General features: G+C 38.2%; 2 protein-coding genes across 2 annotated transcripts; both read right to left on the bottom strand.

Moving 5' to 3' along the window:
• Positions 1-12,016: 12,016 nt before the first annotated feature.
• On the bottom strand, positions 12,017-56,972 carry LOC148195234 (uncharacterized). Its single transcript, XM_088095131.1, has 9 exons — positions 55,118-56,972; positions 54,908-54,992; positions 50,704-50,772; positions 40,555-40,653; positions 40,263-40,412; positions 13,337-13,410; positions 12,988-13,106; positions 12,297-12,351; positions 12,017-12,199 (listed from the first exon to the last, which is right to left on the bottom strand). The coding sequence occupies exons 4-9, from the start codon at positions 40,559-40,561 to the stop codon at positions 12,017-12,019; spliced, it is 588 nt and encodes a 195-aa protein (XP_087951257.1). The 5' UTR covers positions 40,562-40,653; positions 50,704-50,772; positions 54,908-54,992; positions 55,118-56,972.
• On the bottom strand, positions 40,898-66,317 carry LOC148195233 (proteinaceous RNase P 2-like). Its single transcript, XM_088093767.1, has 6 exons — positions 65,304-66,317; positions 62,175-62,276; positions 60,546-60,721; positions 59,943-60,063; positions 50,704-50,772; positions 40,898-41,291 (listed from the first exon to the last, which is right to left on the bottom strand). The coding sequence occupies exons 1-6, from the start codon at positions 66,207-66,209 to the stop codon at positions 41,088-41,090; spliced, it is 1,578 nt and encodes a 525-aa protein (XP_087949893.1). The 5' UTR covers positions 66,210-66,317; the 3' UTR covers positions 40,898-41,087.
• Between the last annotated feature and the right edge of the window lie 5,772 nt (positions 66,318-72,089).

Below are 72,089 nucleotides of genomic sequence, written 5' to 3'. Positions count from 1 at the left end.
GCTAATCTAACTAAACTAACATTATAACCGAACGCGCTACTGTTCGGCCTTCACTTCAACCTCCACCAAATTCTCTTCAACAAGAATTCCTTCTTCAAGCGTTTCTTCCAGAGACGCATTGATAACAGTTGAAAAACTGTTATTTTCATGATTAAAATTGACACTAAAAGCAACCTTTACACTTAGAAACTAGGTTGAAATCATGCTTTTCTTTATATTTTTGGAAATAAGAGAGCTGGACAGGTTTATGCTTGATTTCAGTGTTTTTGTGCAGGTTTTAACGTGAATTTGATGAAAGAAGTGAAGAAGGAGAGAGATGAAATCAGAAAAGACAACAAAAAGTGCAAAAAGGAGAAGCCGAAGTCACCGCTCAGCGGCAGTTTACCGCTGAGCGGCACTCAGGAGCTTGCGGGAGGTCCGTTGAGGGGCAAAATGGCCGCTGAGGGGAGAAAACAAGTCACGCACTCACCGCTGAGCAATATTTTACCGTTGAGCGGCATTTTAATGGGCTTGGATTTGACTTTTTGTAATTTACGAATGATATATAAGCTTTAGGGTTTCCTAGGGTTAGGCATCTCTGGCTGGAACGAAGCAAACACTCTCTCTTCCACCCCTTTGAAGGAGGATCTTGGATGCTGAGGCTTCCTCTTCACCTTTTTAGGGTTTATTCTTTCATTCTTTCATTGTAATTCATCTAGGTTCACCATGAATATGGTGAACTAAACTTTGTATGTTTGTTGGGGAATCAATGTAGTCTTGTGAAACTCTCATATATGGAATCTGTTTTTACATCTTTTAATTAAGACTTATGCTTTCTTTCATCATTAGTTAGGGTTTTTCCTCTTTGGTTAATGCTTGCATTGTTTAACTCATTCGATGCATGATTATTGGTTTTGTCGATACGGGAACGTACGGGGAAGTCTAGATCCGGGGAATTTCTCCCAATTTTATATTGGTTGTCGTTAAGCTCCTGTACTTATGAACTGATCATTAGGAATGCTAGGAATTGTATGAACTCGTGATTAGGGACAAGCCTTCTGGAAAGGTACATTAGAGAGTGGCATTAACAATGATGATTTGACTGTCGAATTCCTTAAAATATATGAGAGTGGATAAGATGAAATTGACCCCCAACAAACATATTCATATCTATAATTCATTGAAAGTGTTTAGCTTTTGATTTTTGCCATTGATCAATATTCATGCATACATGTTTATTTTCTGTCTTGCATTCTAAACCACAAATATTTCGTTTGTAAGTCTGAGTTAATTAAGAAACCACATAACTAAACTAGGCCATGAGTCCTTTGGGAAGAACGATACTTGGTCTTACCAAGTTTTATTACTTGAACGATTCGGTCATACTTGCCAATTGAAAACAAGTTTGTGACATCATAATTTGGTGTTCATAAATTTGTCCATCAAGTTTTTGGCGCCGTTGCCGGGGACTCGTGGTTTAACTGGTTAATTTGTGTGATTATTAATTATCTTTGACTTATTTTTTTTTTATTTTATTTTTAAATTTCAAATTTTTATTTTATTTTTCTGTTGTTAATTTTTTTTTTATTATTTTCTGAATATTATATCTTCTTTTATATCTTTTTGTGCTAACCAAATTTTTTTTCTAGGGTTTTGTGTTCTTGTGTATGCAGGAGGCAATTCGAACTAGGAGCAACAAAACAACAGAACCTCTACTTGAAGGATTAGAAGACAGTAGACGGAGGAGAAGAATCAGAACATCTAGAGAACTTTTCCCTCCTCCGGAAACTCTATTGCAACCATCACCACAAGGTTCTGACAATAGCACAGAAAATATGGAGAATAATCATATCAGAAGAACTCTTGCTGATTACACTAATGTAGCTGGACCTCAACATTTCAACAGCATAGCTAGACCTAGAGTCAATGCAGCCAATATGGAGGTCAAACCAGCACTGATCCAACTGGTGAAGAGTAATCAATTTAATGGGTTATCTCATGAAAGCCCATATGAGCACCTTACTACATTTAATGAAATTTGCAACACAGTGAAAATCAATGGGGTGCCAGACGAAGCAATCAAACTTAGTTTGTTTCCTTTCTCATTGGGAGGCAATGCTAAGCTTTGGTTGAACTCTTTTCCAGAAGGAAGTTTCACAGAGTGGGAAGCAGTGGTAACAAAGTTTTACAACAAGTACTTTCCACAATCAAAGGTGACAAAAGGCAAGCAAGAGATATCTTCATTTAAGCAGGGCATGGAAGAATCACTGGGTCATGCATGGGATAGATACAAAAGTCTGCTAAGAAAAACACCCACGCATGGCTTCAAAGAAGAAGAAGTAGTCCTAACTTTCCTTGGAGGTCTTGGTTCACAAGCTAAGATGATGCTTCATGCCTCAGCAGGAGGAAACATTAAATGGAAAACTCCAGAGGAAGCAACTGAAATTATTGAAAATATGGCTACTAATGACAATGAACTCAACATTGAAAAAGGAGATTTTAGTCAGAAGGAGTTGTTATAATTAAATGAGGCTTTGCTTATTCAAAATAGAATTATCTCTCAACAGCTTGAAGAATTAACTATGAAACTTTCTCAAATACCACAGGAAATACAACAGGTCTCAATGGTTCAAGTGCAGCAACCAAAATGGCAGATGCAATTTACTCCAGTTGAGAAAACAACAAAGCTTGAAGAGACTTTCCAAAGATTCTTGAAGACGAATGCGTCTTATTGTCATAATGTGGATGTTGCATTTAAAAAAATGGAGGTTTATGTTGAGAGAATAGTTGACGAGATGAAACATGATAATCTTGGAAAGGAGTGTAAAACTGTTGTGACTAGAAGTGGTAGAGTGTTAGAGGAGAGACAAAAAGAAAGAGAAGAGAAAGAAAATGAGAGTGAGAGTGAAAAAGAAACATGTGAGTGGAAAGAAAGAGTTGAGAGAGAGAAAAAGGAAAAAGAAGAAGAGGAGAGGAGAGAAAAAAAAGAGAGAGAAGAGAGAGAGGAGAGACAGAAAGAAAAAGAGTATGAAAAGCCACTTCCTTATCCAAAGAGTTATTCGAGGAAGGAGAAAGAAAAGCAGTTGGAAAGATTCATGGAATTGTTTAAAAAGTTGGAGATTACTATACCATTCTCTGAAGCATTGCAACAGATGCCAGCATATGCGAAATTTTTGAAGGAACTCCTCACAAAGAAACACAAGTACATTGAGAAGGAAACTATCAATATACAAGGCAACTGCAGTGCAATCATACAGAAACTACCTCCTAAACTTAAAGATCCAGGAAGCTTCACTATTCCATGCACCATAGGAGATGTGAAAGTTGGAAGAGCATTGATTGATTTGGGAGCTAGCATTAATCTAATGCCGCTATCCATGTGCAGAACAATTCAGGGGCTGGAAATTAAACAAACCAGAATGGCTCTTCAATTGGCAGACAGGTCTCTTAAGTATCCATATGGAGTTGTTGAAGATGTTCTAGTGAAGGTTGACAAATTTGTATTCCCAGTGGATTTTATTGTGATGGAGATGGAAGGAACTAGTGATGTTCCTCTTATTCTTGGGAGACCTTTTATGAAGACTGCTAGAGTTTTGATTGATGTAGAGAATGGTAAGCTTAAATTGAGAGTTGACGATGAAGAAGTCACTTTTGACGTATCCAAGGCCATGACATATCCAAATGATGACAAAGCATGTTTTCAATTTGATGAACTTGACGAAGTTTGTATGGTGCAAGAAAGGATGGTGCGAAATATTTCTCCATTGGAAAAAACTCTCATTGATGCATGTGAAGATTTAGATGAAGAAGAAGAGAAATTGATTGATGAATGTCTGATGGACTTGGAAACATTGAAAAAGAGTCCAGAGGAAGATCCAAGATTTGAAATAATTGATAAGGAAGAAACAGTCAAAACACAGACACCAGAATTAAAAAGATTGCCATCACATCTGAAATATGTGTTTCTAGAAGAAGATGGAACAAAGCCAGTCATCATCAATAATTCTTTATCTCTACAAGAAGAAGAGCAATTGATAGAAATTCTGAAAGCCAACAAAGAAGCAATTGGGTGGTCAATATCAGATCTCAAAGGTATTAGTCCAACTTATTGCATGCACAAAATTTTTATGGAAGAAGATTATAAACCAAGTGCTCAACCACAGAGAAGGTTAAATCCTGTTATGAAGGAGGTTGTCAGGAAAGAAGTGTTGAAACTGTTAGAAGCTGGTATCATCTACCCAATCTCTGACAGTGAATGGGTGAGTCCAGTACAGGTGGTTCCAAAGAAAGGTGGGATGACAGTAATTTATAATGATAAGAATGAACTTATTCCTACTCGGACAGTTACTGGTTGGCGTATGTGCATTGATTACAGGAAGCTGAATAAAGCTACTAGGAAAGATCATTTTCCTCTTCCTTTCATGGATCAGATGCTAGAAAGGTTATCAGGGCAGGCTTTCTATTGTTTTCTAGATGGATATTCTGGATATAATCAAATTGTGGTGGATCCAAAAGACCAGGAGAAGACGGCTTTTACTTGTCCTTTTGGTATCTTTGCGTATAGAAAGATGCCTTTTGGATTATGTAATGCTCCAGCTACGTTTCAGAGGTGTATGCAGGCAATTTTTGCGGATCTTTTAGAAAAATGCATTGAAGTATTCATGGATGATTTCTCAGTTTTTGGAAATTCTTTCCAAAGATGTTTGGCTAATTTGAACACTGTCCTCAAAAGATGTGTTCAGACAAATCTTGTTTTGAATTGGGAAAAATGTCATTTCATGGTAACTGAAGGAATTGTATTGGGGCAAAAAATCTCTGCTAAAGGAATTGAGGTAGACAAAGCTAAAGTAGAAGTTATTGAGAAACTACCTCCACCAACAAATGTAAAGGGGATTAGAAGTTTTCTTGGTCATGCTGGGTTTTATAGAAGATTCATCAAGGATTTCTCAAAAATTGCTAAACCATTGAGTAATCTTTTGATGAAGGATGCACCTTTTGTGATGAATGAAGATTGTTTGAAAGCTTTTGACACATTGAAGAAGAAGTTAGTTTCAGCTCCAGTAATTGTAGCACCAGATTGGAATCAAAACTTTGAATTAATGTGTGATGCAAGTGATTATGCAATAGGAGTTGTCCTTGGCCAGCGAAAAGAACAAAAGTTTCATCCAATTTATTATGCGAGCAAGGTTCTGAACGATGCTCAATTGAATTATGCTACAACCGAGAAAGAATTTCTTGCTATTGTGTATGCTCTAGAGAAATTTAGACCTTATCTTATTGGGTCCAAGGTAACTGTCTATACAGATCATGCAGCTATCAAATATTTGTTGACAAAACCAGATTCTAAGCCACGTCTGATTAGATGGGTTTTACTATTGCAAGAATTTGATGTAGACATCCGTGATAAGAAAGGAAGTGAAAACTTAATTCCTGATCATTTGTCACGGTTAGTCAATAATGAAGTCACTAGCAAGGAGTCTGAAATCTGGGAATCTTTTTCAGATGAATCACTCATGTATATTCAGCAGAGACCCTGGTTTGCTGATATGGCTAATTTCAAAGCTGCAAGGGTCATGCCGGAAGACTTAACTTGGCAACAAAGAAAGAAATTTTTGCATGATGCCAAGCAGTTTGTTTGGGATGATCCTTATTTGTTCAAAATTGGAGCAGATAATCTTCTGAGGAGATGTGTTACAAATGAAGAAGCAGAAGGAATTCTCTGGCATTGTCATGATTCACCTTATGGAGGACATTTTAATGGAGAAAGAACAGCAGCAAAAGTCCTTCAATCAGGATTTTATTGGCCAACTTTGTTTAAAGATGCTCATAATCATGCTAAAAACTGTGACAAATGTCAAAGAGCAGGGACAATCACTAAACGTCATGAGATGCCTTTACAAGGTATTTTAGAGGTTGAGGTTTTTGATTGTTGGGGCATTGACTTTGTTGGACCTTTCCCTCCATCTTTCAACAATGAATATATTCTGGTAGCAGTGGATTATGTGAGTAAATGGGTGGAAGCATTAGCTTGTCCTAAAAATGATGCTAGTACGGTAATTAAATTCCTGAAGAGGCAGATATTCTCGCGTTTTGGCACTCCAAGAGTGTTGATCAGTGATGGAGGATCTCATTTTTGCAATTATCAGCTAGAGAAAGTACTCAAACACTATGGAGTAAAACATAAGGTAGCTGCACCTTATCATCCACAAACCAATGGACAAGCTGAGGTATCTAACAGGGAGATAAAACGGATCCTGGAAAAAACAGTGACTTCATCAAGAAAGGATTGGTCTCTCAAATTGGATGATGCTCTTTGGGCTTATAGGACAGCAATGAAGACGTCTATGGGATTATCACCATTCCAATTAGTTTATTGGAAAGCATGCCATTTACTTGTAGAATTGGAGCATAAAGCATTATGGGCTTTGAAATTTTTGAATTTCGATCCTTATGAAACTAAATGCACACGCAGACGGCAGATTTTGGAGCTTGAAGAAATGCGATTACATGCATATGATTCATCCAAGGCTTACAAAGACAAAATTAAATTTTATCATGACAGAAAGTTGGTGAATAGAGTTTTTAATCCAGGACAACAGGTATTATTGTTCAATTCAAGATTGAAGATATTTCCTGGGAAGCTGAAGTCAAAATGGTCAGGACCATATGTGATAAAAGAAGTACATCCGCATGGAGCAATTGAAATATTTAATCCAGACGCTGCTGATCCACAAAAGAGTTGGGTGGTGAATGGTCAACGTCTCAAACCTTATCTAGGGGGAGAGGTGCAACAATTTTCCACAATGATGTTGTTAGTTGATCCTTGAAAGTTTGGGTCAGGCTCGTGACGTTAAACAAGCGCTCATTGGGAGGCAACCCAATGTTTTGTAAGTATTTTCTATTTTTAGATTAGGGTTTGATGTACTTTATTTGAAACCTGGTTTGTTATGATGGTTTGCTATTAACTGTGATTTTGTGATAAGTAATTATGAATGATGCTTATGATTGATTGATGTTGAGATGATGTGCACATTAAAATGCTTATACAGGTGATTCACAAGCTTTGTGAACAAATGCATGATATCATGATTGTGATTGTGAAATTAAGCAGGATGTGTATGTCAAATGTGAATGAGCTTATATGTGAGATTTTGAGCTCCAGAGTTGTTATTGTTGAATGCTATTACTTTGAAAGCATGAATGGTTTTGCCCAGGTTTTCTATGATTGAATCAATTACTTGTTTTGCATCATGTGATCAAGGCCATTTGTTGAAAACCTTTTTATTGGCCAAATTCATAAAATTAGCCCACTAAAAGAGAACACTGCGTGTTCTATCCTTTGAACCCTTAGCCTTGAATATACACTGAAAACCCTTAGTTGAAAATCTTTACCTTGAGTTAAGTAGAAGATCTTGTGTGGTATTGTTAAATGTTCAAGTTTGGGGTTGTTGGGAAAATATGAAAAGCATTGAGCTAAAAAGTAAGAATATGCAAAAAGAAAAGAAAAGAAAAAGAAGTAAAGCTCAATGCAAAGGCAAAAAGAGAGTTGGGTATGAATAAGATGATTGTGTTGTTATGATTCTCTTAACTCAAGGGTTTTGTGATCTAGAAAAACCAATTTTCTTGTTAGCCCAGCCACATTATAAGCCATAGAAAAGTCCTTGTGATGATGAATGCTTGTGAATGTTTTTGATTGTGGTAAAATGAAAGGCAAAGTTAATTCATGTAACATTGTGATAGTAGAGTGAATGAGTGATCATCTCTTATACACTTGAGTGTGAGTGAAACACTTGACTTAGTGAGGAAATATCACATGAACACATGAACATCCATGCTTAATTGAGTGATCATTCATGAAAATAGCATTTGTTGGAATTTAAATGACTTTGTGAACACTAAAGCATGTGCACATCTTGATTGAACTCTTGGTCATAAGTTTGAGTGAAGTTTTTGCTTATCTTGAAAAGAAGATTTTTGAATGAAGTGAACCATCATATGAATTGGTTTAAAGATAGAGTTACATATTATTTGCTTGAGGACAAGCAAAGTTTTAAGTTTGGGGTTGTGATAACAGTTGAAAAACTGTTATTTTCATGATTAAAATTGACACTAAAAGCAACCTTTACACTTAGAAACTAGCTTGAAATCATGCTTTTCTTTATATTTTTGGAAATAAGAGAGTTGGACAGGTTTATGCTTGATTTCAGTGTTTTTGTGCAGGTTTTAAGGTGAATTTGATGAAAGAAGTGAAGAAGGAGAGAGATGAAATCAGAAAAGACAACAAAAAGTGCAAAAAGGAGAAGCCGAAGTCACCGCTCAGCGGCAGTTTACCGCTGAGCGGCACTCAGGAGCTTGCGGGAGGTCCGCTGAGGGGCAAAATGGCCGCTGAGGGGAGAAAACAAGTCACGCACTCACCGCTGAGCGGTATTTTACCGCTGAGCGGTACTGTGGAAGTCACGTAAGGTCCGCTGAGGGGCAAAATGGCCGCTGAGGGGAGAAAACAAGTCACGCACTCACCGCTGAGCGGTATTTTACCGTTGAGCGGCATTTTAATGGGCTTGGATTTGACTTTTTGTAATTTACGAATGATATATAAGCTTTAGGGTTTCCTAGGGTTAGGCATCTCGGGCTGGAACGAAGCAAACACTCTCTCTTCCACCCCTTTGAAGGAGGATCTTGGATGCTAAGGCTTCCTCTTCACCTTTTTAGGGTTTATTCTTTCATTCTTTCATTGTAATTCATCTAGGTTCACCATGAATATGGTGAACTAAACTCTGTATGTTTGTTGGGGAATCAATGTAGTCTTGTGAAACTCTCATATATGGAATCTGTTTTTACATCTTTTAATTAAGACTTATGCTTTCTTTCATCATTAGTTAGGGTTTTTCCTCTTTGCTTAATGCTTGCATTGTTTAACTCATTCGATGCATGATTATTGGTTTTGTCGATACGGGAACGTACGGGGAAGTCTAGATCCGGGGAATTTCTCCCAATTTTATATTGGTTGTCGTTAAGCTCCTGTACTTATGAACTGATCATTAGGAATGCTAGGAATTGTATGAACTCGTGATTAGGGAGAAGCCTTCTGGAAAGGTACATTAGAGAGTGGCATTAACAATGATGATTTGACTGTCGAATTCCTTAAAATATATGAGAGTGGATAAGATGAAATTGACCCCCAACAAACATATTCATATCTATAATTCATTGAAAGTGTTTAGCTTTTGATTTTTGCCATTGATCAATATTCATGCATACATGTTTATTTTCTGTCTTGCATTCTAAACCACAAATATTTCGTTTGTAAGTCTGAGTTAATTAAGAAACCACATAACTAAACTAGGCCGTGAGTCCTTTGGGAAGAACGATACTTGGTCTTACCAAGTTTTATTACTTGAACGATTCGGTCATACTTGCCGATTGAAAACAAGTTTGTGACATCATAATTTGGTGTTGATAAATTTGTCCATCACGCAACTCCCTCTGCTCACATGCACACGGATGATCATTGCAAGGACAAGATGGACGTACAGATACAGACAACACAATGGAAAACGCAAGGGTAAGCTTATTGAATTTAATTCAAGTAAATCAAACATTTCATACATATCAAGCACATCAAATAACTTACAACACATATTTCAATTCATTCATTAATTCAACCAACTTCCTGGTACTAGACAGACTGTCCGGACTGTATGAATCCTGTGTAGCTAAGGCGTTCGTGCACACAGGTGGAATAACTGGAATGCTCATCAGTCGCCACCTGAGGTTAGTCCGTTCTGTCCAAGTTACAGTTATGGACTAGGACCTCCTGCCATTCCCACACATGAAGTACTCCTCTCTACTTGAGAACGAGCACTCACGGAATATCAGGATGAACCACCATCTAAGCTTACCACGTTCATACTTTACCATTTCAATTCCATTCGAGAGTCGTTCCCCCCTGGAACGCTCGTTCAAAGTCCACAATCATATTTTCAGTTCTTATACTATTCGCACATCATAATACTTCCTCTTAATAACATTTTCATTATTTGTTCCACTTTCATAAAAAGACGAGCGTTCAATCCTCTTCATAACAAGGACGAACGTTAGAAGCGAGACCGAAAGACCTTCTTTTCCGAAAGGATAAGGCTAACACATTTTTCATGACGAACGTTATTACAATTTGAATCAGTTAAATGAACTGACTCTAGAACGATTCAAATTATACTTAGAATAATTCAAGGACCAAGATTCAGAGTCAATCCAACTGAATGAAGATACCAAAGACGAGTACTAAATGTACGAAGTACAATTTAGGTAGAATAAATCGACTGCCAGTAAATGACCGAACGCGGTACGTGAATTTACTGAAATTTAGGACGAACGCTAATTAAGTTTTAGGACGAACGCTATTTCGACTCGTTGGAAATTACGGGAAGAACGAACGTTCGGTATAGGACCGAGCGTTCCTTTATAACATACGCATTGGGACGAGCGTTCGGTATAAGACCGAGCACCACTTATAACGTACGCTTTGGGTCGAGACCCATCGCTGATTCAAAATCATAGAAAATGGAATTTATATAAGATGAGATGTTTACAGTCATGATTTTAACAAAATGGATAAGTGTCCGAATGTATAATTTCAAGCTTCTCAAATTCTCACACAACACTCAGGATATCTACGTTTGGCCGAACGCTCAAATGTAAGACTAATATAAGAGGGCGTTCGTCCTCAAATAGAATCCTTTCCAAATGAAAGGGTTCAGCTATTTCAAAGAAGTTACTGATAATACCGAACGGTCAAAGACCGTTTCGATAACGAACGTTCATTATCATAGAATTTCATATTCCAATTCAACTTACAGTAAGCACATTTTTTCAGTATAAACTTTCATACATTAAATTACTCATATCATAGTACAATCCATACTTTTCATGCATCATCTCATCATCAAAATCATATAGTAAAATCTCATACCCTAAATCATACTCAATAAAATTCACAGAACATGCATCCAATACAATATAACTCACAGAACAGTCATGCAACACAGTATAACTTAAGAATTAAATTTAATAAGCTTCCCTTACCTGGATCAGTAGTGATCGTTCTAAAAGTGAGTGGTCTTGACTCGTCCCAAGGTGGCTTTCTATTCTCAACGTTTCTCTTAAACTCTTAGACTAAAATTAACCAAAAGAAAACGAAAGAACTTAGTTTACACCCTTGCATGCAGTTGAATCTGGGTTTTGCAGGAAATCTAGAAACGAGCGTCTAGGTTGGGGAACTTACCGGTTACAGAATCAGAAGTTGTTTGGTTTAAAATGAAGCTCACGGTGCAGGGGACGTTCCTACGGTGCTGAAACGTGAACGGAGAAAAGGGTGGTGAATTACAGTAGAGAGAAGGTGAAATGGTTTTAGAGAGAAGGAGGAGAAATGAAAGTTTGATTTCGGAGGAAGAAGATGGTGCAATGCAGAGAGAGTGGGAAGAGGTGTTTCAGAAAAATCAATTCCTTTCCCAAGTCAAACGGACGCTCTCTCGCACGCTGACACCTGGCTTCCACTATCAAATTCAGAACATTCTAACTGGACATCTGGCAGACGTGCGTCAGAGGAGGTGAGTGCATATTAATGGCACTGCACGTGTGACGTGGGTGCATTAATGGAAGCAAGGAGGTGACTCAGCACAGTAATAAATGAGACGTGACAACATCCTTCAACGGATGTCAACATCCTTCAACGGATGTAAACATCCTTCAACGGATGTCAACATCCTTTTAAGGAAAAAACGGATGTCAACATCCGTTTAAGGAAAAAACGGATGTCAACATTTCCAGAAAACCCAGAAACCCCATTTTTCATCCCCTTCTACCCAGATTTGCATCAAAGACAGTAAAATTCAACAAACAAACGAAAGATCTAACTCCCCTTACCTCTTGAAGACTTCCTTGAATCTTGAAATGCAGTGTGTGGATCTCCTTCCAAACCCACGAGCTCTCCACTTCTCCTCTCCCAGATCTGCAGCAAGCCTTTCACTCCTCCAGAAATTCAGAACTCAGCACCCCTTGAATCCATGGCTTTTACCTTTAAGAAGGAAGAAAATGGTGCTCCCCACACCCACTCCTCAGTGCTATGCCTACCAACGAAGGAGATGATTGGAGGTTCCTGATGATGGCTGGAGCACTTCCAAATGGGGAGACCCACCACCATCTGCTGTTGCCCACTTCTTTGCTGGACGTGGAGCCCCTCTCCCACCATTACACGAACGTGCAGCCGCCCCCTCCATCTCCTTCTTATTTTAAAAGGACGCACGGTCCTTACAATAAACCTTACTTGGAATCAGTAAGGCGACCATGTAGGCTCCACTAGCAAGAATTAGGCGCCTATACATATGAAACCAAGGTACATAAGATGTCCACAGATTGAAAATTCTAAACATCACATTCACACACCCAAATGTCACACGATATCCAATACACAAATATTGTCAAAAGTTTTGGGTGCTAAAGTGAGGAAATAAGGTCAATCAATAGAAGTATATAAGGCAATCCAAGAGCTCTTATGAATTTAGTTTATAGTTTTTAGTGCCTAAAGAGAATTTATTTTATACAAATTCACTACCAACTTCAATAAAATAAACTATGTGCTTTAGATATTGGAGATCAGTTTGAAAAAACAAAATAAAACTTAGTCCTAGGTTTTGATTTATTTTTTAAATAGATATTAGAAGTCCAAATAAGAACAAATATTCTTCTCTAGCATCATAAATTTTAGGATAAGTACAGTAATATCTTTAGAAGAGTAAGATAGAGCACCACCTTCCTTAAAATAAAAGCAATGAAATGTTTAGTCATAAAAGATAATCATGTCTAAAGAAGCTGAAGTTTCTATAGTTTAAAATCTTAGGAAAAATCATTCTCCAAGGATTTATTAAAAGCTTGCTTTATGCTCCATTAGGATATGTAAAGAAAAGAAACATTCTAGACAATGGACCACATTACAGGACTACTTGAACATACCTCTCCAATGATGTAACTTCTGCCTCAAGCTGAGAGGCCCTCCCCTTGGCTTCATCTAGAGGCATTGATAAACCCAACTTCAATTCACTATCTTTAAGTCGCTTCCGTATCTCCTTATCCTGGAGTTTATTTATTTTTATTCCAAAAAAAAGTAAAGGTGATGATAATCTAACAAACTTAATTGTCCTAAATCTTTATCTCCAACAATAACAATTAGCAAATACTACACATATTAAAGATCATTCAAAGAAGATTACATATGATTTAGTGGTAAAATGGAAGAGATGGAGTAAGGAGGAAGAAAAATAAATGAATATTCATAAATGATATCTGATAACAATGTTCTCACCCTTTGTTCAGCATATTTCTTATATAAAGCAATTTCATCTTGACAAAATGGTTCAATGTCATTGATTTGCAGGCCTGCAATATATAATAAAGCTCATAAAACGTTCAGATAAAAAAGGCTGCAATAGACAAACATCTAATATTAAAAACAATTATCTCGTTAACATATTGCACTGTTACTGAACCTTGTTGAAGTTTTAGTCCTTTAACTTCTCCAATCTGGGCATACCAAAAAAGTGTACCCACTTTTTTTACAAGGTCAGAAAAAAATCAAGTGACTCACGTTCCTACATAACCCTAATCCTAATTACAAAACAACGAAGCAAAATAACTGTAAGACCTGTGTAAAATAAAAATATATTTTTATTTTACTATATTTTGTGTTACTAAATAATTAATTATGATATGTATTTGGGTAATGAAAATATTAAGAAAGTGAATAAAATAAATTAATTAGAACTAATTTTATCTTAATTTTCGAAAATTGTTTGAAAGAATAGTTAAGTAATGTTTCCTAGTTGTTTTATTTTCATTGGTGGGGAGGTGTGGGTCTTATAGTGATAAAAATAAAATAGAGGTGAGAAGGCTTTGTTGGGTAGAGCACGTGAAAGTGTAAGAGGCTTGAAGGGACTTTTCTAAAGGTTTTATGCTTTTGGCTTTTCATGTTTATGGCTTTTCATGTTTATGATAGGAGAGAGAACATAGATTTATACTTGTGCTTCCTCTTTTTGCATGATTTGAGTTTCTGAAGGTGACATTGTCGGCAGTAGGTGTTGAAATATTTTTCCATAGCTTGACTTCTTTTGTTTTGTAGGGTTTTGGATAGATTATAGAGTTAAGTAAAAGAAACATATAGTTAAGTTGCATGGTGCGTACAAAACATGAGCAGGACTTAATTATATAAACCATATTATGTGTGAGAGAGTGGGAAAAATCTACTAAATAGTAGGCTTGGAGGATAGTTTTGGACGAGTGGAGAACATTGTTACTACGCAAGGGAAGGAAGGCATCTTGTTGGTCTTTGCTTTGAAACTCAAAGGATTTTGGAAACTCACTGGATCTAGAGGTAAGGGGAGAAACTAGGATTTATATAACTGTATGCATGTTGGGGTAGTTAAAAACTAGACTACATATGTATGTTTGATGGTGCATGTATATTGTATGATGGGTAGAAGGTAAGGGGAGTTCAATTTATTTCATTAATTGTTGAAATAATCTGTATTTGATGCAAACCTGGGAAGAAGAGGATGAAAATGGGGGGTTTCTGGGTTTTCACTGGAATCTGGTGCGATTCTGCAGAACGCACGTACGTCCAATTTTGGTGAGTCAAATTGGACGTTCGTCCAATTGGTGCTCGACCAAATAGTGGTCGGCCAAATTATAGTGTAGAACGAGCATTCGCTTAACTAGTGCCCAACCTAGTGGTCGGACAAATTAACCGTTCGGTCTTGCCTCCTCCAGTAACGAGCGTTACGTTCGTTCTGGGCTTGTTCAGTGAGCGTTCGGCGTTCGGATGGTCAAATTTATGAACACCAAATTATGATGTCACAAACTTGTTTAACAATCGGCAAGTATGACCGAATTGTTTCAAGTAATAAACTCGGTAAGACCAAGTATCGTTCTCCCAAAGGACTCACGGCCTAGTTTAGTTGTGTAGTTTGTTGATTAGCTAAGACTTAAGAACAAAATAAGTGGAGTTTAATATGCAAAAGATGAAAATTAAATATGTATGCATGAAGTTTTTGATCAATGGCAAGAGCAAAAGATAAACACTTTCAAGGAGATATATGTATGAATATGTTGTTGGGGGTCAATTTCATCTTATCCACTCTCATATATTTTAGGAATTCAACATTCAAATCATCATTGTTAATGCCACTCTCTAATGTACCTTTCAAGAAGGTTTCTCCCTAATCACAAGTTCATACAATTCCTAGCATTCCTAATGATCAGTTCATAAGTGCAGGAGCTTAACGACAACCAATATAAAATGGGGAGAAATTCCCCGGATCTAGACTTCCCCGTACGCGCCCGTATCGACAAAACCAATAATCATGCATCGAATGAGTTAAACAATGCAAGCATTAAGCAAAGAGGAAAAACCCTAACTAATGATGAAAGAAAGCATAAGTCTTAATTAAAAGATGTAAAAACATATTCCATATATGAGAGCTTCAAAAGATTACATTGATTCCCCAACAAACATACAAGGTTTAGTTCACCATATTCATGGTGAACCTAGATGAATTACAATGAAAGAATGAAAGATAAAACCCTAAAAAGGTGAAGAGGAAGCCTCAGCATCCAAGATCCTCCTTCAAAGGGGTGGAAGAGAGAGTGTTTGCTTCGTTTCTGCCAAAGATACCTAACCCTAGGAAACCCTAAAGCTTAAATATCATTCGTAAATTACAAAAAATTAGGTCCAAGCCCATTAAAGTGCCGCTCAGCGGTAAAATACCGCTCAGCGGTAAGTGCGTGTCTTGTTTTCTCCCCTCAGCGGCCATTTTGCCCCTCAGCGGTCCTCCCGTGAGCTCCTGAGTGCGGCTCAGCGGTAAACTGCCGCTGAGCGGTGACTTCGGCTTCTCCTTTTGCACTTTTTTATGCCTTTTCTGATTTCATCTCTCTCCTTCTTCACTTCTTTCACCAAATTCACCTTAAAACTTGCACAAAACACTGAAATCAAGCATAAACCTGTCCAGCTCTCTTATTTATGAAAATATTAATAAAAGCATGATTTCAAGCTAGTTTCTGAGTATAAAGGTTGCTTTTAGTATCAATTTTAAGCATGAAAATAACAGTTTTTCAACTGTTATCACAACCCCAAACTTAGAACTTTGCTTGTCCTCAAGCAAACAAGATGTAACTCAATCTTCAACCAATTCTTATGATGGTTCACTTCGTTCAAAAATCTTCTTTTCAAGATAAGTAAAACATCAATCAAACTTATGACCAATAATTTAATCAAGATGTGCACATGCTTTAGTGTTCACAAAGTCATTTAAATTCCAACAAATGCTATTTTCATGAATGATCAATCAATTAAGCATGGATGTTCATATGTTCATGGAATATTTCCTCACTAGGTAAAGTGTTTCACTCACACACAAGTGTATAAGAGGTAATCACTCATTCACTCTACTATCACAATGTCACATGAATCAACTTTGCCTTTCATTTTACCACAATCAAAAATATTCACAAGCATGCATTATCACAAGGACTTTTCAATGGCTTATAATGTGGCTGGGCTAACAAGAAAATTGGTTTTTCTGCATCACAAAATCCTTGAGTTAATAGAATCATAACAACACAATCATCTTATTCATTCCCAACTTTCTTTTTGCCTTTGCATTGAGCTTTGCTTTTTTTTCTTTTCTTTTCTTTTTCTTTGCATATTCTTACTTTTTAGCTCTTAGCTCAATGCTTTTCATGTTTTCCCAACAACCCCAAACTTGAATATTTAACAATACCACACAAAATCTTCTACTTAACTCAAGGTAAAGATTTTCAATCAAGGGTTTTCAGTGTATATTCAAAGCTAAGGGTTCAAAGGGTAGAACACAAAGTGTTCCCTTTTAGTGGGCTACTTTTACGAATTTGGCCAATAAAAAGGTTTCCAACAAATGGCCTTGATCATATGATACAAAACAAGCAATTGATTCAATCATAGAAAACCTGGGCAAAATCATTCATGCTTTCAAAGTAATAGCATTTAACAATAACAACTCTGGAGCTCAAAACCTCACATATAAGCTCATTCACATTTGACATACACATCCTGCTTAACCTCACAATCACAATCATGATATCCTGCATTTGTTCACAAAGCTTGTTAATCACCTGTATAAGCATTTTAATGTGCACATCATTTCAACATCAATCAATCATAAGCATCATTCAACATTACTTATCATACAATCACAGTTAATAGCAAACCATCATAACAAACCAGGTGTTCAATAGAGTACATCAAACCCTAATCTAAAAACAAATAATGCTTACAGAATACTGGGTTGCCTCCCAATAAGCGCTTGTTTAACGTCACGAGCCTGACCCAAACTTTCAAGGATCAACCAACAACATCATTGTGGAAAATTGTTGCACCTCTCCCCCTAAATAGGGTTTGAGACGTTGACCATTCACCACCCAACTTCTCTGTGGATCATCAGCAGCTGGATTAAATATTTCAATTGCTCCATGCGGATGCACTTCTTTTATCACATATGGTCCTGACCATTTTGATTTTAGCTTCCCAGGAAATATCTTCAATCTTGAATTGAACAATAATACCTGTTGTCCTGGATTGAAAACTCTATTCACCAACTTCCTGTCATGATAAAATTTAATTTTGTCTTTGTAAGCCTTGGATGAATCATATGCATGTAATCGCATTTCTTCAAGCTCTAAAATCTGCCGTTTGCGTGTGCATTGAGTTTCATAAGGATCAAAATTCAAGAATTTCAAAGCCCATAATGCTCTATGCTCCAATTCTACTGGCAAATGGCATGCTTTCCCATAGACTAATTGAAATGGTGATAATCCCATAGACGTCTTCATTGCTGTCCTATAAGCCCAAAGAGCATCATCCAATTTGAGAGACCAATCCTTTCTTGATGAAGTCACTGTTTTTTCCAGGATTCTTTTTATCTCCCTGTTAGACACCTCAGCTTGTCCATTGGTTTGTGGATGATAAGGTGCAGCTACCTTATGTTTAACTCCATAGTGTTTGAGTACTTTCTCTAGCTGATAATTGCAAAAATGAGATCCCCCATCACTGATCAACACTCTTGGAGTGCCAAAGCGTGAGAATATCTGCCTCTTCAGGAATTTAATTACCGTGCTAGCATCATTTTTAGGACAAGCTAATGCTTCCACCCATTTACTCACATAATCCACTGCTACCAGAATATATTCATTGTTGAAAGATGGAGGGAAAGGTCCAACAAAATCAATACCCCAACAATAAAAAACCTCAACCTCTAAAATACCTTGTAAAGGCATCTCATGACGTTTAGTGATTGTCCCTACTCTTTGACATTTATCACAATTTATAGCATGATTATGGGCATCTTTAAATAAAGTTGGCCAATAAAACCCTGATTGAAGGACTTTTGCTACTGTTCTTTCTCCATTAAAATGTCCTCCATAAGGTGAATCATGACAATGCCAGAGAATTCCTTCTGCTTCTTCATTTGTAACACATCTTCTTAGAAGATTATCTGCTCCAATTTTGAACAAATAAGGATCATCCCAAACAAACTGCTTGGCATCATGCAGAAATTTCTTTCTTTGTTGCCAAGTTAAGTCTTCCGGCATGACTCTTGCAGCTTTGAAATTTGCCATATCAGCAAACCAGGGCCTCTGCTGAATATACATGAGTGATTAATCTGAAAAAGATTCCCCGATTTCAGACTCCTTGCTAGTGACCTCATTGTTGACTAACCGTGACAAATGATCAGCAATTAAGTTCTCACTTCCTTTCTTATCACGGATTTCTACATCAAATTCTTGCAATAGTAGTACCTGTCAATACCGAATTTCGTCCGGATTGATTTTTGGCTTTACTTTAATCTGTCTCCTATGTTTTATTATTTATTTATTTTTATTTTTATTTTTAGTTTTTTTTTATTTTTTTTTTATTTTTTTATTTTTTTTTATTTTTTTTTATCAATTTTATTTTTATTTTTATTTTCGTTTTTATCCATTTTTATTATTTATTTATTTTATTGTTATCTATTATTTTTTTGTTTTTATTTTATCTTTATTTATATAAGTTATCTTATTCTATTTTATTCTCCCCTTCATTTATTATTTCTTTTCATTTTTTGTTTTTTATTTTGTTTTACCTCTTTATACTTTATTTTATTTTAATATAATTAATATAACTAAAAAAAAAGAAGAAAAAGATGTGTGCGTGTGTTGGAGCGAGAGGGGACAGAAATCGTTTATGCAGAGAGCCAAGGTGTGGCAGAAACGTTTTGGGAGGAGAGCAGAGTGACAGATGCGATTCGGGTGCGTACGAAATCAGTGCAATACCATTTGGCACAGAGAATTGCAGAAAAAAAAAAACAAGCACAGAGAGAGCAGGGAAAAGGGGACTATTATTCTGGTTTTGGAGAGAGAGGAGAGGAGAGGAGGATTGGACACTGCTTCTTCGGACCTTCATCTTCGATCATCATCCAGAGCATCCAGCATTTTTTTTCACACGCAAAGAAAGAAAGAGGTCGGCTAGGAAGAAGGGGAGAGATCACCGGAGACGAAGCTGACAAAGGCAAGCAGAGCTCCAAGAGGTAAGTACACCTTGCTCACTCGTGTAAACATAGTCATGTAAGCTTGTTTGCTGCATTATTTCATTTTATGCTTGAGGTCGCTTTGTTTGGGTATGTATTGTGGTAGGAGTCTTTCCCTTTCTCCGTTCTACATTCTTACCGAAAACCTTCATCACCTTTTCCTAAGCACCCCTGCACATTGGAGCTCTGAAAAATCCCTTTGGTGTCAATCCGTTTCGTAACCACCGAGCATCACGAGCTCTCCCATTTTCCATAGCCTTCAGCGCCTCTGTTCACTCCAATCGACAATAAAATTGAATCATTAAGTGAGAAACTCACAGAGAACACCGCAAAATGAAACCAACAGGTGCCCGTGCTCTATTCAACCTTCACTTGCTTCAAATGAAACTAACAGCCAAACCAGATATTGGGACTAAGCCATCAAGCCTTCTCTCATCTCTAATCACCACCGAGGGAGTTGAATCTTTGAACGGGAAACACACGCACACAACAGAAACCATAAAGCACATTACAACAGCAGATCAAAACTTCTAAAATCCCAAACATTTTTCGGCATAACCTCCGGTAGTGGTAGGTCCGACCGTGGTGGCGGTGGCTCTGTCAAGGGCAGCGACGGCATGGCACAGGGACGCTAGAGTCCCTCCGGCGTGCGCGACGAGGAGAAGAGAGGGAGAGAGACCGGAAGCAACTCGCGGCGGCCGATTTTGGCTGGAGGCAGTCACGGTGGCCAGTTCAGAGTGTAGTGGCGGCGGACCTTCGGGGGGAAAAGAGACCTTGAGTCTCTGGAGGAGCTGAGTATGAGTGAATGAGAATGGGAAGGCAGAACCCCTAGGGGATTCTAGGTCAGAAACCACCCAGATGGGCCAAGCCCAAAAATAACGCGCGACCGAGAACCTTGAGCCTTTTTCGAACGTTCGCCCAACGAACGCTCGTTCTTTCTCATCATTCTCAACGAACGTTCGTTAATCCACCCAACGAACGCTCGTTCTTTCTCCCCACTTTCAACGAGCATCCGTTAATTCCCCCAACGCTCGTTCCTCCTCATTCTCAACGAACGTTCGTTAATCCACCAAACGAACGCTCGATCTTTCTCCTCATTCTCAACGAGCGTCCGTTAATCCCGCCAACGCTCGTTCGTCCTCCTCATTCTCAACGAACGTTCGTTAATCCACCCAACGAACGCTCGTTCTTTCTCCCCACTTTCAACGAGCGTCCGTTAATTTCCCCCTACGCTCGTTCCTCCTCATTCTCAACGAACGTTCGTTAATCCACCAAACGAACGCTCGTTATTCCTCCTCATTTTCAACGAACGTTCGTTAATCCCCGCAACGAACGCTCGTTATTTCTCCTCATTGTCAACGTCCGTTTATGATCCCCCCAACGCTCGTTATTTTTATTTGTTTGTTTTTCTTATTTTATTTTATTCTATTTCATTTATTTTGTCTATCTTATTTCATTTCTTTTATTTTTATGTTTATTTTTATTTATTATTTTATTTTGTTCTATCTACTTATTCTAGATATTTACTTATCCTAAAATATATATTTAATAATGCAATATTTACAATTTAAATAAAGGAATTTATGAAAATACGTTTTAAAAGGTTTAGGCACATGTGTGATCGCACGCATCATCCTTGTGCTGAAAATCTTTTCTCTTTCTTAATTAAAATTACAAAAAATACGTTTTAAAGGTTTAGGCACATGTGTGATCGCACGCATCGTCCTTGTGCTAAAAACCTTTTCCCTTTCTTAATTAAAATTACAAAAAATATGTTTTAAAGGTTTTGGCACATGTGTGATTGCACGCATCGTCCTTGTGCTAAAACCTTTTTTCTTAATTAAAATTACAAAAAATATTTTTTAAAGGTTTTGGTACATGTGTGATCGCACGCATTGTCCTTGTGCTGAAAACCTTTTCCCTTTCTTAATTAAAATTACAAAAAATATGTTTTAAAGGTTTTGGCACATGTGTGATCGCACGCATCGTCCTTGTGCTAAAACCTTTTCCCTTTCTTAATTAAAATTACAAAAAATATTTTTTAAAGGTTTTGGTACATGTGTGATCGCACGCATCGTCCTTGTGTTGAAAACCTTTTCCCTTTCTTAATTAAAATTACAAAAATATGTTTTAAAGGTTTAGGCACATGTGTGATCGGGCGCATCGTCCTTGTGCTAAAAACCTTTTCTTTTCCTTAAGTAAAATACAATAAAAAAAGTATGAAATCTTCAAAAAAACCAAAAACATCAGCAATTTTAAACAACAAACAATCCTCTTAGCCAGAACTACGTGATCCTTGATTCTCCATCGAAAGTGGAGATACGTAGGAGCAAGGTCAATCCTTGTCAGGCTCAAAAAAAACTAAAAAAATATGTTTTGTTTATTTTAGAATTTTATTTTAGGGGATAGTTAAACATTTTGAAAATCACATCATATTCGTGCATTTAGTTAAAGGTACTGCCTTAGGGCAGGCGTTGTGGGGTGCTAACACCTTCCCCACGCGTAACCGACTCCCGAACCCAGAATCTGGTTTTCGCGGACTGTGCTTTATCGTTTTATGGTTTTCCCGTAGTTTCCCATAATAAACTATGGTGGCGACTCCAAAATCTCTTTCCAAAAACCGTTTCTTTTTTTGGATTGTCGTCCCGTCGCGATTCCGGTTGCGACAGTACCCATCTAATCAAACGTGGCTTAGAATCTGGTTTTGTCAACAAATATTTGATAGCTGCATGATCTGTATAGACAATCACCTTAGACCCAATAAGATAAGGTCTAAATTTCTCTAGAGCATACACAATGGCAAGAAATTCTTTCTCTGTGGTAGCATAATTCAATTGAGCATCATTCAGCACCTTGCTAGCATAATAAATTGGATGAAACTTTTGTTCTTTCCTCTGGCCAAGGACAACTCCTATTGCATAATCACTTGCATCACACATTAATTCAAAATTTTGATTCCAATCTGGCGCTACAATTACTGGAGCTGACACTAACTTCTTCTTCAATATGTCAAAAGCTTTCAGACAGTCTTCATTCATCACAAAAGGAGCATCCTTCATCAAAAGATTACTCAATGGTTTAGCAATTTTTGAGAAATCTTTAATAAATCTTCTATAAAACCCAGCATGACCAAGGAAACTTCTAATCCCCTTTACATTTGTTGGTGGAGGTAGTTTCTCAATGACTTCTACTTTAGCTTTGTCTACCTCAATTCCTTTAGCAGAGATTTTATGCCCCAATACAATTCCTTCAGTTACCATGAAATGACATTTCTCCCAATTCAAAACAAGATTTGTCTGAACACATCTTTTGAGGACAGTGTTCAAATTAGCCAAACATCTTGGAAAGAATTTCCAAAAACTGAGAAATCATCCATGAATACTTCAATGCATTTTTCTAAGAGATCCGCAAAAATTGCCTGCATACACCTCTGAAACGTAGCTGGAGCATTACATAATCCAAAAGGCATCTTTCTATACGCAAAGATACCAAAAGGACAAGTAAAAGCCGTCTTCTCCTGGTCTTTTGGATCTACCACAATTTGATTATATCCAGAATATCCATCTAGAAAACAATAGAAAGCCTGCCCTGATAACCTTTCTAGCATCTGATCCATGAAAGGAAGAGGAAAATGATCTTTCCTAGTAGCTTTATTCAGCTTCCTGTAATCAATGCACATACGCCAACCAGTGACTGTCCGAGTAGGAATAAGTTCATTCTTATCATTATAAATTACTGTCATCCCACCTTTCTTTGGAACCACCTGTACTGGACTCACCCATTCACTGTCAGAGATTGGATAGATGATACCAGCTTCTAGCAGTTTCAACACTTCTTTTCTGACCACCTCCTTCATAACAGGATTTAACCTTCTCTGTGGTTGAGCACTTGGTTTATAATCTTCTTCCATAAAAATTTTGTGCATGCAGTAAGTTGGGCTAATACCTTTAAGATCTGATATTGACCACCCAATTGCTTCTTTGTTGGCTTTCAGAATTTCTATCAATTGCTCTTCTTCTTGTAGAGATAAAGAGTTATTGATGATGACTGGCTTTGTTCCATCTTCTTCTAGAAAAACGTATTTCAGATGTGATGGCAATCTTTTTAATTCTGGTGTCTATGCTTTGACTGTTTCTTCCTTATCAATTATTTCGAATATTGGATCTTCCTCTGGACTCTTTTTCAATGTTTCCAAGTCCATCAGACATTCATCAATCAATTTCTCTTCTTCTTCATCTAAATCTTCACATGCATCAATGAGAGTTTTTTCCAATGGAGAAATATTTCGCACCATCCTCTCTTGCACCATACAAACTTCATCAAGTTCATCAAATTGAAAACATGCTTTGTCATCATTTGGATATGTCATGGCCTTGGATACGTCAAAAGTGACTTCTTCATCATCAACTCTCAATTTAAGCTTACCATTCTCTACATCAATCAAAACTCTAGCAGTCTTCATAAAAGGTCTCCCAAGAATAAGAGGAACATCACTAGTTCCTTCCATCTCCATCACAATAAAATCCACTGGGAATACAAATTTGTCAACCTTCACTAGAACATCTTCAACCACTCCATATGGATATTTAAGTTGATGGACAAATTTATGAACACCAAATTATGATGTCACAAACTTGTTTTTCAATCGGCAAGTATGACCGAATCGTTCAAGTAATAAAACTTGGTAAGACCAAGTATCGTTCTTCCCAAAAGACTCACGACCTAGTTTAGTTGTGTGGTTTCTTGATTAGCTAAGACTTAAAGAAGAAATATTTGGAGTTTTATATGCAAAAGACGAAAATTAAATATGTATGCATGAAGTTTTTGATCAATGGCAAGAAAACAAAAGATAAACACTTTCAATGAATTATATGTATGAATATGTTGTTGGGGGTCAATTTCATCTTATCCACTCTCATATATTTTAGGAATTCAACATTCAAATCATCATTGTTAATGCCACTCTCTAATGTACCTTTCAAGAAGGCTTCTCCCTAATCACGAGTTCATACAATTCCTAGCATTCCTAACGATCAGTTCATAAGTGCAGGAGCTTAACGACAACCAATATAAAATTAGGAGAAATTCCCCGGATCTAGACTTCCCCGTACGCGCCCGTATCGACAAAACCAATAATCATGCATCGAATGAGTTAAACAATGCAAGCATTAAGCAAAGAGGAAAAACCCTAACTAATGATGAAAGAAAGCATAAGTCTTAATTAAAAGATGTAAAAACAGATTCCATATATGAGAGCTTCAAAAGATTACATTGATTCCCCAACAAACATACAAGGTTTAGTTCACCATATTCATTGTGAACCTAGATGAATTACAATGAAAGAATGAAAGATAAAACCCTAAAAAGGTGAAGAGGAAGCCTCAGCATCCAAGATCCTCCTTCAAAGGGGTGGAAGAGAGAGTGTTTGCTTCGTTTCTGCCAAAGATACCTAACCCTAGGAAACCCTAAAGCTTAAATATCATTTGTAAATTACAAAAAATTAGGTCCAAGCCCATTAAAGTGCCGCTCAGCGGTAAGTGCGTATCTTGTTTTCTCCCCTCAGCGGCCATTTTGCCCCTCAGCGGTCCTCCCGTGAGCTCCTGAGTGCCGCTCAGCGGTAAACTGCTGCTGAGCGGTGACTTCGGCTTCTCCTTTTGCACTTTTTGATGTCTTTTCTGATTTCATCTCTCTCCTTCTTCACTTCTTTCACCAAATTCACCTTAAAACCTGCACAAAAACACTGAAATCAAGCATAAACCTGTCCAGCTCTCTTATTTCTAAAAATATGAAGAAAAACATGATTTCAAGCTAGTTTCTAAGTGTAAAGGTTTTAATTTGGTAGTCTCAGCTGGTGATCCTTAGCGTTCGGTCTTGATTATGCATTGGTAATAGTAAGCGTTCGGTTTTGATGAGGTATTCTTAGGTTTGAATCTTGAACGTTCGGTTTTAGGGTATCAGTGAGCGTTCGTTTTTAAGTTACTTATTCTTAAGTTTTGAATCTTGAACGATCGGCCTTGGAGTATTAGTGACTAATGAGCGTTCAGTCGTTAGTTTCTGCTGATCTGTTAAGTTTTGATTTTAGCACCGTTCGGTTAGCTGTTGATTTATGTTGTTCGGTCAGGCTTCTTTTTAATGTCGTTCGGCAAAGTGAACTAGGGGTTCGATCAAGAATCAAAACGTTCGTCCAATTTGCTTGACCAATTAGTGGTCGGCCAAACTAATATGAGCGTTCGGTTTTGTATTTTCATGGAACGAGCGTTAGCGTTCGTCTTTGAGTCAGTTAAATATTAGACGTTCGTACTTAGTTTAGTACTCGCATTGTACAGATTGTGAGCGTTCGTTATCAATTGGTATTCTAGGTTTCAACTTGAGCGTTCGTCCCTAAATTGGCATCCACAAGAAGTAATCTTGGGCATTCGGTATTGAGTATTAGTGATTGCAGCCGTTCGTCCTTAATATGGATTCTTAGGTTTGAATCTTGAACGTTCGGTTTTGTTGTATTAGAGATTGGGACGTGCAGTCTTAATTGGATATTACTAAGTTTAAGTCTTGAACGTTTCTGATGTATTAGAAATTGTAGCGTTCGAATAATAGTAGTACCCAGGATTTGATTTAATACCGCATGGTCAGAAGAGGCTTAATACCGTTCGTCAGGTTTTGATATCATACTGTTCGGTTAAGTTGTAATCATTCGGCCAATACTTCAAACGTTCGGCCAGCATTATCAGGGAGCGGCAAAATGATCTAGACGTTCGGCCAAGACTCTAACGTTCGATCTTTAAATATTCAGATAAACGAGTTTCGACCTTAACGTTCGTCCCTATAGCGTCCTGTCCCAAAGTGATCGTTCGTATGGAACGATCGATCTCGATGATGATATTCCTCAAGAAGTGCTCGTCAGAGGTAGTGTTACGACTAGGCTTGATCTCGAGCGTTCGTCCTTTGGGGCTCGGTTTAATAACGTTTGGTGTCCATAGGTGATGGACAAATTTATGAACACCAAATTATGATGTCACAAACTTGTTTTTAATCGGCAAGTATGACCGAATCGTTCAAGTAATAAAACTTGGTAAGACCAAGTATCGTTCTTCCCAAAGGACTCACGGCCTAGTTTAGTTATGTGATTTCTTAATTAACTAAGACTTACAAACGAATTAATTGGGGTTTAAAATGCAAGACAGAAAATAAACATGTATGCATGAATTGTGATCAATGGCAAAAAGCAAAAGATAAACACTTTCAATGAAATTTATGTATGGATATGTTGTTGGGGTTCAATTTCATCTTATCCACTCTCATATATTTTAGGAATTCAACGATCAAATCACCATTGTTAATGCCACTCTCTAATGTACCTTTCCAGAAGGCTTCTCCCTAATCACGAGTTCATACAATTCCTAGCATTCCTAATGATTAGTTCATAAGTTCAGGAGCTTAACGACAACCAATATAAAATTGGGAGAAATTCCCCGGATCTAGACTTCCCCGTACGTTCCCGTATCGACAAAACCAATAATCATGCATCGAATGAGTTAAACCATGCAAGCATTAAACAAAGAGGAAAAACCCTAACTAATGATGAAAGAAAGCATAAGTCTTAATTAAAAGATGTAAACACAGATTCCATATATGAGAGTTTCACAAGACTACATTGATTCCCCAACAAACATAAAGAGGTTAGTTCACCATATTCATGGTGAACCTAGATGAATTACAATGAAAGAATGAAAGAATAAACCCTAAAAAGGTGAAGCGGAAGCCTCAGCATCCAAGATCCTCCTTCAAAGGGGTGGTAGAGAGAGTGTTTGCCTCGTTCCAGCCAGAGATACCTAACCCTAGGAAACCCTAAAGCTTATGTATCATTCGTAAATTACAAAAAGTCAAGTCCAAGCCCATTAAAGTGCCGCTCAGCGGTAAACTACCGCTCAGCGGTGATTGCGTGACTTGTTTTCTCCCCTCAGCGGCCATTTTGCCCCTCAGCGGATCTCCCGTGACTTCCAGAGTACCGCTCAGCGGTAAAATACCGCTCAGCGGTGAGTGCGTGACTTGTTTTCTCCCCTCAGCGGCCATTTTGCCCCTCAGCGGACCTCCCGCAAACTCCTGAGTGCCGCTCAGCGGTAAACTGCCGCTGAGCGGTGACTTCGGCTTCTCCTTTTGCACTTTTTGTTGTCTTTTCTGATTTCATCTCTCTCCTTCTTCACTTCTTTCACCAAATTCACCTTAAAACCTGCACAAAAACACTGAAATCAAGCATAAACCTGTCCAGCTCTCTTATTCCCAAAAATATAAAGAAAAGCATGATTTCAAGCTAGTTTCTAAGTGTAAAGGTTGCTTTTAGTGTCAATTTTAATCATGAAAATAACAGTTTTTCAACTGTTATCAATAGGCAGCGTTCGGCCTTTGATGATTATTGATCCTAGGACGTTCGTCCAGACAGCATCAGAGTTGAAAATAGCGTTCGACGATAATGTATGAATCCGTGAGAGTATTTTGAAACAATTATTGAGAATTGTTAGTTATTTCCTTGATCCAATATTGGTTTATTTATACATGTTATTGAGAATATGTATGAATTCGTGATTGAGCACGTTTATTCTGTTGGAGGTGGTACATACACTATGTTATTTACTTGTAACTCCGTCTGTCTTTTGAGTATTTTTGCTAGTCTCGCGTGAGACTGAGATTCGAGTGTCACCTTCTTCTGCGCGAGAAGGTGAATGTCTCGCCCAATGACTTCGGCTCGTGTTGAGTATAGTGCATCGTTACGCTTAGTATTGATGTTTTTACTCGTTAGTCCTTGAGGAGTCGGGGAGATAGGTCTGAAGTCGCGATGGAAGACGGCTCGGGTCGCCTGTTATTGAGAGCAGGTTATGACGACGAATTACAAGTAAACGACATTGTTTATGAAAGACTAGTCTGCAATGTCATGTGTGTCGATTTATATTAAATCATGGAAATTATTATAGTTTATATGTAATGGGCTTATGATGTGATATTTCTGGTTACTCACCCTGAAATGTTGTGGTTGTGGTTTCCACCTACGATGATCGTACTTGTACGGGAGTAGATTGATGGAGCCAAATTCCAGAGGAATCCAGTGGCCTGAAGCTCCCAGATCAGAGGTGTGTAGGTGTGTTGGTGTGCAGCGGACTTGATGGAGTAAATGTTGATGGAGGTGTTTGAATGAAGCAAGGTAAAATGAGTGAAGCCTCTCAGCTCAGAAAGCCTTCATATAATGGAAGGAAGCTTGAGAGAAAATGAAGAAATTGCAAGCAATTTTGACTCAAGAGCAGAATGCAAGACTGGAATATATTTCTCAGCATTTGGGCATAGCTCTAAAGTACCATACAAGGAAGAAACCATCCTATTTATAAGTGAAGATGGGTCTCTTTTCTGAAATGAACTCCCGCCTAATTTCAAATGGGAAGCCTAACAGCAACACTAAAAACTTCCAGCAAATCCCATGCCTTGCTCCAGGTTAGCTCCTCACGTGTTTGAAGCATCTCCTCATCCAACGTTGGGCTATTTTGGGGTTTTGGCTGGGTGCATATGACTTTGGCAGCAAGCTTATCCAACCATTCTTCCTTTCACGTGCCAAATGCCATGTTGGCAGCTGCTCCCTCCAATTTATTTAATCCTACAAAACAAAGTAAACATGCTTAATTAAGAGAAGAAGGTTTAAGATAATTCACCTTCCATAGAAGCAAAATATTAAGTGATCCTTCTTCCTCTTGAACTCTCTTAGCCATGGCTCTAGTAAGAGGTCCAATGTATGTCTTAGATGGCCTTCCATCAGACCCTCCCTCTTGAGAAGGATCTGTCCTCAGATCTGTTGCATCCTGTTGATCATCTCCTGTGAAAGGAATTAAGTCACAGACGTTAAAAGTATGACTGACACCATAACTTTCAGGAAGATCTAAGATGTATGCATTATCATTTATTCTTTTGACCACCTTGAATGGACCATCTCCTCTTGGACTAAGTTTGGACTTCCTTTGAGAGGGAAATCTTTCCTTTCTCAAATGAAGCCAAACTAGGTCTCCTTTTTCAAAAACTATTTTCTTTCTCCCTTTGTTGTTGTATTCTGCATATTTTTGAGTTTGTTTTTCAATTTGGATTTTAACTTTCTCATGTAACTTCTTGATAAACTCCGCTCTAGAAGCACCTTCTTTATGAAGAAAAGAAGATGATTCTGGAAGAGGTAGTAAATCAAGAGGTGTGATAGGGTTAAAACCATAAACAACCTCAAAAGGAGAAAGATTAGTAGTCTTGTGGACTACTCTATTATAAGCAAATTCAATATGAGGTAGATGTTCATCCCAAGATTTGTTATTTCCTCTTAATATTACCCTTAATAATGTAGATAAAGATCTATTTACTACTTCAGTTTGCCCATCAGTTTGTGGGTGACATGTAGTAGAAAATAGAAGTTTAGTTCCAAGCTTTTCCCATAAAGTTTTCCAAAAATGGCTTAGAAACTTCACATCTCTATCAGACACTATAGTTTTGGGTAAGCCATGCAATCTCACTATTTCTTTAAAGAAGAGTCTAGAGATATAGCTAGCATCATCTACTTTGTGGCAGGGTATAAAATGAGCCATTTTACTAAAACGATCTACTACCACAAATATAGAATCATACCCCTTTTGAGTTCTTGGTAATCCTAAGACAAAATCCATGCTTATGTCCTCCCAAGGGGTATTAGCTATAGGAAGAGGTGTATAGAGTCCATGAGGCATAATTTTGGACTTAGCTTGCAAACAAGCTATACATTTAGAACAATGCCTTTGAACATCTATTCTCATGTGTGGCCAATAAAATTTACTTTTCAAAATGTTCAGAGTTTTATCAACTCCATGATGGCCCATGAGTCCTCCTCCATGACTCTCTTTGATAAGAAGTTTTCTAATGGATCCTTGGGGTATACAAAGTTTTCCTTTATTAAAAAGATACCCCTCAGAAAGATAGAATCCATCAAAAGGCTTCTTAAGACATGATGAATAAGTGGATGCAAATGTTTCATCATTTTCATATAACTCTTTTATGTCATCAAATCCTAATATTTGAGATCCTAGGGTTACTAATAATGCATGTCTTCTAGATAAAGCATCCGCAACAACATTAGTACTCCCCTTTTTGTGTTTGATGACATAGGGAAATTGCTCAAGATATTCCACCCACTTTGCATGTCTTTTGTTTAGCTTTGCTTGCCCTTTAATATACTTGAGAGATTCATGGTCAGTGTGTATGATGAATTCTCTAGTTACCAGGTAATGCTCCCAAGTTTTCAAAGCTCTAATGAGGGCATACAACTCTTTGTCATAGGTAGGATAGTTTAAGGTAGGCCCCCTAAGTTTTTCACTAAAGTAAGCTACGGGATGTCCTCCTTGTATTAAAACAGCTCCTATTCCTACCCCAGATGCATCACATTCTAGTTCAAAGGCTTTGGAAAAATCAGGCAAAACTAGAATAGGTGCATGTGTTAACTTGTGTTTCAAAGTCTCAAAAGACAACTCTTGCTTATCACCCCAAATAAAAGGCATATCTTTCTTGACTAGCTCATTTAAAGGAGCAACTATGGTGGAGAAATCTTTCACAAATCTCCTATAAAAACTTGCTAGCCCATGAAAACTTCTCACCTCTCCTACATTTTTAGGGGTTGGCCATTCTTGTATAGCCTTGATCTTCTCTGGATCAACATGTACACCTTCTTTTCCCACTTTGAATCCAAGGAAAATCACACTTTCTTGACAAAAAGTACATTTGTCAAAGTTGGCAAAGAGATGATGTTCTCTAAGAAGAAGCAAGACTTTTCTGACATGGTTAAGATGTTCTTGAAGGCCTTGACTATAGATTAAGATATCATCAAAGTAGACCACTACAAATCTGCCTATGCATTCCCTAAGCACATGATTCATTAATCTCATGAATGTACTTGGAGCATTGGTCAAGCCAAAGGGCATGACTAACCATTCATACAAACCAAACTTGGTCTTGAAAGCAGTTTTCCATTCATCTCCTTCATGAATTCTTATTTGATGGTATCCACTTTTAAGATCAATTTTGGTGAAGAGATTTGCTCCATGTAATTCATCCAACATATCATCTAACCTAGGAATGGGATGTCTATACTTGACAGTTATGTTGTTGATGGCCCTACAATCTGTACACATTCTCCAAGACCCATCCTTTTTAGGGACCAACAACACAGGCACAGCACAGGGACTTAAACTCTTTTGGATCCACCCTTTGTTCAACAAGTCATTAACTTGTTTCTCTATTTCTTTTGTTTCCATAGGGTTGGTTCTATAGGCTGGCCTATTAGGTAGGCTTGCCCCAGGTACCAAATCTATTTGATGTTCTATTCCCCTCAAAGGTGGTAATCCACTTGGTACCTCTTTGGGAAATATATCATCAAATTCCTTTAAAAGTTTTTGCAACCCCTTTGGTAGAGAACCAAGTTCATGAGTGATTGAAACAAATGCCTCTTTGCAATAAAGAAGAAAATGAGGTTGTCCAAGAAAAAGATTTTTGGAAATATTCAAGGTTTGAGGTTGGACAACTTCATGGCCTGAGGCATGGGTTACCAAATTCTTTCTTTCTTTCCTATTTTCTTTTTTCTTTTCTCCATCCAACTTCTTTTTAAGAATTATTTGGTCCTCTCTTACTTGTGAAGGTGTAAGAGGACACAAAATAATTTTCTTTCCCTTGTGTTGAATGGTGATTTTGTTGGTGACTCCATCATGTAAAGCTTGTTTATCATATTGCCAAGGTCTTCCAAGTAATATGTGCCCAGCTTCCATTGGTACTATATCACAAACAATTTGATCTTCATATTTGCCAATGGAAATGGGTACACTTACTTGTTCCTTAACTACTATTCCATCATCCTCTTTAATCCATTGAAGTTTGTAAGGTTTAGGATGAGGAGTAGTGGTTAAGCCAAGCTTCTCTACCATTCTAGAACTACAACAGTTGCAACAAGAGCCACTATCCACTATCATTGAACATGTCTTTTCTAAAACTTTGCATCTTGTGTGGAATAGGTTCTCTCTTTGTGACTGTTCTAATTCTACATGTTTACTTTCCAGGAGTCTCCTTACCATAAGTAAGTCACCATCACAAGGTAAAGCTTCTTCTTCTTCAGAAGTGGATGTCTCAGACTCACTATATGAAGAACCCTCACTTTCACTCTCATGCTCAAGGATGTAAGTTGACCTTCTATTGCGGCACTCAGATGCATAGTGCCCTTTTTCCCCACACCTAAAACACTTAGTCTCCTTACTCTTATGATCTCTTGAAGGTTCTTTAACTTTTTCTTTTCCTCTCTCTCTCTCTTTCTTCAAATCTTGGCTTGGTTTGACTACCCTCCCTCTTATACTCTTTCTTATGGTGAGAACTATGAGGGTAATCTTTCTTGGTGGAGCTTTTCCTCTTTAGTTGTTGCTCTATGATAACAGTTGAAAAACTGTTATTTTCATGCTTAAAGTTGATACTAAAAGCAACCTTTAGACTTAGAAACTAGCTTGAAATCATGCCTTTTGTTTATATTTTCAGAAATAAGAGAGCTGGACAGGTTTATGCTTGATTTAAGTGTTTTTGTGCAGGTTTTGAGGTGAATTTGGTGAAAGAAGTGAAGAATAAGAGAGAGGACATTAGAAAAGACAAGAAAGAGTGCAAAAAGGAGAAGTCGAAGGCACCGCTCAGCGGCAAACTACCGCTGAGCGGCACTCAAGAGGTGACGTTGGAACCGCTGAGGGGCAAAATGGCCGCTGAGGGGAAGAAAGAAGACGCGCAATCACCGCTGAGTGGTAAATACCGCTGAGCGGCACTTTTTGGGCTTGGACTTTTGTAATCTTTTGTAACTCTAGATTAGTATATAAGGGCTTGCACGTCCTATAGTTAGGCATCTTTGGCAGAAACGAGGCAAACACTCTCTCTTTCACCCCTTTGAAGGAGGATCTTGGATGCTCAGGCTACCTCTTCACCTTTATTGGGTTTATTCTTTCATACTTTCATTGTAATTCATCTAGGTTCACCATGAATATGGTGAACTAAACCTTGTATGTTTGTTGGGGAATCAAAGTAATCTCTTGAAGCTCTCATATATGGATTTGTTGAGTACATCTTTGAATTAAGACATATGCTTTCTTTCATCATTAGTTAGGGTTTTTCCTCTTTGCTCAATGCTTGCATTGTTTAACTCATTCTAATGCATGATTATTGGTTTTGTTGATACGGACACGTACGGGGAAATCTAGATCCGGGGAATTTCTCCCAATATTATACTGACAATATTATATTGGTTGCCTTTAAGCTCCTGCACTCATGAACTAATCATTAGGAATGCTAGGAATTGTATGAACTATTTGATTAGGGAGAAGCCATCTAGAATGGTACATTAGAGAGTGGCATTAACAATGATGATTTGAATGTTGAATTCCTAAAATATATGAGAGTGGATGAGATGAAATTGACCCCCAACAACATATTCATTCATATATTTCCTTGAAAGTGTTTATCTTTTGTCTTTGTCATTGATCAATTCATGCATACATATTTAATTTTCGTCTTTGCATATTAAACTTCAATTATTGTGTTCTTAAGTCTTAGCTAATCAACAAATCACATAACTAAACTAGGCCGTGAGTCCTTTGGGAGAACGATACTTGGTCTTACCAAGTTTATTACTTGAAACGATTCGGTCATACTTGCCGATTGTGAAACAAGTTTGTGACATCATATTTTGGTGTTTACAAATTTGTCCATCACTCTACCCTCACACAAAGTTGGACTAACTCATTAAGATCATTGTAGGGTATAAGTTCAACCCTATCTCTTATGTCATAGTTAAGTCCACTTTGAAACCTAGCTATTGTTATCCTAGGTTCTTCTCTTATCCCAGCTCTCAACATGAGTAACTCCATTTTTTGTCTATATTCCTCAACACTCATGTTCCTTTGTTGGAGTTTATGGAGTTTATCCATTATCTCCCTATCATAATAGGCTGGTACATGCCTCCTCCTCAAGGCAGCTCTCATTTCATTCCAATACCTAATGGAAGGTAAGTGTCTTAGCCTATGGTCCTTGACTAAGGCTGTCCACCAGATTAAGGCATAACCTTGAAAGCTTAGAGAAGCCATGGTGACTCTCCTTTCATCATCTATTTGGTGGCACTCAAACAATTGCTCAACTTTCATTTCCCACTCTAGGTATTCTTCTACATCATCTTTTCCATGGAAGGAAGGAAGATCAATCTTAGGCTCTCTTGGATAATGCTCTCTAACTCTATGTTGTCTTCTAGGAGGCATTTGGTAGTGGTCATCATTGTGATGACTACTATTTTGCTCAATTTCACTTGGAGAAGATGATGATTCTTCTCTTCTCCTATGGGAAGACCTCTCTTTCTTTTTATCTTGATTAATCAAAAGTTGACTAATCATATCTTTGAGCTCACTAATCTCTTTATCCCTTTGTTCAAATCTTTGCTCAAATTCTTCCCTTAAAGACATTTCACTATTGGGTTTCAAACTTCCTTGCACACTTGATTGACTCATTCTTGTCAAAGGAAAAGGTTTTCACAAAGTTTTCAAAATATTTGACAAGTAATGAGTGAAAAGATTTTCACAAGCTTTCTTTGTTTTTGGTGAAAAATTTCTAAAGAGATTCTAGAAGTAAAAGATGTTTCTAAGTAGCTCCCAGGAAGAAGAGGTGAGTCACAAATGGACAAGCTTAGAAACCAAGTTCTTCCTTAGCCAGAGTTTCCTTAAAATGTTCTTTTACTTTAGTTTCTAAGTAGAAATTCTTCAAATTCTTTTTAAATGTTATGAACCTACAAACCAAAGAAAGGTTTACTATATGCTATGCTATCCTAAATACCACGGAGACCCTAAAACAAAAAGGATTACTCAAGACATTTAAGGAAAGCAATAAAGATGCAAGAATGTAAATGCTAGACGGCCCTAAGTGAAAGTGCAAGTGACACTTGGAGCCCCTTGACACACTTTCACACTAAAGAAAACGAAATTGGACTATTACAATGTTCAATTGTGAGCTTGGAATTGCTTCAAAAGCATTTTCCCAAGTCACTTGGCACAACAACAGAAATAAAAAAAAACTACAAGATTCCGTGATATGAGTACTCAAACAAGCTCAATTAAATGTGTAAAAATAGTGTGGACTTCAATCTTCAGCTGCTGCCAAGTGTATCTCAAAAACAGTATGCAAGTTGTTCCAATTCTGGTGGCAAATTATGCTGCTGTAATGTATTCTGCAGCTGCTGGACAGCAGAGTTGCATCTACTCAAGAGCTCCTAATTGCTTTTCATTTCAGCTTTCCCCTCACTTCCTAGTATGCTACCATTATAAGTAAAGGTTTCTGCAACTGGATGCTTCACAACAGCTGTCACAGTACCTTAAATCCACTCAAACAAACCAAGCTAGATTTACCATTCTGCACCAGTTTTCCACACCAATTTCCAGCAATAATTGACAATTTTGGAAGCCAAAAATGTGGTAAACAAATGAACTAGGTATGGAAAAACAGCAAGTACACAAAAGGAACCTACCAAAGGTGCTAGAACAGATTAAGAAAGCAAAAAAAAACACAAACACAGTTCAGAAATGATTCCAATTGCAAACTATTTGATAATTTTCAAAACTGTTTGATAAAATGCCCCAATGACTTTCAGATTTTTGAAATTTGATTTTTCAGGTCCTGTAATCTGGATTGCACAGTTCCAACAGCTTTTTCTCACTTGATATTACTTCTTTGAGTCATCTATTTCATTTTTAATCATGGAACCAGCTTTTTCACAATCCAATAATGAATTTTTGCATCAAAATTACCAAACAGCAGCTGGAAAAACAGAACTGCACCAGAAAAATTAACTGAATTTTGGTGGTTTGAGATCCAAAACTATATGGAAGTGTTTCAATCTTTGTTTGGACAGTTTCAACAATTTTTAATGATGAATTTGGACATGTTCAGACCTTAAAACAACTTAGAAACTGCCTATAATTCGAAATCATTGTTTCACTTCCATTTTCACTCAAAAATTGATGGTTTCAAATGCAAATTTGCATATAAGTCATGTTTTGACCAAATGAACAGTACTAGCAACTTTGAACCATCAATTGAGACTTGTTTAAGCTATAAACCAGCAAAGAAACAGCAGATTTTCGAAAATCCCTACTGCTGTACCACTTATGCAGTAAATGGCACCAAAATAACCAACCAAATTCAGTTTTATGGAATCAAAGTTTGGATCAGCAAGGAAAAGACTCTAGGAAATGTGAATACACAGATCTAAGCTGGAATTAAAGATGCTTAGCATGACAAACTCAGATTAAACTATGCAATGAAAATTGGCACGGTGATAAACCAAATTTAAATCTGAAATAACAAATGACTAGTGTCTATGCACAACCAAGCTATGCAAATTGCATTTCATTGCTTGTTATGGTTGGCTACACTCTTAGCATCATTCAACAACACTAAACAATGTTGTATCAAGCTTTAGAATCAATCAAAACCAGCTGAAAACAGATTTGATGATTTAGAACAGCAAACAAAATTCTGCATCAGATTTTAACAGAATTTTACAACCAGTTTGGCTTATTGGATGCTTCAGCCTATATTACCAAGGCTAGATCAACTCATCACTGCCTCTAATGGTAACAAACAACTTGTATATCACTGGTAAGCACAGAACTCAATAGAAACAATTTCAAAACAGTGACAATGTTAAAACAGCAACAGTAGTTTGCACAAGACTTTAGACAAAACAGAATTTAAAGTTCAAAGCTGGAATTGACTCAAACAAGAAATGATTCACCGTTTAAAATGAAAAATGGACATAATACACTGTAAGAACACAGAATTAAAGGCTGGAATAGAATTACAGAAGCAGAATTAAAACTGAAACAGAAATAGAAAACAGAAACAAAAACAGAAAACAGAAACAGAAAACAGAAACAGAAAACAGAAACAGAAAACAGAAACAGAGATGGAATTCAGCAGAATTAAATTGCAGAATGAGAAGAAATGCTTAGCTCCTTGGTGCGTGGAGAACCTAAGCTCTGATACCACTTGATGGAGCCAAATTCCAGAGGAATCCAGTGGCCTGAAGCTCCCAGATCAGAGGTGTGTAGGTGTGTTGGTGTGCAGCGGACTTGATGGAGTAAATGTTGATGGAGGTGTTTGAATGAAGCAAGGTAAAATGAGTGAAGCCTCTCAGCTCAGAAAGCCTTCATATAATGGAAGGAAGCTTGAGAGAAAATGAAGAAATTGCAAGCAATTTTGACTCAAGAGCAGAATGCAAGACTGGAATATATTTCTCAGCATTTGGGCATAGCTCTAAAGTACCATACAAGGAAGAAACCATCCTATTTATAAGTGAAGATGGGTCTCTTTTCTGAAATGAACTCCCGCCTAATTTCAAATGGGAAGCCTAACAGCAACACTAAAAACTTCCAGCAAATCCCATGCCTTGCTCCAGGTTAGCTCCTCACGTGTTTGAAGCATCTCCTCATCCAACGTTGGGCTATTTTGGGGTTTTGGCTGGCTGCATATGACTTTGGCAGCAAGCTTATCCAACCATTCTTCCTTTCACGTGCCAAATGCCATGTTGGCAGCTGCTCCCTCCAATTTATTTAATCCTACAAAACAAAGTAAACATGCTTAATTAAGAGAAGAAGGTTTAAGATAATTCACCTTCCATAGAAGCAAAATATTAAGTGATCCTTCTTCCTCTTGAACTCTCTTAGCCATGGCTCTAGTAAGAGGTCCAATGTATGTCTTAGATGGCCTTCCATCATAGATGGTATTGCAGATAAAGCTGGATTGGAATAGCTCTTCGAGAGAGACGGGAAATAAAACTCGTTGGGATTTTTATAATGTTTTCTGAATTATGTTCGTTTGATTTTGTTATTTTAAGGAAACAATTAAGATTTGGTTTGTTGTAATGTATGAACTTATGAGGTGTGTATGGTTTGCTTATGTGATGTATTGTTTAAAAAAAAACACTTTCATAAGATTCATGCTTCAAGATTATTATTATTATTATTAATATATTTTATAAAGGGTGTTACAATTTTTGGTATCAGAGCAATGGTTTTTGAAAAATCTTTTGGGGCCTTGGGGAGTGAGCTCGACTAGCTTTGTTGTGTTTTCCTGATAATGGTATTATACTTTCCACATTTAATTGTAATTTTGAATAATAGAGGATGTCAAGACGGGCAAGAACTCCTCCTCCACTCAATGCCACTGCGGAACTCACACAGGCTCTCTGACAAATATCTAGGGTACTCCAAGGACAACAAGAGCAACAGGTTGAACAAGCAGCCAGACCTCGTGTGGGCATGAATGATTTTTTGCGTCACAATCCTATTAAGTTTAATGGGAAGGTTACTCCAGACGAAGCTGACGACTGGATTTGCTGTAATGAGAAAATTTTTGCTGCAATTGAATGCTCGGAGGCGCAGAAACTGGTTTTTGCTACTTACATGCTGGCCGGGGAGGCAGAATACTGGTTGCGTGGCCTTCAAATTGAGATGGATGCTCGAGGAGAAGTTGCTTGTTGGGAGGACTTCAAGACCAGATTCTTAGAGAGGTACTTTCCTGCCAATGCTAAAATGGAGCGGGAGGCAGAATTCTTGACTCTACAACAAGGCAATATGTCAGTACAGGCTTACAAGGAGAGGTTTGAATATCTGGCCCGATTCTATACTCAGAATTTGAGCGAGCAATGGAAGTGCAGAAAGTTTGAGAGAGGTTTGCGCCATGATTTGATGAAAGCCCTCATCCTTTTGAAAATAAATCATTTTCCTGAACTTGTGGAGCAAGCTAAAGTGGTGGAACGAATAGAGGAGAAAGGACGAGTAATGAGGATTTAGAAAGGAAGTTTTTCAGGGAGCAAGAATCAGAAGAAGCCTTATGAAAGACCACATTTCTTCAGTCGGGGGATCCTGAAGTGCTTTGAGTGTGGTGGAAATCATCATAGAAGGAACTGTCCCAAACTCGTGAATATCAAGAAGGAAGAAAGGACATGTTTCACGTGCAACAAGCCTGGACACATATCTCGTGACTGCCCTCAAAGAAAAGCGTCCGGTGCGGTGCCTCAGAAGACTTTTGACGGTGGGAAGCCACAGGCATCAGGCAGGGTGTTTGCCATGTCTGGGACTGAAGCAGAGAAGTCAGGTAATTTGATACTTGATACGTATTCTTTGTTTGAAAAAGATGTACTTGTTCTGTTTGATAAACTACAAAAAAAACCGAGTATATAAATAAATTACTCTTATTTTCTTTTTGCGCCATTAATTTCCTTATTTTTTATACACATTAATTATTAGGATTTTAGACGTTCTTTCTTCTCTATACAACTGTATTAAAATTAAGACAGGAGAATTCACTACATTTATTCACTTAAAGGAAATGTTTATATATACATACTATAGCGCAACAAGAAAAACAGAAAATACAACCACAAACTATATAAAAAACAAACTAACATTCCAAAAATAATACCAAAGATGCCGAATAAATTGTGTACCTTGAATAAATTGTTCCCTAATTTTATGCAAGAAAAGGAATTAAGGGAAAGAACAGTTGCACCTGGTTAATGAAAACGATACTTATAGAGAAATAGATTCCTGAGAAGTCCATCACACAAATCAACACCTTGGAGGACATGGGAGGCTATTTCCGGTGGTACTACAGGCGATGGAGGACCGATCATTAAATCATCACCAACCAAAATTGTTTCATCCATAGTTGGCTGCGAATCGACTGAAACCCACACAAAAGTTTATTAGCATTATTCATCTTCCAAACATTTGAACCTTTTCATATTTTAAGGTATGTGACCTAAAGCAAAACAATTTAACATGCCAGTAAAGACAACATAGTCAGTATAACAGAGATGACGTACCATCCATGGTTGCTTTCTGGTAATCCTTCCGCAAAGAAAACACAACAATTCTGGTTTTTTCTGTTCTTTTTCTTTTTTATAGCAGCTCACAATATACGACTGCAGAAAAAAAAACACGGATTACAATATCATAGTATAGTTGGTATTCTATTGGTTGGCTAGCGGTGATCGGTGAGCTAAGGCTGTACAAGGGAACGGTTGATGGGTATAAAACTGCAAATGCAGGGGTTTACCGTGGCCTTCACGGTTATTGTATTTTAGAAGTGTGTCTATCTTTTTGAATTTAATTCACAACATAAGGGAAGTGAATGGAGGAATAAATGGTGAGTGAAAAAAAGAAACAACCAAGTAATGTGATTAAATTTTTATAAAAATATACCAAATGACTAAACAAGTATTTCACCGTTACAGACAGTTTTTCATCATTTCTACAAACACCTTATGGGCATATAATTTCTACAAATGGTAAATGAAATGATAATGACCCAACAGAGGTCTCCTCCTTCATGATAAATCTTTCCGCGGGCTTGCCGTTAGTTTGACTTGTCTTTTCTTTTACCACTGATGGAAGTGGCATTGTTTTCATCGACTTGGGAATCCAAGCAGTTACTTACACCATTGGAAACAGTAGCGACAACATCATGACCACTTGGCCGGGTAATGCAGAGCCAACATATCGAAGACTCACTGTTAGTGCCTGGTGCTAGCGGCACATGCCAATAACCTTTTTCCAATTCCTGAAACATTTCAAGAACAGCATTTAGAAACAGTAGTCAAGAAACAAAGTTCTGAATTTGACGAGGCATGGTATACAAACATTTTGGATGCTGAAGTAGTTAGGATTTTTATGTTTGCAAGCTCAGCTTAGATCCCACGTGAATGATCTCAATGCTCTTATACAATGTTTCACTAATAACAATCATCAGATATCCAACTTCAATTTCCAAACATACAACTTCACCGATTTCTACGCTATTTTTGTAATATGAAACTAATTAAGAGGTAAAAGCAAGCAATTGATAATAAAAAAAAGGGTAGAAAAATCGTGCTCAGGCATCTTGAAATTCCTATGGGGTTTGGAAGGGTGTCACATCCCACACACATTGGCCAATTGGGTAGATAGAAAGAGCATCCAAGGTATCTTTGCGCCGTAGGTTTGTTTACTGCTCCTGCTCAGGCATCTTTATATTCCTTGGTAGATGGAAAGGGTATCCGAAGCATATGTAGTTAAGCCATACCCTAGTAAATAAATCGTGAGTATCTTGCTCAGATGTCAGAGCAAGCACCATTTCACCAAACATTTGCAAGTATATTCCAGTGTTACCCCTCTGATAACAGTTGAAAAACTGTTATTTTCATGCTTAAAAGTGATACTAAAAGCAACCTTTAGACTTAGAAACTAGCTTGAAATCATGCATTTTGTTTATATTTTCAGAAATAAGAGAGCTGGACAGGTTTATGCTTGAATTGAGTGTTTTTGTGCAGGTTTTGAGGTGAATTTGGTGAAAGAAGTGAAGAATGAGAGAGAGGACATTAGAAAAGACAAGAAAGAGTGCAAAAAGAGAAGTCGAAGGCACCGCTCAGCGGCAAACTACCGCTGAGCGGCACTCAAGAGGTGGCGTTGGAACCGCTGAGGGGCAAATGGCCGCTGAGGGGAAGAAAGAAGACGCGTAACCACCGCTGAGCGGTAAATGGCGCTGAGCGGCACTTTTTGGGCTTGGGATTTTGTAATCTTTTGTAACTCTAGATTAGTATATAAGGGCTTGCACGTCCTTTAGTTAGTGATCTTTGGCAGAAACGAGGCAAACACTCTCTCTTTCACCCCTTTGAAGGAGGATCTTGGATGCTCAAGCTACCTCTTCACCTTTATTGGGTTTATTCTTTCATACTTTCATTGTTATTCATCTAGGTTCACCATGAATATGGTGAACTAAACCTTGTATGTTTGTTGGGGAATCAAAGTAATCTCTTGAAGCTCTCATATATGGATTTGTTGAGTACATCTTTGAATTAAGACATATGCTTTCTTTCATCATTAGTTAGGGTTTTTCCTCTTTGCTCAATGCTTGCATTGTTTAACTCATTCTAATGCATGATTATTGGTTTTGTTGATACGGACACGTACGGGGAAATCTAGATCCGGGGAATTTCTCCCAATATTATACTAACAATATTATATTGGTTGCCTTTAAGCTCCTGCACTCATGAACTAATCATTAGGAATGCTAGGAATTGTATGAACTATTTGATTAGGGAGAAGCCATCTAGAATGGTACATTAGAGAGTGGCATTAACAATGATGATTTGAATGTTGAATTCCTAAAATATATGAGAGTGGATGAGATGAAATTGACCCCCAACAACATATTCATTCATATAATTCCTTGAAAGTGTTTATCTTTTGTCTTTGCCATTGATCAATTCATGCATACATGTTTACTTTTCGTCTTGCATAATTAAATCCAAATATTTCGTTTGTAAGTCTTAGCTAATCAACAAATCACATAACTAAACTAGGCCGTGAGTCCTTTGGGAGAACGATACTTGGTCTTACCAAGTTTATTACTTGAAACGATTCGGTCATACTTGCCGATTGTGAAACAAGTTTGTGACATCATATTTTGGTGCTTACAAATTTGTCCATCAAGTTTTTGGCGCCGCTGCCGGGGACTCGTGGTTTAACTGGTTAATTTGTGTGATTATTGATTATCTTTGACTTTTTTTTTTTTTTTTTTTTTTTTTTAATTTAAATTTCGAATTTTTATTTTATCTTATTTTATTTTTCTGTTTATATTTTTCAGTTTGTATTTTATTTGATTTTATTTTTATTTTTTTTTTTTTTTGTTTTCTGTTTTTCTGTTTTCTGTTTTTATTTTCTGTTTTTTATTTTTCGGTTTTTATTTGATTTTATTTTATCTTTTTAGATTAGATTTTATTTTATTTTATTAGATTTTATCTTTTTATCTTTTTAGGTTAGATTTTATTTTATTCTTATTCTATCTTTTAGGTTAGGTTAGATTTTATTTTATTTTATCTTTTAGATTAGATTTTATTTTTTGGATTAGGTTTTATTCTATTTTATTTGATTCTATCTTCGAAATCTTTTATCTTCTTATATCTTTTCAATCTTTATTTTCTTCTATATCTTTTTGTGCTAACAATTGTTTTTAGGGTTTTGTGCCTAATGTCTGCAGAATGCAATTTGGTCAAGAGTTTAACTATAGGGGCACTCAATTCTACCAAAGTAATTTCAACCAATGGTGGGAACCTCACTCAAGCATGGATCAAAGCAAATTTTGGCAAGCTGCTGGACAATTTGAGAACCAACCACAACAACAATGGCAGCAACAACCCTTTCTATCAGGAAGTTTGGATAGGTTGGAGGACACCCTTCAACGATTTTTGAAAAATTCCGACTCTACTCAGAAAAGCATTGAAGAATCATGTAAAAGAATGGAGATGCAACTTCGTCACATTAGTCAGATATTAAATGATGATGTTAATACTGATGTTAACCTTAAGGAGGAAGGGCAAGTCATTATCACTGAAAGTGACAAGATTCTTGATGAGGAAAAATTAGAGGGAGATGAGGAAAGGGTAGAGAGAAAAGAGAAAGAAGAGTTGAGTGAGAAAGATAAAGATGAAGAAAAAGAAAAAGAATTGGTTGAGAGAAAAGAGAGAAAGAAAATTTGTGTGAAGATAAAGAAGTTGAGGAGAAAAAGAGAAAGGAAGAAAAAAATAAAAGAAGAGAAAAAGAGAAAATTTAGGGAGAGAAAAAGGAAGAAAAAGAAGATGAGAGGAAAGAAGAAGAAATCACATGAAAAATCACATCCTCATCTAAAGAAGAATCATAGGAAGGAAAAGAAATTCAAGTGCTTTATGGAAATCTTCAAGAAATTGGAGATTAAAGTTCCTATGATTGAGACATTGCAACAGGTTCCTGGTTTGATCAAATTTCTGAAGAAGTTCAGTAGAAAGAAGAAAAAGAATTGGTTGAGAGAGAAGAGAGAAAGAAAATTTGTGTGAAGATAAAGAAGTTGAGGAGAAAAAGAGAAAGGAAGAAAAAATTAAAAGAAGAGAAAAAGAGAAAATTTAGGGAGAGAAAAAGGAAGAAAAAGAAGATGAGAGGAAAGAAGAAGAAATCACATGAAAAATCACATCCTCATCTAAAGAAGAATCATAGGAAGGAAAAGAAATTTAAGTGCTTCATGGAAATCTTCAAGAAATTGGAGATTAAAGTTCCTATGATTGACACACTACAACAGGTTCCTGGTTTGATCAAATTTCTGAAGAAGTTCAGTAGGAAGAAGAAGAAAAAGAAGAAGGAACTTGAGCTTTACTGGGTCAAGCTAATGACATTAAAAGAGCGCTTGCTGGGAGGCAACCCAGTGAATTTAAAAACTTTTGATTTGGTTTTGTAATTTTTAATTTGTGAACATTAGTTTTGTAAATATTTTTGTTGGATCCAGCATCTACTGAAGGATGTTAGGTTTGTAACACCTACTGATGGGTGTTGGTGAGAAAATTTTGCACCTACTGATGGGTGCTGGTAAGTTGGAAACACCTACTGATGGGTGTTGGTGGATTTTGGGTCAGGCTCGTGACGTTAAACAAGCGCTACCTGGGAGGCAACCCAGTTGATTGATTGTTTTCTGTTTGTCTATTTTAGTTAGGGTTTGCATAAGCATTTTTAACATTGAATTGCAGGGAACCTATGAGGGGTATGCTAGGAAGGCACGTAGGTCAAGAAAAGAAGGAGAAGGGCACATCACGAAAGTGCCGCTGAGCGGCATTTACCGCTGAGCGGTACTAACGCAGATGGGCTTAAGTTCCCCTTAGCGGAACCCGAGCCCATTGGGGTATTTTTAAACCCTAAGCTGCGCGTTTTTACACTCTTTCAAGTTCTTCTCTGCATAAACACTTCCACACCTCTTCTCCTAGGTTTTCCACATCTTTCTACTCTTCCCTCTTTAGAAGATTTCTCTTCCACTCACTTTTATACTAGTGTGCCATCAAAGTTTGGGGTTGGAAGAGAGCATTCTAGTTTGGAAGCATTCTCATATCATCTAGCATCTCCACCCAAGTAAGTAAAATGCATTTTGTTCATTCTAGGGTTCTTGAATTTGAATGTGATTGTCAAAGCATGAATACTTAGGGGTTTTAGTTTCTATGCATGATTTGATGATATATTTGATGTTTGAACCGATTAAACTGCTTGATTATGAACTGGAAAACTGAAAATTGCATTTGGGTGGAGTTAGGACTGTTTTAAAAAGAGATTTGCAAAAATCTGCAGATCACCGCTGAGCGGCATTTACCGCTGAGCGGCACTCTGCCAGATTTGTTTTTTCTGGTTTATTGCGTGTTTGAATGTGGCACTGGTGGCGCTGAGGGGAAATTCTGGCCCTCAGCGGTGGTTTAGCTTCGAAAGGAGTTGTGTTCTGAGTTTACTAATGATGAACATCATGTTCTGTGGTTTTGGATTTGTGTTTGAATGCAGGAATGGCATCCTCTTCAGGAAAGAGATTGAAAACCATGGCAACCAAGAGAAAGGAAAAGGAACCAGAGCAGCCCCATAATGGCAGGTTCCTCTCTAGGAAACATGAGAAGCACTTTAGGGTGGTTCAGGACAGGAGACTTCTAATGGAGAGAAAGGTTGGAATGATACCTAACTTTGCTCCTCAATTTGGAGAGCAAGTGTTAGGGAATGATTGGGGGAAGCTAGCCACTTATCCATCACCTGCCAACATAGCTGTGGTGAAAGAATTCTACACCAATGCAAAGAAGATTGGTGATTATCCAGCTGAGAATTATTTGGGCTATGTTAGAGGCCATGCTATCAGGTATGATTCTGACTCCATCAATAACTTTCTGGATACTGTGTGGGCTGGTGAGCAATGCCAGTTTGCTCTTAGCATGGAGGAAGGTGCTGACTTTGAGGATGTTGAAAGAGTATTGTGCATACCTGGAGGACACTTCCAAAGGAATAGATCTGGCTCAGTGGTTAATATTAGGAGGACAGATTTGACTCCTCTTGCAAAGTATTGGATGGCATTTTCTCATGCCAACATTCAGCCATGTTCACATGTGTCAGATATTACTCTTAGCAGGGCACTATTCATCTATTGTGCTATCAGAAACTTGAATGTTAATATTGGGCAGGTGATAGCTGATGAGATTAGTGTGTGTGCTAACACCTCAAACAACAAAGCACCACTGGGACATCCTTCTTTGATCACTCACCTTTGCAAGCTAGCTGGGGTGGATACTTCTGTTCCACCATTTGAGAGGCCAAGAAAAGCTATAGATGAGGCCTATTACAGACAGTACTGTGGAGGTGAGGAGGCAGCCCAGCCAGTTCCACCACGCCAGGCTCGTAGAGAGAGAAGGCCAGCACAGGGCAGGACTTCTGCTGATACTCATGAGGCAGAACCATTCCAGATGAGGGACATGTATATGTCTCTTATAGGTGCTCAGTTGCAGTCCATCCACAGAGGGCAGGTGGCCACGGCTGAGATGATAGTGGGGATGTATGATACCCCTCCAGCACACAGGTGGACTATGGATGAATTCCATAATGTGGTAGCTTGGCCAGAAGAACCAGTATATGGAGGAGCTGGAGCAGCTGAAGCTTCAGCCAGAGATATGGAGGAAGATGAAGCAGAGGAGGAGGATGCATTTGATGAAGATGATGATGAAGAGGAAGAGGAAGATACAGAGAGCTCGGACTGATGAGGAGCTGAGATAGCATTTACTGATGAATGCTATCATATGATTATGCTTTTGTGGTTTAAGTTTTCTGAACTTATTTGTTTTTGTTTTTAGATTAGGGTTTGATGTACTCTATTGAACACCTGGTTCCTTATGATGGGTTGCTATTAACTGTGATTGTGTGATAAGTAATGCTTGATGATGCTTATTGATTGATTGATGTTGAGATGATGTGCACATTAAAATGCTTATACAGGTGATTCACAAGCTTTGTGAACAAATGCATAATATCATGATTGTGATTGTGAAATTAAGCAGGATGTGCATGTCAAATGTGAATGAGCTTATATGTGAGGTTTTGAGCTCCAGAGTTGTTATTGTTGAATGCTATTACTTTGAAAGCATGAATGACTTTGCCCAGGTTTTCTATGATTGAATCAATTGCTTGTTTTGCATCATATGATCAAAGGCCGTGTTTTTGAAACCCTTTTTATTGGCCAAATTCATAAAGTTAGCCTTCTAAAAGAGAACACGTTGTGTTCTATCCTTTGAACCCTTAGCCTTAAATATACACTGAACACCCTTGATTGAAAATCTTTACCTTGAGTTAAGTAGAAGATCTTGTGTGGTATTGTTAAATGTTCAAGTTTGGGGTTATTGGGGAAACATGAAAAAGGAAAAAGCATTGAGCTAACAGCTAAAAAGTAAGAATATGCAAAGAAAAGAAAAGAAAAAGAAGCAAAGCTCAATGCAAATGCAAAAGCAAAGGCAAAAGAAAGTTGGGAATGAATAAGAAGATTGTGTTGTTATGATTCTCTTAACTCAAGGATTTTGTGATCCAGAAAAACCAATTTTCTTGTTAGCCCAGCCACATTATAAGCCATTGAAAAGTCCTTGTGATGATGCATGCTTGTGAATGTATTTGATTGTGGTTAAATGAAAGGCAAAGTTGATTCATGTGACATTGTGATAGTGGAGTGAATGAGTGAAACACTTTACCTCTTATACACTTGTGTGTTGAGTGAAACACTTTACCTAGTGAGGAAAGATTCCATAAGCACATGAACATCCATGCTTAATTGATTGATCATTCATGAAAAATAACATTTGTTGGAACTTAAATGACTTTGTGAACACTAAAGCATGTGCACATCTTGAATTAACTCTTGGTCATAAGTTTGAGTGAAGTTATTACTTATCTTGAAAAGAGGATTTTGAATGAGTGAACCATCATATGAATTGGTTGGAGATGGAGTTACATTTTGTTTGCTTGAGGACAAGCAAAGTTCTAAGTTTGGGGTTGTGATAACAGTTGAAAAACTGTTATTTTCATGCTTAAAAGTGATACTAAAAGCAACCTTTAGACTTAGAAACTAGCTTGAAATCATGCATTTTGTTTATATTTTCAGAAATAAGAGAGCTGGACAGGTTTATGCTTGAATTGAGTGTTTTTGTGCAGGTTTTGAGGTGAATTTGGTGAAAGAAGTGAAGAATGAGAGAGAGGACATTAGAAAAGACAAGAAAGAGTGCAAAAAGAGAAGTCGAAGGCACCGCTCAGCGGCAAACTACCGCTGAGCGGCACTCAAGAGGTGGCGTTGGAACCGCTGAGGGGCAAATGGCCGCTGAGGGGAAGAAAGAAGACGCGTAACCACCGCTGAGCGGTAAATGGCGCTGAGCGGCACTTTTTGGGCTTGGGATTTTGTAATCTTTTGTAACTCTAGATTAGTATATAAGGGCTTGCACGTCCTTTAGTTAGTGATCTTTGGCAGAAACGAGGCAAACACTCTCTCTTTCACCCCTTTGAAGGAGGATCTTGGATGCTCAGGCTACCTCTTCACCTTTATTGGGTTTATTCTTTCATACTTTCATTGTTATTCATCTAGGTTCACCATGAATATGGTGAACTAAACCTTGTATGTTTGTTGGGGAATCAAAGTAATCTCTTGAAGCTCTCATATATGGATTTGTTGAGTACATCTTTGAATTAAGACATATGCTTTCTTTCATCATTAGTTAGGGTTTTTCCTCTTTGCTCAATGCTTGCATTGTTTAACTCATTCTAATGCATGATTATTGGTTTTGTTGATACGGACACGTACGGGGAAATCTAGATCCGGGGAATTTCTCCCAATATTATACTAACAATATTATATTGGTTGCCTTTAAGCTCCTGCACTCATGAACTAATCATTAGGAATGCTAGGAATTGTATGAACTATTTGATTAGGGAGAAGCCATCTAGAATGGTACATTAGAGAGTGGCATTAACAATGATGATTTGAATGTTGAATTCCTAAAATATATGAGAGTGGATGAGATGAAATTGACCCCCAACAACATATTCATTCATATAATTCCTTGAAAGTGTTTATCTTTTGTCTTTGCCATTGATCAATTCATGCATACATGTTTACTTTTCGTCTTGCATAATTAAATCCAAATATTTCGTTTGTAAGTCTTAGCTAATCAACAAATCACATAACTAAACTAGGCCGTGAGTCCTTTGGGAGAACGATACTTGGTCTTACCAAGTTTATTACTTGAAACGATTCGGTCATACTTGCCGATTGTGAAACAAGTTTGTGACATCATATTTTGGTGCTTACAAATTTGTCCATCACCCTCTGCCTATCAACAATAAATACAATGAAAACATACCATGCTTAAGAAATGAACAAACAAAAATGCAAACAAAATATATATTAAGCATTACTATTTGCACAAATGCCGATATTTTGGAGATCAAACTAATTAAGAATAACTTATCTGCATCCACACCAATTGTAGGAGACATACAATTGTCATCACAAAAAGGATCTCAGTCTGATCCCTGAAGGACAGAGATCAAAGTTGCTTGCACAACTTCATGAACATTAGAGGTAAAAAAAAGTTTAAAAAGAATATACTGAATCATCACTTTATTAAATGACAATACAAATTTCTTGTTAATAACCAGAATAATTGTCTCAGGCCAAATAGTAGGAAGATATACACAAACACCAATGAAAATGATTGAGGTGGCACTGGGAACTAGTTATTGAGTCCCGTTAAGAAGGTATAGAGGAATTAAATTAATTATTTAGGGGAAGTTTTCTAAATGAGAGAGGTGGATTTTGATTATTCTCTTCTTCATCTAAAGCAGAGGGCATTGCAGTATAGGTGTATTCTCTGCAGGAGCTGTGCTCCAGAAAGGTAAAGCAGCCCCTTTTACACTTATGTTTTTTCCTTCGTTTGTGATTCGTTTATGTTTTGAAGCTTACACTGACAGAACACAATAGAATCCCTTTACCCTCAGTCCTCAATCTTGGGTCCCTAAGTCCTAACTTCCTACCATCTCCCCTCGAATACCAAAAGATCAAAACTACTAAGTTGTCACACAGAACAAAATGCAAGCGCATCCCAGAAGGAACAGTAGTAGAGTGGCCACTCCAACATTACCTGGATAACCAATGAATATGATGGAGGCATCTGAAGCTTTAGGTTTCCTTTAATAAAAGTGTAGTGAACCTGTAAAGAAAACAAGATAACTAGTAAAGAAAAAGAAGGGTAAGCCATATAAATCTTGAATAACCTACATATCACATGTTGAACTATACGCAGAAGAACCTTAACAGCTCGAAACGGAATCAACTACTCCTATGTCAAACATAGGAAAATGTCCTAAAGGGAATAACAAACAATTAAAAATTATGCATCACCTTTTTTTCACAAAAACTACACACCCCTCCCGGAAAAATCCCAATCCCACATAAAACAGGTACAATAAAATTTAATTAACACAAAACATAATATCCAAATGAAAAATCTCCTAAACTAACCTTAGGAGTAATTGTGGGACCCTGGAAAATTAATTCTGATAAACACCTTGTCAAATAAAAATTTATTTATAGAAACCCCTCTGCAGTGCATTAAAAACGCACTTTCATAACTCTGCCACTCACTGCCAAGTGTCACCGAGATAGAATGGGAGTCAGTAATGGGGGTACAGGTGTCGACGGGGGAGACGCACGATCGTGCGGATGTGGGAGAAACAAAAAGAATTTCTGGAAAACCCTTCCTCTCTCCTGCACTCATCTTCTTCCCTCCAAACTCAGACCCCATTCTCTCCTGCTTCTGATTGAGAGGGTCGCACCTCACACAAAAGTTGTTTGCATAAAAGAATGCAGTATAAACTAGGAAGTGACTCCTAGGTCGTCTCTCAAGGACCAAATGTGGTTCGGGTCTCAGATCAAACACGTAGTGGGGGGGGTTGTGAAAGATTTGGTGAATGCAAACGACGAAACTAAAAATAAGAATTAAACACAACTGAATACAATTGGAAACATTAAAGTGAATGAAAACATTAAACTGAAAACTAAAACAAATAAGTGTCCAAACAGAGTTCAAGCTATAAAAAAAAACAACGCTTAAGCTAAAACATTAAAACACTTGCGAGAATTTAAAAGAAAATATACCAAAAAAATGCTTGAACCAAATTAAAGTAGCGAGAACTAACTTCAAGAAAACTCATTAGGTTTCAACTTTTGAGCTGGAAGTAAAATGTCATTTTGCAGCAATCCACAATGTCACATTCGGCAACTATGCAAAGACAAGAAACATAAGAAAGTTGTGAACAGTAAAGGAACCAGAACGTGGCAGCAAATAAAAAAAAATAACTAAGCACCTAAGCTACTCTAAGCTGGAATAAAAAAAATTAAAGCATCCAAAGCAAAATGAAAGTGTGCTTCTCTTCCAAGCCATGACCAAGCTGCCTGCTCTATCAAAATCATCTGTAACCTTCCATATCTCAATCTCCGTTACTTCCTTTATTTCCAAACCAAAATCCTACTTCTTAGGTGGCATTCATTCTCCTCATACGCGTGTTTTTAAAATGAAAGATCTTACTCACACTTCTCGGTGGCAGCCCTCTTACCATGCTTCCAAAATGAAATATACTTCTATTACTCTAAGCAAACATTAAGCAAATATTCAATGCAACAGTGAACTTCTGTGATGATGAGCTTTGAAAGACGAAAATGAAGAATCAACAAAGATAAAAAAAATGCTTCTAAGTGGGTGGCAGCTGTGAACGTTCTTCAGATTAAAAAGTGCATGAACCAAAGAAATAAAAAAAAAGCATGTGTAATCAGCAAAATAGAAAGTGAAGCTTTTTATCCATCTCAGTAACAACGTTCCACCAAACAAAAACGTTCCTAGCTAAGAGAAAAGAAAACTGAATGAGTGTGGTGGCTGGTTCCAGGCCGTGTGTCTCCCGCGTGCTCTTCAGCTCCAGGCCGAGACACCTCCTTCCAGCACACTCTCCCTCTAGCCGTGTGACGTCCCAAAAATACAGTCATAAACTATATAATTAGAAAATCACATTTAATAATAATCCAAAACTGTTTTTGAAATAAAAAGAAAAGAACGAACGCTCAAGGACGAACGTCCTTGAGTACAGTCTTACAGCAATAAGGACGAACGCGCCAAAGCCGAACGTCCATACATAAGGGTTACAAATTTAAAACGAACGTACATGAAATCTTGACCGAACGGTTTACAAAGGGAATTACCGAACGGTCGTAATCTTAAAATGCAAACATAAGGTGGTCGAACGACCACTGAATCCAACTACTACACTACCAGCCGAGCGTCTCACTGCTCGGTCTTCACTTCGACTTCAACCAAGTTCTCTTCGTTCAGCGCCTCTTCCAAACGCTCGTCTCCTTCTGCTCACATTCACACGGATGATCATTGCAATGACAAGACGGACGTACAAAACGAGACAACACAAGGAAAAACGCAAGGGTAAGCTTATGTAATTTAACTGACGCAAAAACATATAAATCATGTATACAGTTCATCACAAACATACATATCAACGCACGCATCTCATAAATACTCAACACACGACTGACCGTCCGGACTGTATGAATCTGCGTAGTTACAGGCGTTCACGCACCCGGGTGGTGTGGTAACTGGCATCCTCATCAGCTGCCACCCGAGGTTAATCCATCCATCCAAAGTACCCCTAAGGACGAGGACCTCCTGCCATTCCCACGCATGATGTGCCCCCTCTATGTGAGGACGAACACTCACGGAATATCAGGATCGAACAGCCAGCATTAACTTCCCACAGTCATACTTTACAAATTTCCACATTCATGAGTCGTTCCTGCCTGGAACGCTCGTTCAAAGATTTCAACATTCTTCCATCTCATATACTTTCCAAAATTTACTATTCATTAATGAGTCGTCCCTAACTGGAACGCTCGTTCAACAGTCATAACTTTCATTTCCTTTCATATACATTTCATCATTCACTATTCATCAATCTATATACATTTTCATCATTAAGAGGGAGACAAAAGAAAAACGAACGTTCTGTCGACCGAGGACGAACGCTGTGAGTGAGACCAAGGGACGCTCGTTCAGAATCGAGTACGAACGACCCAGATTTGTAAAATATCAGGATTCCAAGTGACGAACGTCATTTATCAGGTGAATCAGTTTAATGGACTGACGTTCGTGAATTTCAAACCAATACTCCAAGAAATAATTTAAGTATAGAGGCTGAGGCCGGATACATCAACACGAACGTTTAAAGACCTCCAGGGAACGTTTTTATAAAATTTATCATACTGAACCCACTGCCAGTCAATGACCGAACGTGGAAATTCTGAAGTTGGACGTACGCTCATTTGTGCCAAAATAGTACGAGCGTTCAGAATCAAACCGAGCACCATTTAGGACGAGCGCTCAGTATAAGACCGAGCCTCATTTGGAGCGAGCGCTCGGTATAAGACCGAGCCTCATTTATAGCGAACGCTCAGTATAAGACCGAGCGTCAATTAGAGCGAGCGTTCATTATGAACTGAACCCCAAACAGAACGAGCGTTCAGTATAAGACTGAACACCAATTGGGACGAACGTTCGGTATAAGACCGAACACCAATTAGAACGAGCGTTCAGCATAAGACCGAACACTACCAGGTACGAACGTCAAGAGTGAGACCGAACGTTTAATAACTTAAAGTAACAAAATTGATAAATATACTAAGGGACTTTTGAAGAGGTGTTTACAAACGGTAAAATACACTTTTACACATATGCATACAACAGAAGGGAATTTATCAAAGAATACCATATGCAACAAAGCTTGGCCGAACGCTCAAGCATAATCTTTAGACATGAGGACTCTCGTCCTCAACAAAGGATTTATCCAATGAAAGAATCAATACTTCAACCATATTACTAAGGAAAACCGAACGGTCAATGACCGTTCAGTACGAACGTACATACTCATGGGAAGATCATTTTCAAATCCAGTTATGTTCCAGTTCATTTCTCATCATACAGTTTCATAGTTTCATTCGTTCATGTCATGGTATATTTCACAGTCCTCATCAAATCCATATCATCAAAAATTCATATTTCTCATTTCACCAAAATAACGAACGTTCATGTACTCCAGTCACATCAAATATCATGCATTGTAACCATACAACCAAATAACGAACGTTCATACCATTCATTCATATCATCCATCATGCAGTTAAATAACGAACGTACATATCATTTAATTTCATCAAACTTCATACAATATATTCATGCGAACGTTCATACACATACAACAAACCAGTTAAATTAAATAAGCTTCCCTTACCTGAAAAATGACCGAACGTCCACAAACGCACCACACTCTTCTCCACTACAGTTTTCCCCCGCTCGTCAACGCTCGTTAAACCAAGCTACAATGAACGAGCCCCGACACCAAATCAGATCTATACGTTTCTAACAAGGATGACGCACGTACGAACTCAGAACTGAGTTCACGTTCATGAAAAACGAACGTCAGAGAGAGGGAAGGACTTACCAGCTACACTTAACCGAACGTTTCTTCTGGAAGTCCTGGTCACCGTACGTCCTTCTATGGTACCGGAATACAGATAGGGGGAGGTGAACGGTGGTTCCTTTAGAGAGAGAAGGTGCACAGAAGGTAGAGAGAAGGAGGAGAAAATTCTTGGAAATTTGGCAGGGAAGGTGCGCGCAGAGGGAGTGGAGAATAAGTTCAAAATCTCCAATTTGTTTCCACTCCCATCCAGTGCCCGTCCAGTCTGGCAGCCACTTTCCCAGGACGGCGCACGTCCCCACTCTGCGGCGCACTCCACGCTCCTGTCGGCCATGCTGGACGGTCGTCCACTCTGCAGTCGCCACGTGTCTTCCACTTCTGATTCCTGACTCAGCTCCACGTTCGATAAGCGGCGCTCGTTAGTGGATGTCGGGCGCTGCTGTCGCCCATGTGCGTCGCTGAGGTGGCGCTCTCTCCAACTGCCACGTTTTTTTTTTTTTGGTTCTCACAAGCCGTAACCCTCCATGTGCGTGACTTTTTCTAAGTGAAAGATGATGCCCTCATTCAAGGTGACGGCTCTTTTTTTTTACCCCTCCAGCTCTCTCCCGTAACCACCTCTTCTGCTTGCTGGACCGTGGGCGTGGAGTGTGCCAGCTTCTTCCTCTTCTTTTTTTTTGTAGCCGCTGGACCGAGTGAAGGATTGCTGAGTGCACCACTGCCTTCCTTGTGCACCTCCTAAGACGCTGCTGCTGGCTGGACTTTCAAAAGCTGCTGGAACGTGGTGAAGGCCTCTTCGTGCACCTCCTTTCTCTCTCGGTGCCTTTCTTTCTTCCAGCACCTACCTTGCTGCCAGCGTGTGAATGAAGATGTTGGACTGCCCTCTGCTGGACCGTGGATCCAAGTGTTGATTGTTGGATGCCACCCGCAAGCTGCTGTGACACTTCCAAGAAAACGTGGCAGCACCTCCAATTCATTTTCTCGGCTGGACCATGTGCTTCTTTTCTTTCTCTTCCGTGGCAGCTACTAAGCCCAACGTCACACCCATCTTTGCTTTGCTGGATGTCACCCCTATTTGGTGCTTCTGCTGGAAGGCCTTTTTGTGCACAAAGAAAAGCCAAGATGCTTCTCCAATTCCAGCCCATCACGTGACAGCACCTGCTCCGGATGCTTGCTTCTACAAGGCGTGCGACTGCTTCTTCTAGCTGAAATAAGACCGTGCACACCACCCCTCTTCCTTCTTTCAACGTTAGCTTCTCCTTCTTCTTTTCTTTGACCAGCTGCTGGATTCTTCTTCTTCAAGGTGTTGCACCGTGAGCACCTCCTCTGCTGCCATGGCCGTGAGTTTCTCCAAATGGAGATCAAAATCCAAAAGCTTCTTCTCTAAATGAATGTCCAAAACCAAAAGCTTGTGTGGAGTAGAAGAGCACATCACCAAATCTGCACATCTCTTTTCAAGCCAAAGTGCCCGTGAGCTTTTTCAAGTGGTGGCCCCCATTATAAAATTCACAAAGAAAGTTGATTCCTTATTGGTAAGTGTCGTATGGTGTTGTCCCTTGGACATTAGCTTCCAACATGTGGCCCCCCTCTTTTGTTACATATGCTTCTTGCCAAAATGAATTTCACCGTGTCCAGCTCCAAACGTGACAACACTCTTGTTGACTTAAACTTGCTACCATGCCTCTTCCAACAAGCAAAACCGTGAGGTGTTTACAAATGGTGGCCCCCTCCATCATTCCAATTGATTTACTTCTTAAAAGAATCCAAGCAATGACCGTGACATTTACTTAGAAAATGTGGCAGCACACTTGTTATCTTCCAGCTATAAAACCGTGAGCTTCATTTCAATGTGGTCCCCTCCATTTTGCTTCTTAAAATTCAAGAATTGAAGGACTTGCTTAAGAGTGTTGGGAGGTCTTAGCATCGTCCAATGATCAATTCCAGCCACCACAATTACTAAACAGCAAGCAAACAATGCAAACAGATTAGAAATCACTCAAACAGCAGTAATCACTGGACTGACATATGAGAGTAAAATAAATACTGGGAACAACACAGAACGAATTTGAACAAAGTAAAAACTATATGTTAAAATAGACATCCAGACGAAACTATGAAAAAAAATTGCATGGAAAACGGATAAGAATTGAACTTAAACGAAGACACACAAGTTGACACAACATTCACGTGGCAGCCAGCGAAAATAAAAATGGCTAAGATGCATTGGCTCAATTGCCATTTCTCATTTAGCTTTCAAATGTCCCAAAAAGTTATCCAAAATTTTCCCGTAATTAATAATGCAAAATAATAAGCTCAGATAATTCAAATTAGTTAAAATAAGAATTCCCGATCAAATTAAGCACAATTAGGAAAAACAGGAAAATACCGGACGTTTAAGCATAATTCCCCGACTAATTCTAGCACATTAAACTAAGTGAAGTGAGAAAAATATTGGTTCATCACCTTCTCTCTAGAACCTTTCATCTTCTCTCTACTATAACTCACCACCATCTCCTCCGATCACGTTTCAGAAACCATAGGAACATTTCCGGAGTTGTGAGCTTCAATCTGAACCGAACAACTTCCGATTCTGAAACCGGTAAGCCTCTTAACTCTAAACGCTCGTTTCTAAAGTTCATGTGAGCCCAGACTCAGTTGCATGCAAGGATGTAATCTCGGTTCTTCTACGTTTCTCTTGATTAGATTTAGTGAAGGACTTAAGGAAGTCGTTGAGCGTAGAAAAGCCATAGTTGGGCGAATCAAAAATCACTCTCTTAGGGCGTTCACTACTGAACCAGGTAAGGGAAGCTTAGTAATTTAATTGATACTTGTATGATTGTGTGTGAAAGCATGAAGTGAACTGGATGTATGAAATGCATGTTGTTTAAGTATGCATGAACGAACACTGTTGTACTGAATGTATATGGTTGATATTATTTGAACTGTATGTTGATGATGAAACGTATGAATTGGAAAATGGATGATTTAGGTAGAGTATGAGATGATAATATGAATTATATAAAGTATACGATTTATGAATGATAGGAAATTATAAGATATGATCCGTAGGAGAAATGTTGAGTTAAGATAGATGAAAAATCTGAAAAATGATATTCCTTACCTTGATAAAGTACGCTCGTCATCAAACGGTCTTATATCGTTCGGCTTTTTAATAAATGGATAAATGGAATTCTTTCATTTGGAAAGAACTCCGCTCGAGAACGAGCGTCCTCTTGTGAAAGGCTAGGTTTGAGCGTTCGACTCAGCCTAGTGGTACCCGACGATAGTAAATTAATTGAAGTTATATTAGTAACGCTCGGTTTTATATCCAGCGTCCGTTATAGGTAGCGCTTAGTCTTATACTAAGCGTTCGTCCCAATCGGTGTTCGGTCTTATACCGAGCGTTCGTTCTAATTAGTGCTCAGTCATCTACCTAGCGTTTGTCCTAAGTAGTGTTCGGTTTTATACTGAACGCTCGTCCTTACCTTTGATTCCTGAACGGACGTAAATAGCGTTCGTCCAAATTGATAATTGGCGTTCGGTCATTGACTGAGAGTCGGTCTACTCTAACTAAATTTGCTCTTGGTACATTTAATACTAGTCTTTTGTAGTTCTATCCAGTGGGTTTTGACATTGAATCCTGGTACTTAATTTATGCTAAGTATAAATCGAATTGTTCTAGAGTCAGTTCATTTAACTTATTCAAATTGTCATGTCGCTCGTCATGAAAAGTGTGTCATCTTTATTCTTTCGGAAAAGAGAACCTTTTGGTCTCGCTTTTAAAGTTCGTCCTCATTATGAAGAGGATTGAACGCTCGTCATTTTATGAAAGTGGAACTAAGAATGAAAATGTGATTTAGAGGAAATATTATGATGTGCGAACAATATAAGAGATGAAACTATGATTATGGATTTTGAACGAGCGTTCCAAGGAGGAACGTCTCTATGATTTGAATATGGTAAATGGTATAGTATGACTATGGTAAAGCTACTGATGGCAGTTTATCCTGATATTCCGTGAGTGCTCGTCCTCACATAGAGGAGGGCAGGTCATGTGTGGGAATGGCAGGAGGTCCTAGTCCTTAGGAGTACTTTGGACTGATAGGGCTAACCTCGGGTGGCAGCTGTTGAGTGTATCCCAGTTATTACACCACCCGGGTGCATGAACGCCTGTAGATACATAGATTCATACAGTCCGGACGGTCGGTCTTATGGGAGTTTTGGATGATTAATTCTATACTGATATAGTGTTGTATTTCTTGTATGTTGATTTGCATATGTTGATTTGCATATGTTGATTTCTTACCCTTGCGTTTTCCTTGTGTTGTCTATTGTTATGTACGTCCGTCCTGTCAATGCAATGATCATCCGTGTGGATGTGAGCAGATGGAGACACCCTTTTGGAGGAAGTGGTTGAAGAAGAAAACCTGGTGGACGTCGAAGTGAAGGCCGAGACTTAGATAGTCTAGTAGGTTTAGCTTACTTTTAATTTTTGAGACGTTCGGTTATTAGCTTTTGTAAAACCGTTCGTCTTGGACCTTGGTTATTCTGTATTGATTTTCGTATCCCTGTATATGTTTAACGTTCGGCTTTTGATAGCTGATTTCATCTAAGACTGCACTGTTTAATTATGTAAATGTGATTAATTCTAATTTATGGTAACTACTATATTTTGGGATGTTACAGTAATCAATTTCAGAAAAGTGTCCAAACATGACACAGATATAATAAAATTTTAAATTAAACTTATAGGGAAAAAGATCCGATAGAAGACCCATTTTAAATTGTGAATAGGCAATAACTCACTCGTATATTGCTAAAGTAAGTAAAGCCAGAAAAATGAATAACTTACCTGATGTCTTTCTTTCCACTGGTTAAAAAAGTTACTTCCTATGAGTTCAAATATGTGATCTCGCATTTCATCATTTGTCACAAGCAAACACCTAAGTTTTACTGCGGCAAAGAGCCAATACCTGCAACCCAAAAGATTAATATATAAGTAAATGGGTTATTAAACTTAACAGATTGAAACTAAATTTTAAAAATACATATGAATCAGTGCCAAACAGAAAATAAAAATGTTATAACATATTCATGAAAAACACAACAAAGAATTTTGACTAAATTAACTATTAAATATTTGAACCTTCAAAAGTTAAAATCGTTTACATTTTAGTACTTAAAAAGTTTAGCTTTCATTTAGACCTTCTCAGTTATTCAAGTCTACGTCCACTTTGGTTTTACCAAGAGCTTCAGCTGTCTAATGTAGAAACATATCATATACGGGACATCGAATGTGAATTAAGTCCCACACAAGATTATACATATTGCATAGATAACATGATAAATTCAAGTTTTAAATAAAGAGTCAAACAAAACAAGAAACGATATGGTTGTCCAAAGATTAACAGTGAAAAGCAAATGCAATGTTTAGGACATTTATTTGGAAATTTACCAATCATCATTGGACCCATTAGGAGTTGTATACAGTGCACCATTATTCATCCACTCCTCCACCGGTTTCCTGCTGGAAGGATTTTCCATTAGCCCTCTTAGGCGCTTATTGTGCAACACAACGAGCGGCCATTTATTCCCACTCTGATTGTAAAGTTCTTTTACAACACAATCAAGCTGCTGATGGATAAATTTATGAACACCAAATTATGATGTCACAAACTTGTTTTCAATCGGCAAGTATGACCGAATCGTTCAAGTAATAAAACTTGGTAAGACCAAGTATCGTTCTTCCCAAAGGACTCACGGCCTAGTTTAGTTATGTGGTTTCTTAATTAACTCAGACTTACAAACGAAATATTTGTGGTTTAGAATGCAAGACAGAAAATAAACATGTATGCATGAATATTGATCAATGGCAAAAATCAAAAGCTAAACACTTTCAATGAATTATAGATATGAATATGTTTGTTGGGGGTCAATTTCATCTTATCCACTCTCATATATTTTAGGAATTCAACATTCAAATCATCATTGTTAATGCCACTCTCTAATGTACCTTTCCAGAAGGCTTCTCCCTAATCATGAGTTCATACAATTCCTAGCATTCCTAATGATCAGTTCATAAGTACAGGAGCTTAACGACAACCAATATAAAATTGGGAGAAATTCCCCGGATCTAGACTTCCCCGTACGTTCCCGTATCGACAAAACCAATAATCATGCATCGAATGAGTTAAACAATGCAAGCATTAAGCAAAGAGGAAAAACCCTAACTAATGATGAAAAGAAAGCATAAGTCTTAATTAAAAGATGTAAAAACAGATTCCATATATGAGAGTTTCACAAGATTACATTGATTCCCCAACAAACATACAGAGTTTAGTTCACCATATTCATGGTGAACCTGGATGAACAATAATGAAAGAATGAAAGAGATAGAAAAACCCGAGAAAGAGAAGAGGAGAGCTGTCACCATCTCCCAATCTACCCCAAGGGGTGGAAGAGAGAGTGTTTGCTTCGTTTCTGCCAAAGATACCTAACCCTAGGAAACCCTAAAGCTTATATATCATTCGTAAATTACAAAAAGTCAAATCCAAGCCCATTAAAGTGCCGCTCAGCGGTAAAATACCGCTCAGCGGTGAGTGCGTGACTTGTTTGCTCCCCTCAGCGGCCATTTTGCCCCTCAGCGGACCTCCCGCAACTCCTGAGTGCCGCTCAGCGGTAAACTGCCGCTGAGCGGTGACTTCGGCTTCTCCTTTTTGCACTTTTTGTTGTCTTTTCTGATTTCATCTCTCTCCTTCTTCACTTCTTTCATCAAATTCACCTTAAAACCTGCACAAAAACACTGAAATCAAGCATAAACCTGTCCAGCTCTCTTATTTCCAAAAATATAAAGAAAAGCATGATTTCAAGCTAGTTTCTAAGTGTACAGGTTGCTTTTAGTGTCAATTTTAATCATGAAAATAACAGTTTTTCAACTGTTATCAGCTGCACTATTACAAAATCAACAAAACAAACACAATTAGCTGCAAAAGCAATCAAGCAAAATTATTAGGCAAGAGCAATAAACATACATAACTTGTTCAGACAGTAAAATTAAAGGAACTCTATAACTTAGGAATACAACCTGAGAAATGCTAAATCCACCATCAGCAAAATTTTGTTTGTAGAGCCCAACATTTGCTCCATCCACTATAGCTTCATAAGAGTCATGCTTTTCAAGCCAGGCCTGTAAGGGATCAACCAGAAGTATCAAAACCAAGCTATTATAGCTAGACTAACAATATCAAGAGTAAATAATGGATGCAGCAATATTGCGAAGGGTTTGTATACGAAAGTAATCCAATCACAAATTGTCATGCATATTAAGTTTGTTGACTTTAACAATAACACCCCTAAAAAGTCATACCTATCAAGATTCCTGATTGATACTGATGAACCAATATTTTCCTCACTTCACTTAGTTTAATGTGCTAGAATTAGTTGGGGAATTATGCTTAAACGTCCGGTATTTTCCTGTTTTTCCTAATTGTGCTTAATTTGATCGGAAATTCTTATTTTAACTAATTTGAATTATCTGAGCTTATTATTTTGCATTATTAATTACGGGAAAATTTTGGATAACTTTTTGGGACATTTGAAAGCTAAATGAGAAATGGCAATTGAGCCAATGCATCTTAGCCATTTTTATTTTCGCTGGCTGCCGCGTGAATGTTGTGTCAACTTGTGTGTCTTCGTTTGAGTTCAATTCTTATCTGTTTTCCATGCAATTTTTTTTCATAGTTTCGTCTGGATGTCTATTTTAACATATAGTTTTTACTTTGTTCAAATTCATTCTGTGCTGTTCCCAGTATTTATTTTACTCTCATATGTCAGTCCAGTGATTACTGCTGTTTGTGTCAACTTGTGTGTCTTCGTTTGAGTTCAATTCTTATCCGTTTTCCATGCAATTTTTTTTCATAGTTTCGTATGGATGTCTATTTTCACGTATAGTTTTTATTTTGTTCAAATTCGTTCTGTGTTGTTCCCAGTATTTTTTTTTACTCCCCTATGTCATTCCAATGCTTGCTGTTTGAGTGATTTCTAATCTGTTGCATTGTTTGCTTGTTGTTTAGTAATTGTGGTGGCTGGAATTGATCATTGGATGATGCTAAGACCTCCCAACACTCTTAACCAAGTCCTTTAATTCTTGAATTTTAAGAAGCAAAATGGAAGGGCCCACATAGAAGCACATGGTCCAGCCGAGAAAATGAATTGGAGGTGCTGCCACGTTTTCTTGGAAGTGTCACAGCCCACACGCTGGCAGCAAGGGGTGCACATAGAAGCTGGATTCATTTGGGAAGAGGCACTTACGGCCTTGATCCAGCAAGAAGAGAAGAACACACACGGAACTAGGTCTCCACGGGAATTGAAGCACACGGCCCACACTTAGGAGGTGGCATCCAGCAAGGGGTATCCACGTCCAGCAAGCATGTGGTGGCAAAAAGAAGAAGCTGTCCAGCAGCTTAGAAGTCCAGCAGCAAGCGGATGCACGTTGGAGAGCTCCAAGCCAGCAGCTTTGAATTGGTACAACAGGCCCACACTTCTTCACGCTTCCAGTAGCTTTGGTGTGCACATGGAGGCATCAGAAAAAGGATGGAGGTGCAGCGGCCCACGCGGGAGAAAGTTGGTGTGACCTAGTAGGGGAAGAACTGGAGAAAAAAAAAAAGACACGGAGAATGGAGGGCTATGGGTAGCAGCAGGAACGCACTAGCTGTAGCCACCACGGAGGATAGGATGGTTGTTGAATAGAGAGCAGCAGCAGCACGTTAGGTAGTGTGTTGTCACGGAGGGAGAGAAACACACGGCTGGAGGAGGAGAAGGGAAGCAGCACACGCTGCATCCTGGAGAGAGAGATTCATTTTTCCTTTTCTTGGCTTGAGCTGCTGCATCCAGCACGTTGTGAGCAGCAGCCTCCACACTTTCTTTTCTCATTTTTGCTTTACTTGTGCACGCTGATACATTCATATTCACTCTTGTTGGCTTTGGATAAAAGAAAAAAAAAATGTTTGCTTTCATTTTACTGGCACTGATTTCAATTTTGGAACAAAGGAAGAGACACTGATTTCAATTTTGGAACAAAGGAAGAGACACTGATTTCAATTTTGGAACAAAGGAAGAGACACATGTTTTCGTTTTAATCTCTCGGTCACAGCAGCAAGAAACGAGTGCTTCTTTCTTTAGAGTAGTAGCTCAGTTTTCCTTTATAGCATTTGAATTTAATTTAGTAGGTGGCAGCATGTGTGATTTGTATGAGGGAGAGCCGCCACGGAGTTGAGATGGGAGGCATGCGAATTGGAGGAAGAAGTGCTCTATTTTTTTATTATTCCAACACATGTAGAAGATTGACTCGGTGATGGAAATTTATTTTATTTAATTGGATTGTGCCCATGATTTTGTCCAGAAGTGTCTTCAAATTTAACTAAAGCTATTTTTATATTACATAGTGAATGGATGTGCGTTGGTGTTGTGGGACCAGAATGAGCATTTTATTGTTTCTCTAGTTTAATAGCTGCATTTTAATAGGACAATTGCAATTGATGATTCCTCCGCTGCATTTAATTGGTCTAAGCATTTCTTTGCATTAAAATTTGATTATAAATATTTGATTTTATTTTATAATGATGTTTCACTCTTGCAATTCTTATCTAAGCTCATCATTTGATTCAGCAACCAATGTGCATTTATGCGTGTTTCTAATTTTTCTGTTTTAATTAATTCCCACATCTTGTTAGGACCATTTAGTTTCCTGTTTTCGTCCTCTATGTTGTTTGCTCTGTTCGGGTTCTTTAACTTCTTACAATTCCAATTTCTCCACTTGCTTTAGAGGTTGTTTGGTCTCAATGTAGAACCGTTCGGTCATCGGTTGGACCGTCGGTCTTCATGCTTTGTTCATTTCTGTCAATGTTTTCAAGTATGTTTAGTTGTATTTAATTTCAAGTTTTAATTTAGTTCATTTAAAATCACAAAAACATTGTCACAAACCCCCCACTACGTGTTTGATCTGAGACTGAACCAAAATTTGGTCCTTGAGAGACGACCTAGGAGTCACTTCCTAGTACTATACTGCATTCTTTTATGCACAACTTTTGTGGGAGGTGCGACCCTCCCATCAGATACCTACCTAGCACAGAAACTAAGCTCTAACAATAATATATCATCATTCATGTCATTTAAAATTGTGTTGCATTGCAATGAATGGAGATATCAACAACACCTGAAATTCACTAAAATTGGCCTTGACCTCTCGTTCCAAGGCCAAGCCAGCAACAGACCCTGCAAACTTCTCCGTCTCCGAATCATCAATATCAACACAAACCAATTGCTCCCCACAACAAGAACAATGTCCATCGGCACCAACACTCGTTCTGTTGACGGCCCAATCCCCTTTACCAATCCATCCCTGACCATGCCACCCTCCCCCATTCCGCAAAACCCCCTCTTTGACCTGCCCCACATCAAATTCCACCTCACCAACCTCAGAGGCCTTGGCACCACAAAACCACTCCTCAACAACCACCGTAGTGGACTCACTAACACATCTCACACAGCTTCTAAGCTTATGCAAATACTCATACACCTTGTCCGCTCTACCACTCCACGCACTCACCTTCAAAAGCGCGGCGAGTTCCGCCTCCTCCAAACTCACCCCAACGCCATTCATGTGTTCCTCCACCTCGTAGGCCTTATCCGCGTCTAGCATTTCACAACAGAACAACGCAGGATCGTAGGTTCTCAGCCTCAGGGTAGCGTTGTTGTACTTGCCCATGCCCTTCACCAACTCGAAGGCATAATCGGCGTCACCCTTGGGCGCAGCGAGGCGCACAATGGCAGTAACAGAGGCCTCATTGGGAACGACGCCGAGAGAGGACATGTGGCGGAAGGCGCGGAAACCGTAATCGAGTGCGGTGGTTTTGAGCAAGTCGTCGGCGACGGAGTTGGAGCAGAGGTAGAGGAGGGCATTGAAGTGGTGTTGGTTGAGGCGCGTATTGTTCAAAACGGCGTCGTCATAGAGGGATATGGCGCCTCGCAGGTCCTTAGCCTTGGAACATGAGTTGAGCTCAAATTGGAACTTTGCCTCAGGATTTTGACTGGTTTTCTTCTTCTTCTTTGGATTCTCCATCGAAGCGCAAGACTGAGAAATTGGTCCAAGGATTAATAGTTGCAGGGTTTAGTTTAAAACCCTAGATGGCGGTTTTTTCTTGGGTTCGTTCGTTCCAAAGAGATGGCAGTTACTCACGATCAGACCCTTAACCCATGGGCTTGTCTTTGGTCCGTAAGAAAAACTACAACTCCTTTGTTTGTTACTTCGAGAAGTTAGGGGTGTTGCTCCCTCCACCACCACACCTTTCTCCCTCCACCTCCCCAATTTTTTTTAATTCCAATTATATCCTCAAATTAAAATTTTTTACTTATACTATTTTAATTTATTTCAAACCTAGTTCTCCTACTTTACTCCTTGCACTCAACCTTTCCATCTCTCAATTCTGTTTAACAATTTGTCTTCAGTTTTACTCTACAACTCCATTTGTCTTCTTCGTTTCACTTCTCCTCCTCTGTTTCTTTCTTCTTCATTTTCCTTACATTATTAAAATACATTAAAAATATATTCAAAGATAATAAATCAAAACATTTAAATTAAATTATTAAAATATTTCTAAAATAAAAAATAAACTAATAAAACAAACCTAAAATTAAAAACGTAGGTGACATCCTTCAACGGATGTCAACATCCGTTTAACAAGACGAAAGTACATCAATCTTGAGCATTCGGTATTAATCTAAAATTCTTAAGTTTGGATCTTAAATGGTCGGTTTTGATGTATTTGATATAATAAGCGTTCGGTTTTGAGTTGGTAGTCTCAACTGGTGATTCTAAGCGTTCGGTCTTAAATTGATAGGCTTCAATCTTGAGCTTTCAGTCTTCGTGAAATAGTGATTGTAGGCGTTCGTCTTTCAATTGATATTCTCAGAAAGTGCTATTTAGCGTTCGGTCTTGGTTCTGTATTAGAAATTATAAGCGTTCGAATTTATTAAGGTATTCTCAGATTTAGCTTGTGAGCGTTCGGTCTTAATTTCGATTCTTAGGTTTGAATCTTAAATCGTTCTGTTTTGATGTATTAGTGATTGTAGGTGTGACATCCCAAAATATATAGCAATGTATATATGTAGAATGCATCGATTATAATAATAGAAAGCAGTTAAGAGTACACAATAGATAGAATTAAGGAGTACAGTTATCCAAGTCTGGCTGGGAAGTGTTAAAACTTAAGTACAAGATCACAACTCTCCAAAATACAAGACAATTGAAATTTTGAAGAGACCTAAAAAGTTTTCCAAAAGACGGATCATGATAAAATGAAGTCTAGAAGTCTTTGAAAATGAAGAGCTATTTAACATAAGAGCTAGAAGAAATCCTAAGCACTAGGTGCTGGGTCTTCCTCAACTTCCAAAGCTTGCTCCAAAGGTACATCATCACCTACTGCTCACATCCAAAGGATTGGATGATCATCGCAAGGGGGAAAGCAAACACATGCAACACATACAAATGCAAGGGTGAGCTAGGTCTCAAACAATCATACAATTCATTTTCAATCAATCTAGCATTTCCCAGAATATCCATACACACATAAACACCTTAGTCATCATAAACATAAGCATTTATTTCATAAAACTCATCAAGACAAGCATCCTATCATATTAAGACTCTAGACACGTCCAGACATAGAATGTATGTAGAGCTGGGGCAGGTTGTGCACTTGTGATGGCCTCTACTGCTTTGCAAAGCCATTGCCGAGGGGTTCCACCCGACCATACACAAGGCTAGTCCGTTTGCGGAATAGACCTCCAGTGATAGCGTCTACCCTAGGACCTCCCACTACTCCCACCACACGCGTCAATCCTCTCTAAGTGAGAATGAAAGACCGTTGGAGTGTTAGGGATAACCCCCCATATGGAAGCCTCTTACATTCATTCAATACACTAACTGATCCCACCGAGAGATCAAAATTTCCGATTCAATCCGACCATTTTAAATCTCATGATATTCCTTTTGGATCAACAATGTACATCATAAACCACTTATAACCATACACTTTCAACCAATTTGGATCACATGAAAATGCATTCATAAATTGTAACCGAAATATTTAAATAACATAGCTTACTGGAATGAGAGAAAACATAACAGAAAACATCACCACTTAAATGGACGAACCCTATTTGGACGAACGCCAAAAGCCCTTAGGCGGACACTGTTTGGACGAACGTCATAAACCATTGGACGAACACTGTTTGGACGAGCGCTCAACATTCAAACCTCCTGAAGACCGAACGCTAACGATCACTAACAAATATCAAGACCGGACGCTTAAGATTCAAACCTAAGAATACAAACTTAAGGCCGAACGCTCACAATCGCAACTAAACCAAGGCCGAACGCCACCAATATGAACGCTCGCTACTACCTATGGACGCTCGCTACTAATTCAACCTCTGACCCAACGCTAATTAAACCTTCAACTGACCGAACACTACTAAACCAACGAATGAACGAACGCTACTAACCAACACCTGAGCGATCGTTATTTAATCCAATGACCGAACGCTATTAATATCATCCCCTAAAACCGAACGCTCTCCAGACAAGGACGAACGCTAAATGCCTAAACCAAAGCATGATTATGACCGAACGCTATTACCACGAACGAACGTTAACCAAACCAACATTTGACCGAACGTCACTCAGCACATGGCATGACCGATCGTCCAAACCCGACATGGACGAACGGTCAGTTTTTCGCATTCTGCAGAATTCTGCAGAATGATAACAGAACCTCCCTTGACCATTTCTAACCACTTTTCTCAACTTCTTAGACTCTTAATTCTCGTTTTAGACTTAATTAAACTTATCCAAATGATTCTAAGCATTTCTACTACCATTTTTAAGTGATTAAAGTTCACTTTCAGCTCCAAAACACTAAATTAAACAACTTAGGGACCCAAATTTGATTCTACTACTTGGAACATGTTTTCGACTACTGTTATGTTTCTAACAAGTCACAATGGACTTGTCTAGGCTGCCCAAACAGTCCAGGAACACTACAGCCCTCATTTACTCAAAATCCTTACCTCATTCCTCTAAAATAGCCCAAATTGACCATAAAGACACTTGATTTCCTTTCTAACAGCACTACCACCGAATTTTCATGCCAAAACAGTTTCAACATACACAATTCCCTCATTCTAAGTCATTCCAAAACAGTTTATAGCCATCAATCACCAAATTCACATAACACACACTTCCATACATGCATTTCAAGTTTACTAGAACCAAGTTCATGCTTCCACAACATACCACTACAAAATTTTATCATGCATTACTCCACACAGTAAAATCAAGAATAGAACTAGCTCCCCTTACCTTAAAGTTGAGCCGTCTAGCACACCACAACTTTCAACAGTATCCTACCCCGGGAAGAACTTAAGCAGTGCCCTACAACCATCACATTGGTGATGAGAACAACCCTTAGAGCTCAAACTTGACAGGAATTGAAAAGAGGACAGTTCTAATTGCACAAAAGCAGTAGAACCATAAGCCCTAAATTTCGAAAATAGCGGAGAAAAGAGGAAGCCACTTACCGGTTGAAGAACGTAAAATCAATCGGATGGTTTTGAAGCTCTCTACGAGACGGTCGTTAGGGTACCACCTAACAGAACATGCAATGGCTAAATCAGTGTGGAGGCTACAGAGAAGGCAGAAAAGAATTTGGGGAAAAGGGTTTTAGAGAGAGAAAGAAGAATTGGCAAATGAACTTCAGCCTCTTCTTTTTAGGAGAGCCCCCTTACCAAGGTCATGAGCCCAAATTGCTAAAGGTCTGGCTGCCACAATTAAGGCCCAATAACCCTGGGTTCAAATTTTTAGGTCCTTACAGTAGGTGTTCGCCCTTAAATTGAAATCTTAGGTTTGAATCTTAATCGTTCGGTCATGGTGAACTAGTGATTATAAGCGTTCGTCCTAAATTTGTATTCTCAGGAAGTGATCTTGAGCGTTCGGTTTTAATTTGATAGTCTTAAGTTTGAATCTTGAGCGTTCGGTATTATTATGTGATTAGTGATTGATAGCGTTCGACCTGGATCAGGTATTCTGAGGTTTAGATTGTAAACGTTCGGCTTTGGTGTATCAATGATTTTTAGCATTCGATCTTGATCCGATAGTCTCAGGCTTCAATCTAATGTGTTCAGTCATATTATGTGTTAGTGAACGTTCGATCGTGTTAGTGTTTTTGCAATTAGTGATCGTCCATAGTGAGCGTCCAATCTTGGTGATGTTTTCTGGTTGGTGATCGTTCATATGGAACGGTCGTTCTTGATGACGTTTGTAGTACACGCCTTAGGTAGCGTTCGGTCTTCATGATGTTTGATCTTTGAGCGCTCGTCCAAACAGTGATGAATTCAGTATGGTGTTCAATGGTTTAGCGTTCGGCCTAAGTATTAATCTCATGACGTTCGTCCAAATATTGTGCAATTTAATTTGGTACTCGGTTTTAGCGTTCGGCCTGATAGTATAGGATCTGATAGCGTCCGTCCAATAGTGTTGACATCCGTTTTTTCCTTGATGTTGACATCCGTTGAAGAATGTCACCTCTGTTTAAAGGTTACGATTTTTATTTTAGGGTTTTATTTGAGGGTTTATTCGAATACACACCTTGAGGAAGTAACACATGTAAGGACGTACGTTCTTTTTAAAATGAGAGTGGTGGGGGAGGTGGCTCACTTTCGACTGCTGGTGGAGAGTGTGAGGACGCACGTTCTCTTTCTTTTATAGTGGTGGGACTTCCTGTTCTGGAGTGGTGCAGCTGCTGGTGGAGGGTGAGTTACTCCACTTTGAAGTGCTCCAACCACCGAGAATCACCACCATCTCCATTATTAGGGGGCTTTGTAGATTGGAAGAGTTGCTGCAAATCTGGGAGAGGAGAAGTGGAGAGCTTTTGGATTTGGAAGGAGATCAAGTCACTGTATTTCTAGATTCAAGGAAGTCTTCAAGAGGTAAGGGGTTTAACTTGGGATATATCATATTGTATGATGGGTAGAAGGTAAAGGGAGTTAGATCTTTCGTTTGATTGTTGAATTTTTACTGTCTTTGAAGCAAATCTGAGAATTTGGGGATGAAAATTGGGAGTTTCTGGGTTTCTGGAAATCTGGTGCGATTTTGCACAATTCTGCAGAACGCGTGTTCGTCCAAATGACTCGATCAAATTAGTGGTCGGCAAAAATTCCTGAGCGTTCGGTTTTATTTTCTGATGTACCCAGCATCAGCGTTCGTCCATGGGTGAAAGTTAGTGTATATTAGACGTTCGTCCCAATAGTGCTCGACTAGTGGTCGGCAAAATAACCGTTCGGTCTTATGTCCTCCAGTAACGAGCGTTAGAGTTCGTTCTGGGCATATTTTGGTGAGCGTTCGTCGATCGGTCTTCGTATATGGGTGACTGTAGTGTTCGGCTGAATTTAGTATGATTAGGCTTAAATCTTGAGCGTTAGATTTTGATGTTTTAGTGATTTCAGCGTTCGATCTAAATTGATATTCTTATGTTTGAATCTGGAAGGTTCGTTTTTGGGAGTATTAGTAAGTGTTCAGTCTTTAATTTGATATTCTTAGTTTAAGATCTTGAACGTTCGTTTTGGTGAATTAGTTATCATAGCGTTCGGTCTTAAATCTGATGTTCTTGTGTTTAAATAATGAACGTTCGATTTTGGTGAATTGTGGATTTTAGCGTTCGATGTTGGGGAATTGTTGATTTTGAGCGTTCGGTCTTAAGTTGGTATTCTTAGGTTTGGATCTTGAACGTTCGGTCTTGGTTTAATTCTGATTGTGAGCGTTTGGCCTTAAGTAAGTATTCTTAGGTAGTTTGTAGCGTTCGGTCTTAGGGTATTAATGATGGATGGTGTAACATCCCAAAATATAGTAATTACCATAAATTAGAACTAATCACATTTTCATGAT

The sequence above is a fragment of the Vigna umbellata genome, chromosome 7 (genome assembly GCF_029865625.1).
Source record: "Vigna umbellata cultivar VRB3 chromosome 7, Vumbellata_1.0, whole genome shotgun sequence".
Classification (NCBI taxonomy): Eukaryota; Viridiplantae; Streptophyta; class Magnoliopsida; order Fabales; family Fabaceae; genus Vigna; species Vigna umbellata.
Note: the sequence above shows the minus strand (reverse complement) of the source record. Positions and strands in the feature narration are given on the sequence as shown.

What these genes read in the sequence shown, in the direction of transcription:
- LOC148195233 (XM_088093767.1), bottom strand. Translation starts at nt 66,209, where the DNA reads ATGGAGAATCCAAAGAAGAAGAAGAAAACCAGTCAAAATCCTGAGGCA. An exon ending in CCAATTTTAGTGAATTTCAG is followed by an intron (nt 62,277 to 65,303) that starts GTGTTGTTGATA and finishes GATCCCTTACAG; the next exon opens with GCCTGGCTTGAAAAGCATGA. An exon ending in AGTGGAAAGAAAGACATCAG is followed by an intron (nt 50,773 to 59,942) that starts GTAAGTTATTCA and finishes TTTTCTTTACAG; the next exon opens with GTTCACTACACTTTTATTAA.
- LOC148195234 (XM_088095131.1), bottom strand. An exon ending in TCTCAGGAATCTATTTCTCT is followed by an intron (nt 13,411 to 40,262) that starts ATAAGTATCGTT and finishes TATATATTGCAG; the next exon opens with GCCTGCAAATCAATGACATT. An exon ending in CCTTACTGATTCCAAGTAAG is followed by an intron (nt 12,200 to 12,296) that starts GTTTATTGTAAG and finishes CTCCACGTCCAG; the next exon opens with CAAAGAAGTGGGCAACAGCA.